Here is a 72,089-nt window from a genome sequence, read left to right as displayed (position 1 = left end):
ATATATTTTGATGAGGGCAGATTTGGTCCTCTAGCGATATCATAATACATGGCATCCATGACACTCAGACACCACTTATGTGATGATTTGTCTTAGCCAAAGTATTGAAGTCCAACCTAGTGACCTGTGACCTGGTGGAAACCTAGTTGGTGACCTCGTCCACAACTCAGGGTGACTAGAAGCACATCGTTTAGGGCCGACCTGTTGTGACGGTTCAACCTCCATCAGCGCCATCAGCACGCCATCTAAGTGTCTTGGGTTGGGTCCTTGTACTCTTTTGTAAGGGGGGTATGCCCATGGCAATTATGTAAATAATAGTACGAATGTACAGTATTTTGATGTACCCTTTTGTCACTCCCCCAAAAGCTTAACGTACTCTTTGAGGGGAGGTAGGTAGTCGAGTGAGCTCATAAGCGTGTAAAGGTTAAGCACGAGATCCCCTCGACACTGTACTATGTGCTTGTGCTTACCACTGATTAATACAATACAAGTTGCCTTTTGTCTAATTTGTGTGCATTCTTATTTCCTTTTGTGTGTTGTTGCTTGCATTTGTAGGCTTTTTCGACCCCAATCGAGTGCCACACGGGGCCCCATCGATTAGCCCCGTGACAGTTGGTATCAGAGCCACGTTGACACTAGCGGTTGTCAAGCGCAACGAGTCCCTTTCGTGCCCCGCAACAACACTATCCGGATGAATAATCGTGACACGCGAGAGGAGATCCAGGAAGGGGTCTCACGGGTTTATGATGAGGACGAGCCTAGAGGTAGCTCTCCCAAGGACAAAGGCGTCAGCTCAAAGCATAGCAAGCGTGACAAGTCAGTTGATAGGCTTGCGACCATGGACAAGCGCATCATGCGCTGTGAAGTAGTGGTTGGCGAAACTCGTGACCGTGTGGACGATCTTCAAATCAACCTTGAGACCGTAGCATCGATCGTGGAAAGATTGGAGGACCAGTCTGGTGACGGCTCCAACAGGCCAGATAACCCACTAGAAGACCTGGTGAAGTGCCTACAGATCCAGCTTGAAGACTTGAAGGGCGAAGTGACCCTTCTGAAGAGGCTGATGGCCAATACAGCCAGCACACCTATTGCTCCAGCCCCTCCAAAGATCAAAGTCCGCGAGCCTACCTCATATGCAGGGACCCGCGATGCCCGGGAGCTTGACAACTTCCTGTGGCAGATGGAACAATATTTCACTGCCGCCGAACTCGTCGAGGAGGCGGCCAAGGTGCGTACTGTTGTTATGTATCTTACTGATGTTGATATGTTATGGTGGCGCAGGAGATGTGCCGATGTGGAGCGAGGATTATGCTCCATTAATACGTGGTCCGTGTTCAAGAGTGAGATAAAGTGCCAGTTCTATCCAGAGAACGTGGAGTACCAAGCCCGTCGGAAGCTCAAGAACCTAAAACACACGGGCTCATTGCATGAGTACGTCAAGGAGTTCTCCGCACTATCGCTCGAGATCACGGACATGTCAGACAAAGACCTTCTCTTCAACTTTATGGACAGCCTACAACAATGGGCCGAGCTCGAACTCCAGAGATGAGGTGTAAAGGACCTCGCCACAGCCGTGGCCGTTGCTAAACAACTGGTAGACAACAGGCGACCAAGCAAAGACGGCCCCAAACCCAACTCATATCAGGGCATAGGCAAGATGGGAGGTGACAGGAAACCTTACTACGCGCCCAAGGGAGACTCTGGGCCAAGTAAACCCAACACTTATAAGTTCTACAGGAGACCCGAAGGAGACACTGGATACAGGGGTGGCCAGTTTGTGAAGAGAACACCTCTGGCACCTTGCTTCATCTGTGAGGGAAAGCATTGGACTAAGGATTGTCCTAGTCGGGGGAAGCTCAATGCCTTGCTTGCAAAGCTTAGTGATGATGAGCATAGCGAGGAGGAGAAGGAACCGGGGGAGACAAGAATGGGGGCTCTACGAAGATTCAATGCAATGAAGAAAAAGACGAGCCCACAAGGAGCATCGAAGTTCAAGCTGAAGGGACTGATGTATGTAGACATTCGCTTGAATGGTAAGCCCACAAGAGCCATGGTGGATACTGGTGCTACCCACAACTTTATCTCTATGGAGGAGGCATCCCGAGTAGAACTTGCACCTACCAAGGAAGCCGGATGGTTGAGGGTTGTGAACTCTAATGCCAAACCCATACAAGGTGTAGCTCATGGGGTGGTCTTGCAACTTGGTGACTGGGAAGGGATGATAGACCTCTCAGTCGTGCCCATGGATGATTTTCAGGTTGTTCTCGGCATGGACTTCTTAACTCAAGTAAAGGCGGTACCCATGCCCTTCCTCAACAAAGTGTGCATATTTGAAGATCAGGCTCCTTGCATGGTTCCAGTTGTGCCAGATACCACGTCCACCCCCAAGATGCTCTCAGCATTGCAACTCAAGGATGGAGTGCGGAAAGGAGAGACCACTTACCTAGCCACATTGGTGGACTCCGACCTGCTTGATCCACCAACCGAGCATATCCCGCCAGCGATTACAATGGCACTAGAAGAATTCCAGGACGTCATGCCTCCCACATTGCCGAAGAAGCTTCCCCCAAGGAGAGAAGTTGACCACAAGATTGAGTTGGAGCCTGGAACCAAACCACCGGCACGCCTGCCATACAGAATGTCTCCTCCTGAGCTGGCCGAGCTACGCAGACAGTTGAATGAGTTGTTGGATGCTGGATTGATTCAGCCTTCTAAGGCCCCTTTTGGAGCACCAGTCCTGTTTCAGAAGAAGCATGATGGATCTCTTTGGCTCTGTATTGACTATCGAGCCCTCAACAAGCTCACCATCAAGAACAAATATCCCATACCATTGGTGGCCGACCTCTTTGACCAGCTCAGCAGGGCCAAGTACTTCACCAAGCTAGACCTGAGATCGGGGTACTATCAAGTGCGTATAGCCAAAGGAGACGAACACAAAACAGATTGTGTTACCCGTTATGGGTCCTTTGAATTTCGTGTCATGCCCTTTGGGCTTACCAATGCTCCAGCCACCTTTTGTACATTGATGAACAGAATATTTCATCCCTACCTAGATCAATTTGTTGTTGTGTATATTGATGATATTGTGATCTACAGTAGAACCCTGGAGGAACATGTTGATCACCTCCGCACAGTTTTACAGGTCTTGCGGGACAACAACCTATTTGTTAAGAAGGAGAAATGTTCTTTCGCCATAGAAGAGGTGGCCTTCCTCGGTCATATAATCTGAGCCGGCACAATCAGTATGGATCCAGCTAAAGTCAAGGCCATTCAAGATTGGGTACTGCCCACCAGGGTCACCGAACTTCGCTCCTTCCTTGGCCTCGTGAACTACTATAGAAGATTCATCTCTGGATTCTCAGCACGAGCCACTGCCCTCACCAACTTACTAAAGAAGACTAGTATGTGGGCCTGGAGTGAATGTTGCCAAACAGCTTTTGATGATTTGAAGAGAGCTATCTTAGCAAAACCTGTCCTCGACTTGCCTGACCCAAGCAAACCGTATGAGCTACACACAGATGCGTCTGATTTTTCTATTGGCGGGGTCTTGATGCAAGAAGGACATCCCATCGCCTTTGAAAGCCGCAAATTGAATGATACAGAGAGGAGGTACACTGTACAAGAGAAGGAGATGGCAGCCATCGTCCACTGCCTCCGCACATGGCGACACTACCTACTTGGCTCCAAGTTCATGGTCAAGACTGACAACATAGCTACTAGTTACTTTCAGTCTCAGAAGAAGCTGAGCCCTAAGCAAGCGCGATGGCAAGATTTCTTAGCGGAGTTTGACATGACTCTAGAGTACAAGCCAGGGCCGACGAATAGGGTTGCTGATGCACTTAGCAGGAAGGCCGAGCTTGCAGCACTATCCACAGGTGAAGGTCCCTCTCAAAGCCAGATCAGACTAGACCTCATCAAGCTCATCAAGGAAGGACTCCAGAAGGACCCCATTGCTCAGAGCCTATTAACAGCGGCTCGTGAAGGGAAGACTAGGCGGTTTTGGGTTGAAGAAGACCTTCTTTTGACAAAGGGAAGGCAGATATTTGTGCCGAGAGTTGAAGACTTGAGGAAGACTCTCCTACGTGAATGTCATGACAGCTTATGGGCAAGACATCCTGGGTGGCAGCGTACCTTGGCACTTCTACAACATGCCTACTATTGGCCTCATATGGAGCAAGATGTTCGAGAATACACATGGACATGCCTGATTTGCCAGCAAGACAAGCCCAAACGTGCCAAGCCTCTTGGACTCCTACAACCTCTTCCAACTCCCTCACAACCTTGGGAGAGTGTTTCCATGGACTTCATCAGCGGTCTTCCTAAAGTGGGAGACTACACATCCATTGTTGTTGTTGTTGATAGATTTTCCAAGTATGCCACTTTCACCCTAGCACCAAAGCACCTTTCAGCTGAAGACACGGCATACCTTTTCTTCAAGCACGTGGTGAAGTATTGGGGAGTCCCACGGAACATTGTTAGTGATCGGGATCCCCGATTCACTAGTGCTTTCTGGACAGAGCTATTCAAGCTTCTTGGCTCAAACTTGAACTTCTCCAGCAGCAGTCATCCAGAGTCAGATGGGCAGACAGAGAGAATGAACTCCCTCCTTGTAGAGTACCTCCGCCATTTTGTATCAGCCACACAGAAGAATTGGTTTCGATTGCTGGACATTGCACAGTTTTCCGTCAACACACAGAAGAGCTCCTCCACCAATCAAAGTCCTTTTGAAGTCATCACCGGCCAACTACCAAGATGTCCGCACAGCATCGTCGACGACCATCATAGAAGAAGCCCTCGAGCCTTCACTTTCACCAGGGAATGGAAAGAATGCCTTGACATCACTCGAGCCTCCCTAGAGAAAGCCTCTAAAAGAATGAAGAAATGGGCCGATTTGGGTAGATGACCCGAGAACTTCCAAGTAGGTGACCTGGCCTTAGTAAAACTCCATACCCATTGCCTTAGGTTCTTTCGAAGAGTTCATCCCGGGCTTGTGAGAAAATATGAGGGACCCTGCGAAATCCTAGCCAAAGTAGGAGCTTCAGCCTACAGACTCAAACTACCTCCATGGCTAAAAGTACACCCTGTCTTTCACGTAAGCCAACTTAAACCCTACCATGCCGACAACCAAGACACCTCCCGAAACCAAAGTCAACGCCCACACCCATCCTACCGACCACCCAAGAACCGATCCCTTGACTCCATCCTCAACCATAGGTTGTCCCAATCCTCCCAAACATCAGAATGGGAGTACCTGGTGAAGTGGAAGGGACCTGTAGAAGAAGACACCTGGGAACTTGCAGCAGACCTCCTTCCTTTCGCAGTGAAGCTGGACGAGTACCTGAGGAAGAATCTTCGAGGACGAAGATTGAATTGAGTGGGGGAGACTGTGACGGTTCAACCTCCATCAGCGCCATCAGCACGCCATCTAAGTGTCTTGGGTTGGGTCCTTGTACTCTTTTGTAAGGGGGGTATGCCCATGGCAATTATGTAAATAATAGTACGAATGTACAGTATTTTGATGTACCCTTTTGTCACTCCCCCAAAAGCTTAACGTACTCTTTGAGGGGAGGTAGGTAGTCGAGTGAGCTCATAAGCGTGTAAAGGTTAAGCACGAGATCCCCTCGACACTGTACTGTGTGCTTGTGCTTACCACTGATTAATGCAATACAAGTTGCCTTTTGTCTAATTTGTATGCACTCTTGTTTCCTTTTGTGTGTTGTTGCTTGCATTTGTAGGCTTTCTCGACCCCAATTGAGTGCCGCACGGGGCCTCGTCGATTAGCCCCGTGACACTGTGGCACTTTGTCACTAGCTAGAGTAACCTCAAAGTGAGGAGCAACCTCCTTCGAGGGTTTGCTGGCTTGGCTAAGGTTTAGGTGGTGACCTACGAGACATGCTCACCGACCAATTCTGCATCCATATCTTGTCCATCGGTTTCTTGGAAGTTGGCCCTTGCACTAAATGCTTCGGAGGAAACCAAACAAAGCATGAAGACTAGTCTACATGCACAACTACCTCCGAGGACTTTAGACCGATTATGCATGACCTCCCGGAAACCTCAGACACAATGTGTGAAGCCCACGCCAAACAACACCTATATATAGGCCTCACCTTCAACCTCAAGGGGATGCACGATTTATTGCTCACAAACTTAATAGGATATTAGCATTCAACTCGTACAACTCAGTACTAACTCTAGCATTGTTTCCTTACAGGTCTCTATAAAGAACTACATAACTCAGCAATCAACCTAGCTTTGCACCCGAACAACCTCCTAATTCAACCTAGTCAGTTTAGCATCCAAGCTGTCTTCCAGCAGGAAATCCTCCAGCTCGGTATCCGAGTTACCAGCGAATTAGGAGCTGCCAAAATGCCCATCATCAATTGGCATTGTCTATGGGAAACACAACAAAAAGATAAATTCTCGCATTCTAGTTTGCTAAGTTCTCACCTTCTAATTTTTGCCTTTATCAACTCAATGGCATTTTTTAGTAGCACAAACATCGACAATGAAGTATCAGTTATTGGGGGGCAAGAGCATTTGTGATGAACCCTGAGAACCCCTCTATGATAATCAAGCAAGTTTAGTGCCCCTAGCATTTCATGGAGTAGCAACCGTTCTGAACCCAGCACTTCCATTACCCTTGATAAATACACCACTATCTCTTATGAATGCCCCTCTCCCCGTGGTAGAGCCATCAACGGTTCTCATTAGGATTGAAGCGCAACAATTTTATGAACTGAATCATGAATCTCTAGATGTGGGCGTGAGAGGAGAAGTTTAGTGCATTCATACTACCACAGAATAATCAACAATAGAATGATCTCAACAACTAGTAGTCCGGCAACAGGCACCTCGGAGTGAGGCTGCCCCCGTAGGTCAAGCCCTTTGTGGTTCCCGCGAGAGTTAACGGCCCACAGATTGTGGAGCAGCCCTGCCGACCTCAACTCCTTCTATATTCGTTCTCAACAATAGTCATCCTGGACGAAGCCTCATCAGCTCTGTTTCATGGAGGTCTCCTCTATAGGTCAAGCCCTTTGTGGCTCCCGTGGGAGTCGGCGGCCAACAGATTGTGTGGTCACCCTTGTAGGTCAAGCCTTCCAAGGCTCTCGTGCGAGTCAGCAACCTATAATTAGTAGAGCTGCCCTCGCAAGTCAAGCTCCTTATGGCTTCTCATAGGAGTAGATGACCAGTGTACCCAAGGGCTGATGTAGTGTAGCTATTGCATCAACCTACCGCCCAACACCGACAACAACATACGCATCAACAAAACCAATGAGTAGAACAAAATATGAGCGACTAGCCTAGGTGAACTTCAGCGATCTGGCCCAGATTGTTTCCCAACATGAATTGTGAAGTCTTAGTGCTGATCGAGCTTAGTATGGCTCCCGCGAGAGTTGGAAGCGAATTGAATGTGGAACCGGCCTCATAGGTTGAGCCCTTTGTGGTTCCCATAAGCGTAGGTGACCCACAGACAACAAAGCCACCCCTTCAAGGTGAGCCCCCCATACCTCCAGTAGGAGTGGGCGACTAGCAGTTCCAAGAGCAGGTGCAGTACATGTACGCCATGGTCTCACAAACACTCACCCAAGGAAGCCAATTCCATTTGATGACATAGAAGCAGCTACATTTGAAGCTACTAAAGCTACTATAGAACGACAATCCAGTTTGGCGACTTGGTCAAATTGAGTTTTAAGGGAAATCCATATCGCTTTTTAGCTAAGGTGCCCTCAAGTCAACTTCAAAAATACAATGACAACAGAAAGGCTGGCCTTAGAAGGTCGGCCCCTGTTTATCTAACTCGGAAACACAATTAAATTGATCTCAAAGGACGTCAACATTTCACCGCCGACCCTAAAAGAAAGGAGAGAAAAAGAAACAAAGGAAGGGAACAGTAATTCACTTTCAACACCATGGCAGACATGCAAACTTGGCCAATCTCTTCACAATTGACCTCCACCTCAGTTTTAGGCTCCGCATTGACCTTGCCGGCTACTCTTTCGAGAATCGGCTCGAGAGAAATTTTGCTGTAGCTTACCTGAGTGGAGCGACCTGATGAGGCAGTCATGCAGTTAGAGGCCCCTCTCAAATCGCATGGCAAACTTCGCTCTTGAGGTATTGGGCCGAATTGCAAAACTCCTTGATGGTTGCACCCCTAGTAAGGTAGATGTCATTGGAGTGCATGCTTTGCCTCTCCTCGAACAGATGAATTTGCTCTTGTGCACCTATAATCAAGACGGTGAGGTCCTACGTAAGGCTGCATTCAACACTTAGACCTGAGGAGCAAACTGGACCGACATCTATGGCTATGAGCTCATCAAACTAGTCGCTCTAGGCCAAAGGAGCAAACTACTCCCTTCGTCGAGCTGACCTCAACTCGGGAGGGGGGCAATTGATGAGGGCGGATTTGGCCCTCCAGTGACATCATGATACATGGCATCTCAGAACCGATGGATGACACTTAGACACCACCTATGTGATGACTTGCCTTAGCCAAAATATTGGAGTTCGACTTGGCGACCTGTGACCTGGTGGAAACCTAGTTGGTGACCTCGTCCACAACTCAGGGCAGCTAGCAGCACTTCGTTTAGGGCCAACCTGTGTCACCTTGTCACTAGCCAGAGTGACCTCAAAGTGAGGAGAAACCTCCTTCGAGGGACCTCGAAGTGAGGAGTGACCTCAAAGTGAGGACCGACCAATTCTGCTTTCATATCTCGTCACTCCTGAGTTTCTCGGAAGTTGGCCCCTGCATCGAATGTTCCGAAGGAAATCGAACAAGGCGTGAAGACTAGTCTACGTGCACAGCTACCTCCGAGGACTTCGAATCGATTTGGCATGACCTCCCGGAGATCTTGGATGCAATGCGTGAAGCCCACGCCAAACAACACCTATATATAGGCCTCACCTTCAACCTCAAGGGGATGTATGATTTATTGCTCACAAGCTTAATAGAGTATTAGCATTTAGCTCGCACAACTTAGTACTAACTTAAGCATCAAAGCACCCACACCAGGTAAAAGCAATCTGAGCACTTCGGCATTGTTTCCGTACAAGTATCTCTAAAGAACTACATAGCTCTACACCCAAACAGCCTCCTAATTCAGCCCAGTCAGTTCAACATCCAAGCCGTCTTCCAGTAGGAAATCCTCTAGCTCGGGATCCGAATTACCAACGAATTGGGAGCTCCCAAAATGCTATATATATTATGAAACTGAATTTTATTATAATATACTATATATAATATATTAATATATAAATATATAGCATATTATATATTAGATGTTACATATTATAAATGATTTTTTATTAATTCTATTTTTTCGATTAATCGAATTTTTAATTTTGAAAACTGAACCAAAATTTTCAAAATCCAAATTAACCTAACCAAAAAAATTGAGACCAAATTTTGTAGTTTAATTTTTTGGTTTTGACCAAATAATGCTCACTCCTAGGCATTGCCACTAAAATGAATTGCTGATTTGGAAAAATATATATTATGGACAAACCATCTACAAAAAGATGTTAGTTGTTCTTCCAAACATTGGAGTTTTGAAGTAGTACACTTACCAAACAACAACATCATGAATAAAAAAATAAGTGGTTTAACCATATTCCTATTCTGCCAAGAGGAACTCCTTTAAGTCTACCAGCCTCTTAGTTGTTGGGAGAGAAGGAAAGAAAGGACTTCTATACAAATCATGATTTTCGAATCGTCGTTGACCTGGATGGTCAGACTGTTCGGCTCGGGAACCATCCAGGCAGCCGGTTCCATTATACTCCAAACCCGATCTTTGGCCAAAATCGTTGAACTGGTCAACAACCTATTGGCTTGGGTGGTTAAACCTATCGATCTACTGACTTGCTCAATGGTTTTTAGCCATTTTTTATTTTTAATTATTATTTTTTAATTTTTTAATTTTTATTGTTAGAACGAGCCATCCATTCGAACTGGACAATCAAACCATCTACCTAAAAACCGGTGATCAGAATGATTCCATTTCAAGGTCGTTTTTTAAAACTATGTACAAATCATATAAAGATACGGGGATGAAGAGCAACCTTGACCTAACGATTTTGATATCTATCCAATTTGGCAAATAATATTGGGTTGATCCATAATGAAAATGATCCACCCATATTTATACTTTTTCTACTACGTATCCAAACACACGAGACAAATTCTTTTTGCTTTTTCCTCGACGTGTTATAAGTGCAAGTAAACTAGGCCACTAAGAAAGGATTGGGATGGAAAGAATAAGTAAGAAAAATATATGGTATTAAAAGAGTTTTGACCAACCAAAATCCACCTATGAAGAATTTTGATAAATAATACATTTGATTTTTCAAAAAATTTTCAGTATATATATTCAGATATCTTTCCCATATCATAATCGAACCCATTCCAATTAAATTTCGTGCATAGAGACATAAAAACTAATATGTGCGTTGATATTTTATAAAGCGCGCTAATCCGCCTATGCGGTCTGAACTCGTTGCGGTTGGCCACGTCAGTAATCATAATTAGACTGAAAAAGTATCGTCCTGTCATCCTTACTGACATACATAAACACAAAACATGATAGGTTGATCCAAATATAACACTAGATTTTAGTAAACAGTAGATCCCCCAACGTTATTTAAATATGATATGAAAAGGTTCAAAACCCTAGTGGAGTTAGGAGGTGGTTATTGCCTATTAATTCTCTGTACATGGAATCGCACCTTAAAAAAAAAAAAAAAAAACTGTGCATGTCTTCTGGTGGGTTCACCTTCAAATTAACACTCAGTTCTATTAGTATTAGATCGTTTTTAGCGATGACAATGGAATGTAGCAGGCAGTGGTAGTGTCAGGAACTTTCTCTTAAAGGGTCAAGAGAGGGGAAATGGAGAATGGAGATTATTCAAAATTCTCTACAATGCATTTATGTTATATATTCTTCATCTAAAGCCCAATCAAAAAGTTCAGCTTGAAGTTTGACTTAAGGCTGTATTTGTTTCCGGTGTAAATGCATTTTTACATCAATGGAGTTGAGACATGATGGTTTGGTGAGAGTGTAAAATATGAACTGGCTATTGTGCTCATTTACATTGTCCAGTTTGGTTATATCTTGTTGCAGCGGGAGATTTATCAGAGAGGGAGGCAGAAAAAGAGAAGGGCGGAACTGGGGTGCCTCGCTTGAGTTACAATTCCATGTTCGAATTCGACAAACCGACCTATGAAATTTGAATTAGGCTGCCTCGCCTGATTTGAAGAAACCGATGACCAATATGTGCGATGTTGCAGCCATAGAAGGAGGTCTGTGCCGCTACCGTTCACTTCCCTATGTCCCATCAGTCTACCAGATCCCCAAGTCCCCATGCTACCAGTAGAGGCACAGCAGGAGCAAAACGCCTAGGAACTACGAGATGTTGCAGCCATGGAGGGAGAGAGAGAAACAATGGGATTGCACCCAAATGGAGATCGCTACCCAGAAGTAGAGAACGCTCATTTGAATCAGCCTCCAAGTTCCCCCAATCAAACCCTGTCGGAGGTGGTGACGGTGAAGGAGAATGCCCATCTGAATCGGCCTCCAAGTTCCCCCAATCAAACCCCATCGGAGGTGGTGGCGGTGAAGGAGAATGCCCATCTGGATTTGCTTTGATGTTGCTGATAGACACCACCTATTGTTAAGAGAGAAGGAGGAGAGAGAGAGAGAGAGATGTAATAAATGCGTCGATAATTTCAATGTATTTATTACATCGATTATCGATGTAATTAAATGGTAAGCATGTAAGTTTACACCGACTTCGGTGTAAAATTACATGTTTACCAAATGTCTATAAAATCGAACCGAGGTGTAAAGTTTACCCCGGTTTGATTTTACACCTCTACCAAACGCACCCTAAGGTTAAGATTAAAAAAAATATATTAATACCATTTAACTTTGGACTGGATTAAGATTGAGGCTTGTCTAATCTAACCCTACAACATTATGTAAATAAGTCATTCCAATTCAAACAAATTGGATTGACAATCAAAAAAAGAAGGATTATGTTAAAGTTAAAATTAGGGTTTCAAGAATTTAAATTGGATTAATATCAAAATTGAGATAAATAAATATTAATGTGACTCTGCCCCCCACCCACTAGCATTTTCTCTGTTTTTTTTTTTTTTTTTGAGGGAGGGGGATGGACATAGACTACCCCTAATTATGGGGTATAGGAATGGGAAAAGTTTGAGAGTGCCAAGGACCCCCACCTAATAACTTAGCTCCAGCCCATGGAGCATGTTACCAGTCTGGCCCTAATCAGAATTCAGAAAATGCCTGGATTTGGGTTGAAAAAATTTGACATGCCATAAGTTCAAATCCTCTAGAATTTTACTGTTAATACTGGGCCACTCACGAAATCAGCTTAGCTCAGCTCATGTATATGAGGTCCACCAATCAGGATGACATGGCATACAATGATTGGTCCCAGTATCCTCGGATACCTACAGATGAATTTTTGTACTCTATTTAATCTTTTTGTTAAACCATTCTCATCTCATATGTCATAACACATCTGTCCAACTACCCCTAAGGCCCTAAACCTGCTGCTGTTGACTCAGCGTCTACCCCCTAACTTGCATCAGCCCACTTCCAGACTGGAGAGGGGCATGGGGCATGTCTAGGGTTAGGGTTGAAATTTAGTGAAGTTGTACTGAACCTCTGAAACTTTTGGCTTAGGCGCTTAGCCACCCAAGTCCCGACGATGGCCGACACCCGACAAGGCGACAACCACACACGCAAGCCTCTAGGCTCTACCTCCCTCTCTCAAGTCTCAGTCTCAACTCTCAACTACACTAAACACAAAAGAGTATTACCTTCCATGAACGTCACCAACTTTCACATGGGTTACAGTAAAAGATTATCGAATATTTTTTGATATCTCGTGACTAAAATCTTCGTCGCATAAAGTTAATCATTTTTTTTTATGCAATGCTACCAAAAGGGATAGAGTTAATTAATGAGGCTTCAATTACCTGACCTCACAGAAATTCCCCCTTGGATATTCCTTATACACGAGTCAACTGAATGTTGTCACATGACTTGTACAAATTCTTACAAATCCCAAAATACCCTGCCATGTTATTGCGACCAAGATGCCCTTAGCCTCATCTTCTTTTTCTTGAACATAATACAAAATTCATCCATAAAACCAGAGAAGGGAGTTCCATACACAGAACAAATAAAACAAAAGAAAAAACTAAGCAGAAGCAAAGAAATCAGCCGTGGTCAGGCTGCAAATCCCTCTGGTTTCGCTGGTTAGAAAACAGATTACATTTACAGCGCTATGGTTTTTAACAGAGAGCACAAAGATTTAATGAAAATCTCTCTTAAACTCAAGATGATTATGAGATTAAGAATGGTAAGTGAGTACACTAAGTAGGTTGATATGGAAGTAATCAAGACCGAGGAAGAGGATATGGGGTCATTCCATTCCTAATGCTAGTCTGGTGTAAAGTGTGCACTGTGCATGAGGTGTACGAGTGGAGGTGGCTGTCACTGATTGGTTTCTCTTCCCTCCCATCTTATCTTGTATCCAACAGCAATTAGAGGCAATATTAACAAGCCTGAGCGACCAAGACTAGAGTAAGACCAGATGGTGCTTGGGCTCAAATACTGGGAATGGGATGGGCTCTTTAGGTGGGCTGGATGCCCAGTAACAGAGCTTGATTGTTCGACATGGTGATCTTCATCTTCATAAGTGAGGAAGCTGGAAATTGGCTCCAGAGAGAAGGGAAAATAATAAAAAAAAAGAAAGAATTTCCCTTGAAAAGCACAGGAATTCCGTCAAAACAATAGATGGAGTCACATTGAAACGATGATGAGACCGTCCTGTGACGGGGTATTTTAACCATCAATATTCAGAGTAGTGTCTCAGCTCAGGTACAGGATTTGGCATGACCATTAACTAGTGATATATAAAAGATTAGTTATTGCACCACACAAGGGCCAAGGGGACCGTCATTAAGCCACAGCCTTTTCTAACCAAGATGTGATTGATGCAAAGAATGCGATATATCATCTGATTTTGGAGAAAACGATCGGATAGGAATCTCTGCCGTAAGGGTGATTGCAGTAAAAATATCGTCGTCATCATCATTGATGTGAATAAAAATTATCATATTCTTATCATGAATATTCAGTCTTTCTACACTTAATTAATACTTAATTGGACTTATTACGCTGGTATTTTGATTTAGGGCAAGGAAAGAAATCGTCAGAAGGAAGACAAGGCTAATCAGATGGTTTTTTATAGTTTTGGCACCGTTCAGTAATCTAGGCCTAACTCTCATATCCGAACTCCGATTGAGTTGATTCAAGATGCACCGGAAATATAAGAGTGAAATCTACAACTTTCATATTTTGGATTTTAACAGATTTGGCATTAACCGAAGTCAAAATTGGGCCCAAAGTCAAAGCTGATCCGTAGTAAATCCCAACTCACAACTAAAGCCCAATTCGCAGAAAAGCCTTGTAGCAACCCAACTTGTTAAAACAGTCCACTCAAATTCAAGAATCTAGAGTTTTCTTAGATTTGAATTTTAAAGAAGATTGAAATCATTAGATAAGAGACAAGATAAGATATGATATGATCAGTTTAAAACTAACATGGGTTATTCATTCTTGAGATAGCTCTAAGTAGTTGTAACAACCCCTCCCCTAAAACTATATGAAGGGTTGGGCATACCAGCACCTGGCATCTATCAATTACTAAATCTCTCTCTGAATCAATCAAGAAGACCATCAAGAAAGCTTCAAAGAGGAGATCAGCAAAGCATGAAAGCTTCAAGAAGGAGGTGGCGGAAAGAAGAAGAGAAGATCTCAGCTCCAAGGGTGACATCAGGAATTCTTTCTTTCCTCTTCTTTGTTTTATTTCTTCTATCATGAACTAATTTATTTGTAGCTAGGACTGTTGAAAGTCTAACCATGACAATGAATTTATTTTTATCATGATTTATCCAAAATTGTGATTTCCATAGTCTATGAATTATTATGCTAAATGCGATAAAGAGTTTAACCACCTCTTAATTGATTGGGTTTATGTGAATGAATCGGGAGAGGAATTCATATAACGGACTGAATAATTCATGGTGTGAATTGAATGGTATATAGGGATATATACACATGATTCATCTGAATGTATAAGTTTTTTTTTGAACTTAATGCATTTCTATCTTGAGAACTCTAATCGAGGGATCGAAGGGTTACTTGATAGAAATAGAATTGATATATCTTGGAAAAGAATATTAAATAAATTTGGAAAAACTTCAACTTATGGAAATGATAAATTATCTTAGTTAATCTCATCCATTAATATTCATTGGAATTGTTAGGTGGACCAATAGTCCTAGTGATTTCAGTTAATCGTTGCATATTCAGTTATTGATTACCCTTGTTTTTATTTTCTTTCTTTATTTTTAATTTTCAGTAGTTCTTATTGTTGGATCTGAATTTTAGTTGTCCAAATAATTAAGGAATGCTGTAGTTCTAATACTTATTTTGTTAAATCCTCATGGGAGTGGTATTTTTATACTACTTGATAATTAGTGCACTTGCTTGGGTTATAATTTTATCTATCAATCATCATCATTAATTCATGCTATATTTGAATACATTTGAGAGGAGATATAAATGGTGTCTCACTGATTTTCATAAACCTTTATTTGGCATATTCACATGAACTAAGGTGAAATCCATAATATGGATGGCTGAATCATGCTATATGGTTGGTGAAATTTCAAAAATTTCTTTTAGCCTTATGGGAATCGCATTCCCAAGATTTAGAAAAGTTGCATTTTTCAAAGATCATTCTTGCACCAAAATCGGACCAGATTTAAACCAACAAGAGGGAAAAGTATACGTGATAGGGATTCCACAAATGTAACTTCCAAAGTGGTAGTTCATGCCCAAATTGAATCCCAAAACCAACTTCCACTGAAGATGACATAGCTTGGAGTGAAGCCGGTTCAGTAACGCAGTTTTCAGCAAAATTGCAATCCAACACCTGGATCGAACTAGGGAGGTGAGCATCTCTAATATTTTCTTGCAAAAATCAGAGAAGGATCTTATCAAAATCAATCCAAGAAAGGGGAGATTGAAATAGGGTTTTGGGGCAGCAAGAGTAGAGAGAGAACGAAAAGCAAATTAATTACTGGAGCAATTTGATCTCTTTTTATATGCTTAAGGAGCACCACTCCTAATCGAATTATGAGGTTCCTAATCCAAATCTTTATTTGGATTTGGACTCTATTAGAGGATAAGAGTTATTCTCTTATGAGAACGGGTGCTCCAAACCCATATCCAAACCTGTATTCGCCCAAATCACATGGCAGCTTTAGCAATTATATGATTACTTGATTAATCCAATTAATCATGGGCTTTAAGCTCATTTAGCAAGTGGCTCACGTCCCTAGGTAGTTGCTAACCCATTTAGGTTTATTTTGTATGGTGTGGGACCCCAACAATGACCTTACATAAGGTCACATGGGTTTGGCTTAGCCTTTGTGAAAAGGCTTGGCTGAATTCACTACCAAATGTAGTGAACCCTTGAGTCCATCAGTATGGGCTCTTAATGGGCCCAGTAATTACAATTAAATGATCATTGAATCTAGCTATCCTATGAAGGACCAAGGATAATGGATTTAAGTAAGATATAACCCATTATATAGACATCCCTTAATCGTGCCTTACACTCAACCTCTCAGCCCATAATGATCAAACACTACCTGACAGGGAATGACCTCTCCCCTGACTGCAAAGTGCAATGTTGCATTTTCTGCTTAGATGGTTCTAGGGAATTAAAACCATTTACAAACACTTTTCCTTAAAGCATAACATATATATTATCATATAAATATATTTTGCAAAACAAATCTCAAACACAATTGAAATCGATTGCTGGTAACTTTGGTTCCATCAGAGAGAGTGCAATCCCGATCATTCACTTTGTCTGACAAAGAGGTTGATCTTATCACTATGATCACCCACTCGAACTAATTCTCAGACTGCCCCAACATACTAGGTTTTGACCCTCAAAGGATCTCACTAATTAGTATATCAAAGATAGCCCGATCCGACACCCAGTACAGTACCATAATCAAGTCCAAAGGTTAGGTGCAACTTTCCAGTTTTGCCCATCAGTCTCCAAGGTCCAGAGCATAACTGGAAAATGGTTCGGGTTTAGTGCTTCAAACAAAAACACACTACATGTGCTTCGGGCACAACCTTAGCAGCTGAGACAAGCTGCCCCAACTTCTTTGGCAGCACATTAGTGTCATCCTTGGCAAGATAAATTCCCCAAGTCTATCCAACGGTTGAGAACATTTTAAACTAACATGAGTCTCATAAGTGTCTAGTTTAAGGGGTAATTACACAGAAACACACCAATCAAAACATGAAACAATTATGTACTTTTATTCATTTACAATAATTTTATTTGTACATCAATCTGATTAGAGCTAAGGGTATTTACTGTCTAACAGCTCTCGTTTGCACTTAGGTCCAATTTGGTACAAGCCCCAGTCTCATATTGTCCACGTGTTTGTCAAACACTTTCTGTATCATTGGCTTAGGTCCAATTTGATACCTTTTGAATCTGGATGTCCCCCCTACCAATAATCTCCCATAGATCCAGTGTTGTCACACAATAGTGGAATGGGTGATATGGTAGGATCCCAAATTCTAGGACGAACAACTTCATCTATTAGGCAGCCTCACTTAAGGCAATGTGCTTGGCTTGATCGTGGACTATTTTTCTTACTACAAGGACCCCATTGTGAAGATGTAACCAAATGTAGACTTTTTATCATCTAGGTCGGACTGGAAGTCATCATCAATATACCTGATCATTCATAGTGAACTACCATCAAAGAGAAGACAATATTCTTTACTCCTTCGTAGGTATTTGAATATGTTTTTCATAGCGATCCAATGTTCTCGTCCTAGGTTTGACTGGTATCTACTTACCACACTCACATCCTGAGCAATGTGTGGCCAAGTGCACAACATGACATACATGATGCTTGCTCCCTACGACTGAGACATAGGAAACCTCTCTCATATTCTCAATTTCCTTAGGGGTCTTGGGAGACATACCATTGAAGAGAGTGACTTCGGTCTGAAAGTGACAAATCCTTTCCTGGAATTCTCCATGTTGTACCTATTGACAATTTTGTCAATGTAAGTAGATTGGGATAATCCTATTATCTGTTTCGATCTATCTTTATAGAGTCGAAGTCCCATGATGCAAGAGGCTTCTCCAAGATCCTTCATGGAGAATTGTTGCGAAAGCTATACCTTCACCGTAGTCAACCTTGAAAGGATGAGAGATCCATCACATGGACACCCAAAGATTGCGGAATAAGGGGTGAATTTCAAAAAAAAATTCTCTCCCTTCAACTGGGAATCACATTCCCTATTTAGAAAATCATATTTTCAAAGATAAATCTTGAACCTTAAACTGAACCAGATCTGAACCAAAAGGAATGTGAGAGAATAATACCTGATATGGAAAAATAATATTTCCCAACGAAGGTGTTCATGCCCAAGGAAGGACCCAAAGACTACTCCCACTGAAGATGGCGCAGTGCAGGATGGAGCAGAATCAGCAGTGTTCTTCCCCAAAAACTCTGTCCTTCGCAAGAATCAGTAGAATGGTACGTGTGCACAGCTTCCTTTTCAATCCTTTCTCAAAGAACTGATGTCAAGATCCAATCTTGACTTCTCCCACAACTGGAGATCAAACTGGCAAACAGTGCAACAAAAGCAGGAGGGCGGCAAGAGAGTATTCGCAGGCTACAGAATTCTCTCTTCTTGATTTCAGCACTAAAGAGGATCTGATGTGTTTCTTGTTGGTCTCTCTCAAGGCTCCCGCCCCCTCCTTCTTTTTGTTAACTTGAAAGATCAGCTCCTAATCCCATTAGGAGGTGCTTATCCAAATCATATTTGGATCAGCCTTCTCTTCTAGTGAAAAAGATAAACCCTTATCTTATCTACAGATTAGATTAGCTTTATCCTAATCCCATTAGGAGGTTTCTAGATCTGAATCACATTCAGATCTGGACTCTCTGAGTGGATAGGATTAAGACCCTATCCTATCTGCTAATCCATCTCAGAATTCGCCCATTTAATTAACTAAATAAATAGCCCAGTTCGAAATGGGCTTTAGGCCCATCAAGCTTATGTGCTCACTTAACCTTCCTAACTGCTGTCCAGTTGGACTTCCTTGTATGGTGTGGGACCCTAGCATTGATCTACGCATCAGCCACATGGGTTCGGCCCAGCCTTTGTTACAAGGCCTAGTCGAATACACTGTTAAAGATAGTGAACCCCCTGAAACCCATCGAATGGGCTCTATGGGCCCAACACTTACCCTAAGTGGTCCCTGGGCCAAGCCACCTTGTAACACCCAGGGACTGTGGGCAGATGCAAGATTAGCCCATCAGGTATTATCCTCAATGGTCTTACACTTAACCTCTCAGCCCTTAAAGATCATACACTGCCCGACAAGAGAGGACCTCTCCCTTGGCTGCAAGGAACAGTGTTGCACTCTCCACTTATATGGATCTCGGGAATTAAAACCTTTTGCAAACATTTTAGAAACCATAATATATATATTTTTATATCTCATATAAAATATACTTTGCAAAACAAATCTTAACGGTTGAAATCGGCTGCCAGCAGTCTTGGTTTCCAACAGTGAGAGCGCATCCCCGATCATTACCTTTGTCCGACAAAGGGGCTGATCCTATCACTATGATCACCCACTCAGATGAATTCTCGGATTGTCCCAACATACCCAGGTTTTGACCCCCGCTAAGGATCTCACTGATTGGTACATCAAAGACACCCCGATCCGACACCTAGTGCAGTATCATAATTGAGTCTAGGGGTCGGGTGTAACTTTCCAGTTTTGCCCATCAATCTCCAAGGTCCAGGGCAATACTGGAAATCTGGTCCAGTTCAAAGATTCAATTAATCCCACATTGTATGTGCCTAGGGTCTCACCCCGGTAGCTGAGACAAGCCACCCCAACCGACTTGGTGGCACCACAATGTCAGCCTTGTCAGGATAGGTCTCCCCAGACCGACCCACTGGCTGTGAACATTCTAAACTAACACGAGTCTCAATAAGTGTCCAATTTAAGGGTATTACACAGAAATATACCAAGGGAACATGAATCAAATATGCACTTTTATTCATTTACAATAAACTCATAAAGTACATAAATTTTGATTGAAGTTAAGGGCATACAAAACTGTCTAATAGCTCCCACTTGCACTTAGGTCCAATCAGGTACTAGCCGGAGGCCCATGTTTTCCACGTGTTTCTCAAACACTTTCTGTGACAGTGGCTTAGTCAATGGGTCTACCACATTCTCCGCTAATGCTACCTCTTACTATCATCCTCCCGTAGGTCCAGTGTTGTCATACAACAATGGAATGGGTGATGTGCTGAATTCCAAATTCATGAATGAACACCTTCATTCATAAGGCAGCCTCACTTACGGCAATGCGCTCGGCTTGGGTTGTGGACTATTAATTTGCAACTTAGGACCCCTGTTTGCTGACACTCAGGAAACAACACACGATCCTATCATGAAAATATATCCAGATGTAGACTTTCAATCGTCTGGGTCTGATTGGAAATCGGCATCTGTTTACCCTTGGATCTGCAGTGAGCTATCGTCGAATATTAGACAAAACTCTTTTGTCCTTCGAAGGTACTTAAGTATGTTTTTCACAGCAGTCCAATGCTCCTGCCCTGGGTTGGCCTGAAATCTGCTTACTACACTCACTGCCTGAGCTATGTCAGGACGAGTGCACAGCATGGCATACATGATACTCCCCACGGCAGAGGCATAGGGAATGTCTTTCATGCCATCAATCTCCTCAGAAGTCTTGGGAGACATCTTCTTGGAGAGAGTGACTCCGTGCCTGAAAGGAACATTTCCTTTCTTGGAGTTTTCCATGCTGTATCTCTTGACTATTTTGTCAATATAAGCAGATTGGAATAATCCTATTATCTGCTTCGATCTATCTCTATAGAGTCGAAGACCCAGTATATAGGAGGCTTCTCCAAGATCTTTAATGGAGAATTGTTGTGATAACCATACTTTCACCGTAGTTAACATACCTACATCATTCCCAATGAATAGAATGTCATCTACATACAGAACCAAGAAGGTAACCTTATCTCCACTATACTTCCTGTAGACACAGGGTTCATCCGGATTCTCCTCAAAGTCAAACGATTTGACGGCAGAGTCAAAACGGATGTTCCAACTTCTAGAAACTTGCTTAAGTCCATAAATGGATCTATTAAGTTTACATACCATGTTTTCCTGACCTGCAGCAATGAAGCCTTGCGACTGTTGCATATAGATATCTTCAGTAAGATCTCCATTCAGGAATGCAGTTTTGACATCCATTTGCCAAATCTCATAATCATGGTATGCTACTACAGCTAGCAGGATCCTAATAGATTTAAGCATGGCCACAGGCAAAAAGGTTTCCTCATAATCGATGCCCTCTTTCTGAGTGTACCCTTTCACCACCAGACGAGCCTTGAAGGTCTCAACCTTACCATCGGGGCCCTTCTTCCTCTTGTAAATCCATTTGCAACTAATTGCTTTTACCCCGGAGGGCGGATCTACTAGAGTCCAGACTCCATTGGTCTCCATTGAGTCCATCTCTGCTCTCATGGCCTCCACCCACTTTTGGGAATCTATGACCAACATAGCTTCCGTGTAAGTCACGGGATCCTCTTCTCTAGTCAAGGTTTCCACCAGGTAACTATCCTGGTCATAACCGTAACGGACTGGTGGCCTGGATACCTGAGTGGATCTTCTAGGTTGGTCACTACCTGGAACTTGTGGGACATATCCCACTGCTCCTGAGCTCTCCTCATCAAGAACAAATTCCTGATGATGGGTGTCTAGGATATAGTCGGTTTCCAAGAATTGCGCGTTACGACTGCAGAACACTTGCTGCTCACTTGGGTCATAGAATAGGTAACCTACAGAGCCTTTTGGGTAGCCTACAAATAGGCAATGGCTGGTCTTGGATTTCAACTTGTCTGCACTCGTTCTTTTAACGTGTGCTGGACAACCCCAAATCTTCAAGTGTCTGACACTTGGTTTCTTTCTGGTCCAAAGTTCATATGGAATATTCGGAACCGATTTGGTTGGAACCCGATTCAGCACATAAATTGTAGTCTCTAATGCGTAACCCCAAAAGGATGTGGGTAACTCTGAGTGTATGAGAAGCGATCAGACCATATCCAATAAGGTCCTATTCCTCCTCTCCGAAACACCGTTAAGTTGTGGTGTAGTAGGAGGAGCTAATTGTGATACTATCCTATTGTCCTTTAAGTAGTCCATGAATTCGTCAGAGAGATACTCGCCACCTCGATCTGATCGAAGGACCTTAATTTCTCTCCCTAACTGTTTATCGACCTCTTGTCTAAACTCTTTGAACTTTTCAAAGGATTCAGACTTTTATCTCATTAGGTACACGTAACCGTATCATGAAAAGTCATCTGTGAAGGTGATGAAATACACGTGTTGATTTCGTGTCCTAACACTCAGGGGACCACATACATCAGTATGTATTAGGTCAAGTGTGCCCGTACATTTTTCAGGCTTACCGTTAAATGGCCGTTTCGTCATCTTGCCTTGTAGGCAAGGCTCACAAGTGGGAAGATCTTCTACAGTTAGAAAATCCAAATGACCATCCTTTACCAACCTTGTGATTCGGTCAACACCGATGTGGCCAAGTCGATAATGCCACAGACACGTGGGATTAATTGTATCACGAGCTCTCTTCTTAGGGATTTCAGCCGACGTAGTATCGGTTATGTTAGTTTCTAGAGAAGGATGTAGAACATAGAGACCGTTCTCCAGTTCCTCGTAGGCGATGAATCCGTTGTTTCTTTTAATAGTAATCGTATTACTAAAGAAGACAGAATAACCATCTGCACACAGTTTTGAGACAGAAATCAAATTTCTCCTTAAATTTTGCACATAAAGACAGTCTTTTAGTACAATTCTTCATTCTCTAAAAATTAATTCCACAGTTCCTATGGTCGCGGCTGCAACAGTTGCAGTAGTCCCCAAGAAGAGTGTGACTTCTCCTTCACTCAGCCTTTTGCTTACCTTGAACCCCTACAGTGAGTTGCAAGCATGAGTTGAAGCCCCGGAGTCAATACACCAGGGTGCAGAAGCTACCAACAAATTGGTTTCTATAACACAAGTTTTGAAGTTACCTTTCTTGGATATTAGGTAGGTAGGACAGTTCCTTTTCCAATGGCCGGTCTTCTTGCAGAAGTGACAGGCATCTGATGCTTTGTCTTTCTTCTGCTTCTTGCTCTTAGCGGCTTTCTTCTGAGGCTTCTTTGCCTTCCTCTTTCTCTTGCTTGTCTTGCCAGCTTCAACAAGCATGGCTACAGGCTCATCCTTTCTAATCAGTTCTTCAGCTCTTTGCAACATATTGCTGAGCTCTTGTAAGCTGACATTTAGCTTGTTCATGTTATAGTTCATGATGAACGGATTAAAGGAAGGAGGCAAAGAGTTACGGATAGCATCTATCTGGGTTGCAAGGTCCAGCCCGGATCCAAGAGCCTCCAGTTCGTTGATGTATCCCATCATCCGAAGACAATGGTCGTGAACTTGTTGACCCTTGGACATTTGTGCGGTCATGAACTGTTTCAAGACCTTTTGTCGAGTAGAACGATTCTGCTCTTCATACATTGTCCTGAGACTGTCCAATTTGTCTTTGGCAAGTTCGATCTGATCGAACTGCCTCTGTATCGGGTTGTCTAAGGAGGCAATGATGTAACACCGGGCAAGGGAGTTTTTCTCCTCCCATTCTTGATAGTCTCTCCTTCGGGCCTCAGAAGCCCTATCACCCGGACGCTCCGGGGTAGGATTCTTTGCCACTTTGTCCAGCTTTTCAGAAGCTAGGACCAGCATAAGGTTCATGTACCAGTCAGCATAGTTTGAGCCCTTCAACTTGTTGTCATCAAGTAGTTTTGCAAAAGATCCGTTTGCCATTTTTTGATAAAAGAGCAAACATCAGTCCACAACCTAATTTGATTCATGTTCATTTCATAGATATGGATTTTAATCTACGATCCGTTTCCATTTATTCGTCTCTGAGATTTCCCTCCTCTCTCAGTGACGGAGACTACGGGTTGTCTCTGGAAATGTGGGAAATCACATAGGGTGCATGGAGCCAACTGTTTCAGCTGCATAACCCCACCACCTTTCTGTGAAGGATCACATCCACTCATCATATGAGTTTTCCCTTTGGCCTCTGTTAGACAAGGTTCAAAGCCATTTTTAGGTAAACCTTTCTGTCCAGTGAGGGCTTACCCATCATATTCGTGAACGCCAAGGTACCGTGAGAGAGTTCCCATTTTCTGGTGTAGCCTCTCCCACATCGGTCTATGACGCCCCTATCATCTTATGAAACACTCAGACAAGCCCAACGGCAAATGGATAGCCCATTTTCTAGTGCGTTTCCTCATTACTGAATGACCCATCCTCATGCTAATGATGGAAGGCCTTTAGAGAGTTCATCATATGAATCTCCCTATCACATGCACTCATATTAGCCGGAGGGAACAAAATTACGCCCTAGTTTGATTTAGGTCAAACCAAAGTGGCTCCCACTGACTTTCATAAAGCCAAATTTCGGTGGGCCTTGAATCGGCTAGGGTTCCGCACGTAACCTCTTGATGAGGTGTGGGGCCCACCACTGAGGGAAGTCATCCAATGACCAAAAGGGACACCATGGCAATGATGTGCATTCAGCCATGATGTGCGCAAGAACCACTGTCGAATGAGCATGGGCCAAGTACTTATGGCCCATGTACGCAACACATCACACATCCATACATTACATGCATGGATAAATTGATCCAATCAATTAATTATCTGTAAGGCCCGTTGGAAGCCCGTTAAAATTCCATAATATTAACCATTAATATTATCTAGGTATATGGGCTGAATTAGGGTTACCTAGTTCGGCCCATATAACTTTATCCTTTAAAATGGGCTTTTGCAGTTTTAACTATTTAAAACTAGGCCTTTACAGGTTGGGCCGAATTAACCATTTAATTAAGTATCAATCCTTAGGCCCATTAGTGGAAAATTAGGGCTGACTTTCAGCCTTGATTAAACCCTAGAATTGGTCCAAACAGTTTTGAACCAATCTTGGTTCGAATGGGTCTAGGGTTTGATTTTTTTTAATTAAATCCTTAATTCAAGAAAATAATCTAAAATTAAATACTGATAAAAGGAAAAACAAGAATCAGTCAAACAAGGCTGTTCGCACAATCCTTCCTGCAAAACAGAGGTTAGATCACAGAATGCAGTTTCACAAACTACAAATCGCAGATAGCATTTCTCTTATCTGCGAAATCTCCTCCTCTGCGAAATCTCCTTTTCTGTGCCGCCAACTTCGATACATTGAGTCTAGAAAATAAAAAAAAAATATTTACAGACCCAAAATAAATAAAGAACTGCAAAATCGTCGGTTCCTTGCGCAAACCAAGAATTCGATCTCCTCTTGTACGAATAACCCATAAATCAAGAAAATTATAAAGAATAATTCTAAATAATAATCAGATTTATTTAAAATTAATTTCAGATTATTTGCCCATTTGTTTTGGGAACAAATTTCCCAAAAACCAAATCTGCGCAAATTGGGTAGAATGCCTTCTCCCTAATTGCGCAGGTTCAAATCTGAAACAGAATGGTTCAAGATTTGAACCTGGGCTCTGATACCACTGAAAGGATGAGAGATCCATCACATGGATGCCCAAAAATTGTGGAATAAGGGGTGAATTTCAAAAAAAAATTCTCTCCCTTCAACTAGGAATCACATTCCCTATTTAGAAAATCATATTTTCAAGGATAAATCTTGAACCTTAAACTGAACCAGATCTGAACCAAAAGGAATGGGAGAGAATAATACCTGATACGGAGAAGTAATATCTCCCAACGAAGGTGTTCACGCCCAAGGAAGGATCCAAAAACTGCTCCCACTGAAGATGGCGCAGTGCAGGATGGAGCAGAATCAGTAGTGTTCTTCCCCAAGAACTCTGTCCTTTGCAAGAATCAGTAGAATGGTACGTGAGCACAGCTTCCTTTTCAATCCTTTCTCAAAGAACTGACGTCAAGATCCAATCTTGACTTCTTCCACAACTGGAGATCGAACTGGCAAACAGGGCGACAAGAGCAGGGAGGCGGCAAGGGAGTATTCGCAGGCTGCAGAATTCTCTCTTCTTGATTTCAGCACTAAAGAGGATCTGATGTGTTTCTTGTTGGTCTCCCTCAAGGCTGCCACCCCCTCCTTCTTTTTGTTAACTTGAAAGATCAGCTCCTAATCCCATTAGGAGGTGCTTATCCAAATCATATTTGGATCAGCCTTCTCTTCTAGTGATAAGGATAAACCCTTATCTTATCTGTAGATTAGATTAGCTTTATCCTAATCCCATTAGGAGGTTTCTAGATCTGAATCACATTCAGATCTAGACTCTTTGAGTGGATAGGATTAAGACCCTATCCTATCTGCTAATCCATCTCAGAATTCGCCCCTTTAATTAACTAAATAAATAGCCCAATTCGAAATGGGCTTTAGGCCCATCAAGCTTATGTGCTCACTTAACCTTCCTAACTGCTGCACAGTTGGGCTTCCTTGTATGGTGTGGGACCCAAGCATTGATCTACACATCAACCACATGGGTTCGGCCCAGCCTTTGTTACAAGGCCTAGTCGAATACACTGTTAAAGATAGTGAACCCCCTGAAACCCATCAAATGGGCTCTATGGGCCCAACACTTACCCTAAGTGGTCCCTGGGCCAAGCCACCTTGTAACACCCAGGGACTGTGGGCAGATGCAAGACTAGCCCATCAGGTATTATCCTCAATGGTCTTACACTTAACCTCTCAGCCCATAAAGATCATACACTGCCCGACAAGAGAGGACCTCTCCCTCGGCTGCAAGGAACAGTGTTGCACTCTCCACTTATATGGATCCTGGGAATTAAAACCTTTTGCAAACATTTTAGAAACCATAATATATATATTTTAATATCTCATATAAAATATACTTTGCAAAACAAATCTCAACGGTTGAAATCGGCTGCCGGCAGTCTTGGTTTCCAACAGTGAGAGCGCATCCCCGATCATTACCTTTGTCCGACAAAGGGGCTGATCCTGTCACTATGATCATCCACTCAGATGAATTCTTGGATTGTCCCAACATACCCGGGTTTTGACTCCCGCTAAGGATCTCACTGATTGGTACATCAAAGACACCCCGATCCGACACCTAGTGCAGTATCATAATCGAGTCTAGGGGTCGGGTGTTACTTTCCAGTTTTGCCCATCAATCTCCAAGGTCCAGGGCAATACTGGAAATCTGGTCCAGTTCAAAGATTTAATTAATCCCACATTGTATGTGCCTTGGGTCTCACCCCAGTAGCTGAGACAAGCCACCCCAACCGACTTGGTGGCACCACAGTGTCAGCCTTGTCAGGATAGGTCTCCCCAGACCGACCCACTGGCTGTGAACATTCTAAACTAACACGAGTCTCAATAAGTGTCCTGTTTAAGGGTATTACACAGAAACATACCAAGGGAACATGAATCAAATATGCACTTTCATTCATTTACAATAAATTCATAAAGTACATAAATTTTGATTGAAGTTAAGGGCATACAAAACTGTCTAACAAACCTTCCTACATCATTCCCAATGAGTAGAATGTCGTCTATATACAGTATTTCCTTGGACAAGGCAAATTGTGGTGTAGCAGGATGAGACAATTGTGATATAATTTCATTGTCCTTAAGGTAGTCATTGAATTCATTGAAGAGATATTCACCTCTTCGATCTGATCGAAGGGATTCGATCTGATCGAAGGGATTCGATCTGATCAAGGTAGTCCTTGATCCGATTCAGCTTGTTTTCATGCTAATGACAGAAGGCCTTTAGAGAATTCATCATATGATATTCCCTATCTCTTTGCACTTATATTAAACTGGAGGGAACGAGGACAAATAGTCCCTATGTCTGATTTAGGTCATACCATAGGGGCTTCCACTGACTTTCATAAAGTCATATTTGAATAGGCCCATAACGGGCTAGGGTTCTGCGGGGTTCCTCTTGGAGAGGAAGCTGATCAAGGGCCCATCAAAAAGGGAGATCATGCAATGATCTATGGGCATCATGGCAATGATGTGCATTCAGCCATGATGTTTGCAAAGAGCCACATACATCTACACATGGACCAAGCACTAATGGCCCATGAGCGAATCTCATCCATTCAGCACATCACAAGCACACACACAAATTGTTTCAAATCAATTAAAGCTTGTAAAACCCTAATCTATTCAGGTTAACACATTATCAGTCCATTAAAGGCCAAAAATTATCCGATAATTTCATCTTGGTATATGGGCTAAATTGCAAAAAGCAGTTCAACCCATATAGCAGTTATACTAAAATGGGCTGATTTTGCTTTAACTTAACATAAATAGGGTTTTCAAGGGAGGGCCAAATTGGTCCATGTAATGGGCCATCAAACCCTTGGCCCAAACCCGATTTTGAGCCACCAAAATTGTGACCCATGGGGCTGTGATCAAACCCCATCGAACCATTGGTTTGGCCCAACTAGTTTGGACCCAAACTAGGTTAAATCAACCTAGGTTTGGTGTCCAAAACATGCAACAATTCATATGAATATGATCTACAATTTTAACAGTCGAAAATTGACAATCAATCACAACAATTAAATAGTAAACTAGGTTTGCAAGTGTGATGGTCTGAATCTAATCCAAACGAACTGCAAACCTGCAAAATCTTTTAATCGCAGATTGCAGTTTTTTTTGCAAAAACTTTATTCTTCCCTCTATGCGCTCCAGTAGGTCTTCCAATGTAAAAAAAAAAAGAAGAAAAACCCTAATTTTCTTAACTTGCATCAGGAAAAACCCAATACAAATTTTCTAAAAAAATTATTACAGACCAATAATCAAATAATAATTTTCTCAGGTGCGTAGATCTTAGCGCCATAAAAGAATTCGATCTCCATCACACAAACAGACCAAAAGCCAAAGAAATCATGGTAGAACTGAGAACCGATTTCTTAGAAAACTACAAATTGCTCAAATTTGGCCAGGCTAGTTCTACTGATTTGAACCTTGGTTTAGATCTAATCTTTTCCGGTTCAAGACTGAACCTTTGGCTCTGATACCTCTAAAGAAAGGTGAGATCCATCGTATGGATGGCTGAACCATGCTAGATGGTTGGGCGAAATTTCAAAAATTTCTTTTAGCCTTCCGGGAATTGTATTTCCAAGATTTAGAAAAACTGCATTTTTCAAAGATCGTTCTTGCACTGAAACTGGACCAGACTTAAACCAAATTGCACTGAAACTGGACCAGACTTAAACCAAACAGGAGGGAGAAGTATACCTAATAGGGATTCCACAAACGTAGCTTCCAAAGTGGTAGTTCACACCCAAACTGCATTTTTCAATGATCGTTCTTTCACCGAAACTAGACCAGATTTAAAGATTTAAACCAAACAAGAGGGAGAAGTATACCTAATAAGGATTCCACAAATATAGCTTCCAAAGTGGTAGTTCATGCCCAAACTGAATCCCAAAACCAGCTTCTACTGAAGATGACATAGCTTGGAGAGAAGCCGGTTCAGTAACGCAGTTTTCAGCAAAATTGCAATTTAACACCTTGGATCGAACTAGGGTGGTGAGCATGGTTTTTCTCTGATATTTTCTTGCAAAAATCAGAGAAGGATCTTATCAAAATCAGTCCAAGAAAGGGGAGATTGAAATAGGGTTTTTGGGCAGCAAGAGTAGAGAGAGAACGAAAAGCAAATTAATTACTGGAGTAGTTTGATCTCTCTTTTTATAAGCTTAAGGAGCACCACTCCTAATCGAATTACGAGGTTCCTAATCCAAATCTTTATTTTGATTTGGACTCTATTAGAGGATAAGAGTTATTCTCTTATGAGAATGGGTGCTCCAAACCCATATCCAAACCTGTATTCGCCCAAATCACATGGCAACTTTAGTAGTTATGTGATTATTTGATTAATCCAATTAATCATGGGCTTTAGGCCCATTTAGCAAGTGGATCAAGTCCCTAGGTAGTTGCTGGCCCATTTAGGTTTAATTTGTATGGCGTGGGACCCCAACAATGACCTTACATAAGCTTACATGGGTTCGGCTCAGCCTTTGTGAAAAGACCTGGCTGAATTCACTACCAAATGTAGTGAACCCTTGAGTCCATCAGTATGGGCTTTTAATGGGCCCAGCATTTACAATTAATTGATCACTGAGTCCAGCCATCCTATGAAGGCCAAAGGATAATGGATTTAAGTAAAATATAGCCCATCATATAAACATCCCTTAAATGGTGCCTTACACTCAACCTCTCAACCCATAATGATCAAAACACTACCTGACAGGGAAGAACCTCTCCCCTGACTGCAAAGTGCAGTGTTGCATTCTCTACTTAAATGGTTCTTGGGAATTAAAACCATTTGCAAACACTTTTACTTTAAACATAATATATATATATATATATTATTGTATAAATATATTTTGCAAAACAAATCTCAAACATGGTTGAAATCGATTGTCGGTAGCTTTGGTTTCCATCCGAGATAGTGTAGTCCCGTTCAGTCACTTTGTTTGACAAAGGGGTTGTTCCTATCACTATGATCATCCACCCGAGTGAATTCTCAGACTGCCCCAACATACTAGGCTTTGACCCCCAAAGGATATCACTAATTAGCATATTAAAGATAGTCCAATCCGACACCCAGTGCAATACGATAATCAAGTCCAGGGGTTAGGTGTAATTTTTCAGTTTTGCCCATCAATCTCCAAGGTCTAGGGTATAACTGGAAAATGGTCTGGGTTCAATGTTTCAAACAAACACACACTACGTGTGCTTTGGGTCCAACCTTAGTAGTTGAGACAAGCTGCCCCAACTTCTTTGGCAGCACATTAGTGTCAGTCTTGACAGGATAAACTCCCCAAGTCTATCCAACAACTGAGAATATTCTAAACTAACACGAGTCTTGTAAGTGTCCAGTTTAGGGGTAATTATATAGATACAAACCAACTAAAACATGAAATAATTATGTACTTTTATTCATTTACAATAAATGTTTCTGTACATCAATTTAATTGGAGCTAGGGGCATACAGTGTATAACATCACCAGCTTGAGCGGATTGCAATTGTTAGGGAGAAATGGAGTTTTGCATTTTGACTCTATTGAATTGAATGGAATTTGTATACTTAGAAGAATTCATTTTCATCTTTTGCCTGCTTTCTTCATTTACTCAACAAGTTAATTCAAAAATTGACCCAAAGGCTTCCCCTAATTAACTTCACGAATCCTTCTAGGTTAAACTTGATGTATGTTTTAGTTTAGTTAATTACAAAAATTGTTCCCTAGGAATAGTGATATAATCAAACAAATTGGTTTAAATTGCTAAAAGCTTCCCTGAAGTTTTGCATTAGCAATCACCTCACTTGAACTTTCTAACATAGTTGTAAGTAGATTCCTTTTGTTTGAATTCTCTAAAAAAAGGCATGAAAATGTCCAAAATACCTATGCAATTAATTTGACTAAAATATTTATTTTCCATGTTTCCTCTACATAAAATCACTTTCCTATATCCTTCCAATCTCTTTTTAGAAATTGATGTTTTTCAAATTTACCTTTCATATCAATCACTAAATGGTAAAGTTGAAAATTTAAATTCTTTTTTTTTGTTTTAATAAAATTTATATTCTTTTTAGAAGCAGCCTCAATAATAAATGTACAGTATTTTGGACATCGTTTTGAAAGATTCTAATAAAGCGAATCTATTTGCAGTTGTGTCAAAAAGTTCAGAAAAGATGATTACAATTACCAAACTTCAAAAGAGGTTTTATCGATGACCCAATCCCGTTCTGTACCCATGGATGCACTGCACGAGTGCACCCACGGATCACGTTAGACCACGTCGACCAGGTGGGAGAACGCATAACGTTCACGGTAAAAGGCTCCGTTAACACGTGTTCAGCGGTTCAACTGGACACAAATCCCTAGTAGTCCTTCATTTCGAAGTTTCGTTGTGTCTTTTGTTTTTAATCTCTACACAGAACGATGACAATTTCAACAAAAAGACCATTTCATCTATTTTATCGATTCTCCGTCTATTTTCAGTGGAGTTGGAGAGGTAAGCAGCCATATGTGATCGAGAAATAGTAATTTGATTTCTGGAGATGATCTCTCTCTCTCTTCAATGCTTGGTGCCGCTGTGCTGTTCTCTGGACCGGTAATTCTCGTTGTAGCATATGACTATGAGGCACGGTAGCACTGTTGTATCTGTAAAAGCTGGAACGTATTATCTCTGCAGAAATCGCTGATCTTTTGTCGCTTAATGTCTCTTTCGCTTGCTCTTATAACAGTGGTAGCTATGGTAGGGCCGGTCTTCTCGCTTTCCGTGCTAGAGTATTGCTGATCAAGCACATTGTCTGGCATGTCTGAGCTCGAAACAACACTGAACGCCGATTCGTAGTCATCTATCACCATGTCGAACAGGTTTTCCTGCAATTGAAAAATGCTGTAAATGATTATAAATTAAATTTACAGGAAAAAAAGGAAGTTATAAATCATTAAATCAGATATTTGTCTTCAAGAATCAAGACTATCGATAGAACGGGGAAATGCTTTATTTACATATACACAAGAAGAAATAGCTTTCTTGAAGCAGGGAAATTGCAAGGGAAAGAACTCATGAAAGGCAGAGAGAAGTGCCGATGCAGCGATTGTCGATGGCTTGAATTCCAAAAGCTTTATCTCTGTAATCAAAAGAAGATTTCATGATCCGATATCGGGTTGTTGTAACGCGGAACTATGAAAGAAACCTAACTAATCTCAGATGTCGTTTTCGTGTTTTACCGTTTTGAGGTTTGAAGATAATCTCAGTTGGGGCTCTTTTGATTTAACTTTGTCTTTTTGTGGCTGGTTTGTGTCCGATTGAACCACCGAACTCGTGTTAACGGGCCTTTTACCGTTAACGTTATGCGTTCTCTCCCTTGGTCGACGTGGTCGAACGTGACCCGTGGGTGCACTGGTGCACTCGTCCAGTGCACCCATGGGTGCACTGGACTCGCACTCCCTAAATTATAGTATAAGAGGCTAGATTGCATTTAATCAATCTTTAACTTCATTGATTAACACTTGTCTTCAGAAGACGAGAGAATTAAGTTAATAAAAATCCCCTGTAAATATGAAATATCTTTAATAACTTAAGTTAATAAAAAAACTGTTAATATTTACTTGGCTTTTTCACAGGGGTGCAACTTGGGCGGGCCTAACTCGAGCCTGGACTGACCGAGACTGTAATTTTAGATGGCCTAGGCTTGGATTTTAGGGCCTTGGGCTTGGCCTGGGCCCAAAGGCATCTTTTTTATTTTTCGGGGCCAGACTCGGATCAAACCTTTGAAAAACAAACCTGGCCTGTACCTTATCCTCACCCAAGCCCAACCCACCTATGTATATATAAATACATACAAGCACCTTTATATTAAATTTTAGGGTAAATTGCTAAAACCTCCCCTAAAGTTTGATAATTGTAATCACCTCCCTTGAATTTTATGACACATTTGCAAGTTGACCCTCTGCTAGAATCATCTAACAAGAGGTGCAAAATGTCTAAAATACCCATGTAGTTAATATTGAGGCTGATTTCTATAGAAAAATCTTTATAAAATAAAGAGTTTGAAGTTGCAACTTTACCTTTGAGCAATTTGGTATGAAGGAAAAATTTGAAAAATAAATCAATTTCAGAAAACATATTAGAAGGGTTTGGGATAACGATTGATATGAAGAGAAAATTTGAAAAATAAACATTTTGGTCAAAAGCAACTGCATGGGTATTTTAGACATTTTCATGCCTCTTGTTAGAATGTTCTACCAAGTGGGTCTAGTTGCAACTTAGCTGGAAACTTTAGAGGAGGCGATTACAATTACTAAACTTTAGAAGAGGTTGCACCAATGATCAGAAACTTCAGGGGTGGATTTAGCAATTTACCCTAAATTTTAATGTGAGTTGATTAACCAACCCAAAGCCAACCCAAGCCCGGGTCCAATCCAAGTACATCAAATTTCAGTTTGAGCTGAGCCAAGATTGTAGTTAAGACTTGACCTCAGACTTGAGCTAAGCTCAGGCCTTATGCCCAATTCTAAGTAGTAGGCATGGGTGGAACTTTTACCTAGCCTTGCCCGCCCAACTTGCACCCCTACTTTTTCACCATGGACAAGGGCACAGGGCCCTCTACTTGCTGCCTACCCTAAACAGTCTTGAGTGGATAGGCTTTGATTTTGTCTTCCCTAAAATGAGATCACATCTCCGCCCCACAACACATCCTCGCCGTGTATTGGGAATATCTCCCAATGATAACATCATTAGGACTGGTACTATCATCGGGAAATGTTCACAATACATGGTGGGGATGTGCTGTGGGGCAGCTCCTTGTGGGGTAGAGATGTGAACTCCCCTAAAATGCAATGATCCAGGTTTTTTTGCCTCCAGGATTCTCTAGTGCTAAATACAAGTCGTTGTATTGAGTGTTTACTCTATGAATGAAAATAGCGATACATTTATAGGAATATTAATTATTTATTTAACTAAAAAGACCTACACAACAATAGGGAAGACAATTTTCCCATCTCCACCGGTTACTTGACCCAACAGAGACGGGATGGAGGTTATCTTGGTGGGGATAGGGATAGAGATTAATAGAGATACCCGATTGAGGAAGAGTAAGGATAGGGAGTAAAGTCTTTATCCTGACCCAATTATATGTATTAAATATATGTATATATGTTAGATGAAATTTGTAATATTATATAAATGTGACGATTTGGGTCCAATGGGAAACCTGGCTCTATTGGGGATGGATGCTAAAATTTTTCTTGACTGTGATTGGAGTTGAGAAAGGAGATTAATTTAGCGTCTGTTTGGAACCATTGCCCTTGCTCCTGAAAATGGCACCACATCAGCGCCACGTAGGAAAAAATGGTGCTCCAAGCCATGCTTTGGAAATCCGGAAGGCATGGCTTGGAGCAATGCCAAATTTGGCATTTCCTGGAGCTGCGGTTCGTTGCTGCCAACATGGCAGTGATGTGGCACTAGATAATGGGTGGAAGTGCAGAAAATGTTTCCTGGAGCATTGGTACCAAACAGAAAAAGTTGTTGCTCCAAGAAACGTCCTACCTAGCAATAACGATTCCAAACAAAAAAAAAGACACCATTTTCTGAGAAAACAGTGCTTCCAACCCACACATCAGAAAACGGTGTTGCATTTGCAGCATCGATGCCAAACATATACTTAAAAAGTTGGGGGTTGGGGATGGGGAGCCTTGCCACCCCAAACCCCACCTTGTTGCCATTTCTATATAGCAAATGTTAGACAGTTATGCCCTTAGGTCCAATCAGATTGATGTATCTTTTGACATTTATTGTAAATGAATAAAAGTACATAATTGATTAATGTTATTGTGGTGTGTTTCTGTGTAATACCCTTAAACCGGACACTTATGAGACTCATGTTAGTTTAGAATATTCACAACCATTAGATAGATCTAGGGAGATTTATCCTGCCAAGGCTGACACTGATGTGCCGCCAAGTTGGTTGGGGTAACTTGTCTCAGATGCCAAACATATACTTAAAAAGTTGGGGGTTGGGGACGGGGAGCCTTGCCACACCCAACCCCACCTTGTTGCCATTTCTATACAACAAATGTTAGACAGTTATGCCCTTAGCTCCAATCAGATTGATGTATCTTTTGACATTTATTGTAAATGAATAAAAGTACATAATTGATTCATGTCATTGTGGTGTGTTTCTGTGTAATACCCTTAAACTTGACACTTATGAGACTCGTGTTAATTTAAAATCTTCACAACCATTGGATAGATCTGGGGAGATTTATCCTATCAAGGCTGACACTGATATGCCGCCAAATTGGTTGGGGTGGCTTGTCTCAGCTGTTAGGGTGAGACCTGAGGTACATGGAGTGTGTGTTTTTCTTGGAACCTTGAATTGGACCAAAATTCCAGTATTACCTTGGACCTTAGAGATAGATGGGAAAAACTAAAAAGTTACACTGACCCCTAGACTCGATGACGGTACTGCATTAGGTATTAGATTGACCTGTCTTTGATATGCCAATTAGTGAGATCCTTAGAGGGGGTCAAAACCTAGGTATGTTGAGACAGTCCGAGAATTCATTTGAGTGGGTGATCATAGTGACAGGATCGGCCCCTTTGCTAGACAAAGTGAATGATTGGGCATGCACTCTCTCTGATGGAAACCTAATTCCTGAGATCCACATGATTAGAGAGTGTAGCACTGTTCCTTGTAGCTGAGGGAGAGGTCCTCTCTTGTCGGGCAATGTTTGATCATTATGGGTTGAGATGTTGAGTGTAAGACCGTTGAGGGTAATACCTGATGGGCTAATCTAGCATCTGCCAATAGTCCTTGGGTTTTCATATGGTGATTGGACCTGAGGACCATTTAGTGTAAATGTTGGGCCCATTAAGAGCCCATGGAAATGGACTCAGGGGTTCACTATCTCCTACAGTGAATTCAGCCAGGCCTTGTAACAATGCTGGGCTGAAACCATGTGGCTGATGTGTAGATCGATGTAAGGGTCCCATGCTATACAAAGAGAGCCAACTGGGCAGCAGGTAAAGGTGTAAATGAGCACATAGATTTAATGGGCCTAAAGCCCAATTCGAACTAGGCTTAAATTGGTTAACTAAAAGGAGGCAAGAACTGATTTATAATCTGATTAGGATTATCTGAAATGATAAGATAAGTTTTATCCACTTAAGAGTCCAGATCCAAATATTATATTTAGATCAAGAAACTCTCTTCTAATTAGATTCGGAGGCTGATCCAAAGAAGATTATAAATAGGGGGCGAATTCCTCAGTCTTACACAGCAATTTGCAAAATTCTCCCCTTGTTCTTGTTATCTCTACCCAGTTCGATCTCCACCTGTGGAACTGATCAAGAAGAGTTCTTGATATTGTTTCTTGGCTGAAGAAACAATTTGAAGTCGTGCTCACTAGCCCTTTACTCTATTCTTGTTGAAGAGCCGTCCTACTGATCTTGCTTCACTACACACTATTGACCCTACTTCATTGGGAGTTACTGCTACTTCGTTTCAAGTCCCTCTCCTCCCTTTGGTTTCAGATCTGGTATGGTTTTATTTCAAGAATGATCATTGAAAATGCAATTTTCTAAAATAGGGAATGTGATTCCCAGACGGGAGAGAGAAATTTTTGAAAATTTGCCAAACCTTCCTGCAGGGTTCGGCCATCCCTATGATGGATCTCTCATCCCTTCAGTGGTATCAGATCCATGGTCGATTCTTGAGTCAAAATTGAACCAGATTTGATCTGCGCAAATCAATAGAAACTATTCTACAAGATTTGCGCAGTTAGCAATTTTTCTGGGAAATTGGTTCTCAGTTTTGGGCGAATGATCTGAAAATAATTCTTTATTATTCTAATATATATTTAGAATTGTTCTATTTATATTTCTTGAGTTTTGGGTTGTTCATATGGAGGATATCGAAATCTTTCTGCAGCACAAGAAATTTGCGCATCTGCGTTTTTTCCTATTCATTCTTGGTTTGTAATTAATTTTATTATTTTTTTAAATTTAGATGGAATGTATATGAATTCGAATCTGATGTAATATTAATAGAAAAATTAGGTTTTTTATTTTACTTCATTTGAAGACAAAGTTAAAAGCGCAAATGAGAGAATTTTGCAGATTCAGGCTTAGCGATCTGCGATTTGCAGTTTTGGAAATTGCAAACTGTGAACTGACCTTTGTTTTGCAGGGAAGCAGCCTTATGAACAACCCTCTTACTGATTCTTGATTGTCATGTATCAGTTTCTTTATTTTTAGATAATGTTTCTTGAACTGGATATTGGATTAAACATCAAACCCTAGACCAATTCGAACTAGACTGGACCAAACTGGTTGGACTGAATCTGTGGTTCGATGGGGGTTGTTCTCAGCCCTAAAGTTTCCTATGTGGGTCGAGCAGTTGATGGATAATTGCAAGATGGAATTCGGCCCACATCTATAAAACCCAGTTTTGGATTGTTAAAACTACTTTCACCGAATTCAACATAAATGCTATATGGGCCGAACTGCCCTATGCAGTTCAGCCCATATACCTAGATAATGTTATTTGATAATATTATGGGATTTAAATGGGCTGAAAGTTTTTCAAATTTAATTATGGGTTTTGCAGTTATTTAATTGATTGGATCAATTATGGATTCCATGCATGTGATGTATGTGATGTGATGTGCTACATACATGGGCCATAAGTGCTTGGCCCATGTTAATTCGATATTGGATTTTTTGAACACCATGGCTAAATGCACATCATTTCCATGGTGCCCTTAAGATCATTGGATGATCTCCCTTTCTCAGTGGGGCCCACTTCAGTTTCTCCTCAAGAGGAACACCCCAAAACCCTATCCGTTTTGGGCCCACTTTGAATCTGATTTTATGAAAGCCAGTGGGAGCCACTTTGGTTTGACCTAAATTAGATCTAGGGGGTTTTCATTCCCTCCATTAAATATTAGTGCATGTGATATGGAACTTCATATGATGAATTCTCTAAAGGCCTTTCATCATTAGTATAAAAGGTTGGTTATATTGGTGGGTGGAGATGCACCATAAAATTGGGCTATCCATCTGCTAATGCAGTTGGATGGATTGCTTCATGAGATGATAGGGGTGTCATAGACCGATGTGGGAGGGGCCTATCCTAAAATGAAAGACTCTCTCACGATACCTTGGTGTTCGTGAACATGATGGGTGAGCTCTTACTGGATAGAAAGGTTTAACCTAAAATGGCTATGAACCTTGTCTGATAGAAGCTAAAGGGAAAACTCATAACATGAGCGGATGAGATCTTTCATAGAAGGTGGTGGGGTATTGCAGCTGAAACAGTTGGCTCCATGCACCCCATGTGGTTTCCCACATTTCCATAGACACAATTGTTTCCGTCACTGAGATTAGAGGGAATCTCAAAGATGCCCAAAATGAAATGAAACATAGATTAAAAACCCTTCCTATGTGATGACATAAATCAATTAGGTTGTGGACTAATAATCTGCCTTGCCTTTTATCATAAATGAAAAATGGACAATTTGCCAAGCTGTTAGACAATAACAAACTTAAAGGCCCAAATTATGCTAATTGGTACCGTAACATTATGCTGGTATTAACGTTCGAGAAATTGAACAATGTTGCTAAGAACTTTGCACCAGATCGTCCGGGTGATAGGGCTTCTAAGGCACGTAGGAAGGAATATCAAGAATGGGAAGATAAGAATTCTCTTGCCTGATGCTACATCATAGCCTCCCTCGACAATCAGATACAGAGACAATTCGATTAGAATGAAGTGTCCAAGAATTTCTTGGATAATTTGAGGATAATGTATAAAGAGTAGAATCGTTTTACTCGTCAGAAGGTCTTGAAGCTGCTCATGACCGCAAAAATGACCGAGAGCCAGATGGTTCATGACCATTGTTTTAAGATGATGGGTTACATTAATAAACTAGAGGCACTCGGGTCAAGGATAGATCATGTCACCAAGGTTGATGCCATCATAAATTCCTTGCCTCCTTCCTTCAATCAGTTTATCATGAATTACAACATGATTAAGCTAAATGTTAGCCTTCAGGAACTCAATAATATGTTGCAAAGGGCTGAAGAACTGATCAAGAAGGATAAACCGATAGCCATGCTTGTTGAAGGTGGCAATCCGGGTAAGAAGAAGAGGAGGGCAAAGAAAAAGCCTCAGAAGAAGACCAACAAACCGAAAAAGAAAAAAAAGGACAAAGCGTCAAATGTCTATCACTTTTGCAAATAGACTGACCACTGGAAGATGAACCGTCCTCAATATCATAGAAACCAATTTGTTGGTCACTTCTGCTTCCTGGTGTATTGACTCCGGGGCTTCAGCTCATGCGTGTAACTCACTACAAGGGTTCAAAATAAGTAGAAGACTAAGTGATGGAGAAGTGACACTCTACTTGGGGAATTCTGCAATAGTTGCAGATACAACAATAGGAACTGTAGAACTAGTTTTCAGAGAAGGAACAATTGCACTTAAAGATTGTCTTTTCGTACCTAATTTAAGAAGAAATTTGATTTATGTTTCAAAATTGTGTTTGGATGGTTATTCTATCTTATTTAGTAATGTAATTACTATTAAATGGAATAACAAATTCCTCGCATACGGAGAACTTGAGAATGGTCTCTATGTTCTCCATCATTCTCTAGAAACGAACATTACTGAAACTACGTCGGAAATAATCCCCAAAAAGAGGACTTGTGATACAATTAATCTCATATGCCTGTGGCAACTTGGCCACATTAATATAGATCATATCACAAGGTTGGAAATGGATGGTTCTTTGGATTTTCTAACTGTAGAAGATCTTCCAACCTGTGAACCTTGCCTTTAGGGTATAATGATGGAGCGGCCATTTAACGGTAAGCTTGAAAGATCTACAAGCACACTTGACCTTATACATACTAATATAAGTGGTTTCCTGAATGTTAGGACACATAATCAACATGTTTATTTTATAACCTTTATCAATGATTATTCTCGGTATGGTTACATGTACCTAATGAGACATAAGTCTGAATCCTTTGAAAAGTTCATGGAGTTCAGACAAGAAGTCGAGAAATAATTAGGGAGAGAAATTAAAGCCTTTCGATCAGATCGAGGTGGTGAGTATCTCTCTGACGAATTCAGAGACTACTTAAAGGACATTGGGATAGTATCTTAATTAGCCCCTCCTGCTACACCACAATTAAATAGTGTGTCAGAAAGGAGGAATCGAACCCTATTGGATATGGTTCGATCACTTCTCGTCCACTTAGAATTACCTACATCCTTTTGAGGATACACATTAGAGACTACAATCTACTTGTTGAACCAGGTTCCAACCAAATCCGTTCTGAAGAATTCGTATGAGCTTTGGACCGGTAAGAAACCAAGTGTGAGACACTTGATGATTTGGGGTTGTCCAACACATATTAAAAGAACTAGTGCTGACAAATTAGAATCCAAGACCATCCGTTGCCTATTTTTAGGTTACTCCAATGGCTTTGTAGGTTATTTGTTCTATGATCCAAAAGAACAAAAGGTGTTTTGCAGTCGAAATGCTTGTTTCTTAGAAGAAGATTACATCTTGGAGAATCTTCAACAAGAAGTTGTTCTTCATGAGGAGAGCCTAGGAGTAGTGGGAGATGTCCCACAAGCTCCAGATGCATAACCTAGAAGGTCTACCCAGGTATCCAGGCCTCTTGTTCTTTACGGTTATGATCAAGAAAGTTACTTGGTGGAAGCCACGATAAGTGAGGAGGATCCCACGACTTATGTGGAAGCTATGTTGGACATACATTCCTTGAAGTGGATAGATGTCATGGAAGCCGAGATGGACTCAATGGAAACCAACAAGGTCTGGACTCTTGTAGACCATCCTCTAGGGTGAAAGCAATTGGTTGCAAGTAGATTTACAAGAGGAAGAAGAATCCAGATGGTAATGTTGAGACCTATAAAGCTCGTATTGTGGCGAAAGGGTACACTCAGAAAGAGGGAATCGACTACGAGGAAACCTTTTCGCTGGTGGCTATGTTGAAGTCTATTAGGATCTTGCTAACTGTAGTAGCATAACATAACTATGAGATTTGGCAAATGGATGTCAAAACTCCGTTCCTTAATGGAGATTTTAATGAAGATATCTACATGCAACAACCACAAAGATTCATTGTTGCAGGTCAGGAACACATGGTATGCAAACTTAACCGATTCATTTATGGATTGAATTAGGCTTCTAGGAGTTGGAACATCCAGTTTGACTCTACTATCAAATAGTTTGACTTTGAGCAAAATTCAGAAAAATCATATGTTTATAGGAAACCAGTGGGGATAATGTTACATTCTTGGTTCTATATGTAGATGACATTATACTCATTAGGAATAATGTATGAATGTTAAGTACGGCGAAAGTATGGCTTTAACAGCAATTCTCCATGAAAGATCTTGGAGAAGTCACCTATATCTTGAGGCTTCGACTCTATAGAGATAGATCGAAGAGGATAATAGGATTATCGCAATCTACTTACATTGACAAAATAGTCAAGAGATACAGTACGGAGAACTCTAATAAAGGAAATGTTCTTTTTGGGCACGGAGACACTCTCTCTAAGGGCATGTCTCCCAAGACTACTGAGGAGATTGAGGGCATGAAGGAAATTCCCTATGCCTTAGCCGTAGGGAGAATCATGTATGTCATGCTGTGCACTTATCCTGACATTGCTCAAGCAGTGAGTGTTGTAAGTAGATACCAGTCTAACCCAAGATAGGAACACTGAACAGCTATGAAAAGCATACTGAAATACATTTGAAGGATAAGAGTTTTGTTTGGTATTCAGTGGTAGCTCACTATAGATCCATGGGTATACTGATGCCGATTTCCAGTCAGATCCAAATGATATAAAGTCTACATCTGGGTACATCTTTACAATGGAGGCCTATGCAATTAGCTGGAAAAGCAGCAAACAAGGTTCCATCGCAGATTCCACGACCGAAGTCGAATACATTGCCGCAAATGAAGCTACTAAAGAAGTTGTCTGGATGAAGAAGTTCATTTAGGAATTAGGAGTAGTTCTGTTCAGCACATCACCCTTTTCACTATTGTGCGACAATACTGGATCTACACGAGATTGATGTTAAAAGGTAGCATCGGCGGAGAATGTGGCAGACCCATTGACTAAGCCACTGACACAGAAAGTGGCTGAGAAACATGTATATTTTGACTTGTACCCGATTGGACCTAAGTTTAAGTGGGAGCTATGAGATAGTTATGCCCTTAGCTCTAATAAGATTGATGTATATTTTGACATTTATTGTAAATGAATAAAAGTATATAATTGATTCATGTCATTGTGGTGTGTTTCTATGTAATATCCTTAAATTGGGGAGATTTTGGGAGATTTATCCTACCAAGGCTAACAGTGATGTGCCGCCAAGTTGGTTGGGGTGGCTTGTCTTAGTTGCTAGGGTGAGACCTGAGGTACATAGAGTGTGGGTTTTTCTTGAAACCTTGAACTGAACCAAAATTCCAGTATTGCTCTGGACCTTGGAGATGGATGGGCAAAACTGGAAAGTTACACTTGACCCCTAGACTCGATTATGGTACTACAGAAGGTGTCGAATTGGGATGTCTTTGATATGCTAATCAGTGAGATCCTTAAACCCCTAGACTCGATTATGGTACTACAGAAGGTGTCGGATTAGGATGTCTTTGATATGCTAATCAGTGAGATCCTTAAAACCCTAGACCCGGTTATGGTACTACAGAAGGTGTCGGATTGGGATGTCTTTGATATGCTAATCAGTGATATCCTTAAAAGGGGTCAAAACTTGGGTATGTTGGAACAGTCCGAGAAATCATCTAAGTGGGTGATCATAGTGATAGGATCAACCCCTTTGTTGGATAAAGTGAATGATCGGGGATGCACTCTCTCTGATGGAAACTTAAATTGCCGGTAGTTGATTTCAAATGTTGAGATTTGTTTTTGCAAAATATATTTATATAGAGATATACATATATATATTATGATTTCAAAATATTTGCAAAATGTTTTAATTCCCGGGATTTATGTGACCATTTAGTGTAAATGTTAGGCCTATTAAGAGCCCATGGTGATGGACTCATGTGTTCACTGTCTCCTACAGTGAATTTGGCTAGGCCTTGTAACAAAGGCTGGGTTGATCCCATGTGATTGATGTGTAGATCGATGTAAGGGTCTCACGCCATACAAAGAGAGCCAAATGGGCAACAGGTTAAAGGTGTAAATGAGCACATAGGCTTAATGGGCCTAAAGACCAATTCGAACTGGGCTTAAATTGGTTAATTAAAAGGAGGCAAGAACTGATTTATAATCTGAATAAGATTAGCTGAAAGGATAAGATGTCTTATCCATTTAAGAGTCGAGATCCAAATATTAGATTTGGATCAAGAAACTCTCTCCTAATTAGATTAGGAGGTTGATCCAAAGAAGACTATAAATAGGGGGCGAATTCCTCAGTTTTACACACAATAATTTGCAAAATTCTCCCATTGTCCTTGCTATCCCTACCTAGTATGATCTCCACCTATGGAACTGATCAAGAAGAGTTCTTGATATTGTTTCTTGGCTGAAGAAACAATCTAAAGTCGTGTTCACCAGCCCTTTATCCATTCTTGCTGAAGAATTCGGTTCTTGCTGATGAGCCATCTTGTTGATCTTGCTTCACTACACACAGTGTCATATTCAGTGGAAGCGGGTTTTGGTTTTTTCGTTGGGCATGAACACCTTCATTGGGAGTTATTGTTACTTTGTTTCAGGTATATCCCTCTCCTCCCTTTGGTTTCAGATCTGGTCTGGTTTTGTTTCAAAAATGATCATTGAAAATGCAGTTTTCTAAAATAGGGAATGTGATTCCCAGACGAGAGAGAGATAAAATTTTGAAATTTCGCCAACCTTCCTATAGGGTTCGGCCATCCATATGCTGGATCTCTCATACCTTTAGCAAATGTATGAAAATTGTATACAAAAATTTAATAATTTGAAAAATTAGATTGTTTTTTAGGATAATAAAAAAACCATGAAATTTAGAAATATGTTGGGAAATATTTCAAAAACGGTAATCTAATAGATCTTACCTAAGTTTCTGGAATTTTGTTTCTCTTAAATCAGAATTGTATTTACTGAGACCCTACCATCAGACTAGTGGTGTCAATTGGACTGGATTTGGTTCAATCCTACCTAGTTCAATGTGAGTCCATTACAAATGGATCATGTCGAATCCATTCCATTGAATGTTTTGAACCGGTCCAATTTAATATCTGGACTGTCCAATTTATTCAAATTTGTTTTAATTTAGGTTGGTTCTAATCCAAATCTGATAAGTGACACTTATATTCTTATCTTTTATCAATAGACCAGATATTGGCTCAATTCAACCAAATTCAATATAAATTCATTAAATCCACACTGGTCGAATTCAGTATGCCTTATTGATCCATCCAATCTATCCAAATTGACTTTGGTTTGGATGGGGTTCAATCCAAAAGCGGTCCATCAGAACCCACCTCTAGATGGGCTTTATGAAGGACATGGTCCATGCGAAAAGAATAGCATGACCAACCAATTAATTCTTACACCGTCTGCAGTGGATGGGAGAAGTTTCCTTGAGCTAGGGGTGATCATGGGCCGGGCCCGGGCTGAAATCATCACCTCCGCCTTGAGCCTTAGCCCGTAAATTGTAAGGTGCAATAATCTCGCGACAGTACTTGATCTCTTGCATAACACCCATTTGAATGTGGGCTCCAAAACCAGTTACGAGACGTCGGTGTGGAAAGGCACAGGTTAATGGCAACGACCGCACAATCAGATCATTCACCTTTCATCTGGACCATTGACTATATCTTCATAAAAAAAGAAAAGAAAAGAAAAGAAAAGAAAAGCTTAACGGCAACACTTTGATAAATGATAAACATTACTGAATCTGGATTCCGATCCAGCAAACGTCCTGACGTTTAAGCAAGCATTGATGAAAACTAGACATAGTTTTTATCTCTTTCTTGACAGTAAAAGAAAAGCAATCATACATGCATAAGCAATGGGCATCTCTCTGTCTCTGTATCCTTTTTGACTGAAAAAGAGCCTTATCATTATTAATATTGTAACAATTAGTACATGACTGATGAGTGATAACAAGAGATGATGCATGAGACCATTTAAAGTTGAAAGTTGCAAAGCGAAATGTGTCGTGCAATGACAGCTTTAATTTGGATGGTTAGGGAGAGAAGTGAGAAGAAGCGGATTAAATGCATGACAGACAAAAACACTCCTACTACTACCACAAGCAAGTATTGCAAGTAGCAACGCATCCTATTCCTAATGAATTAATACAGCAACCACACTTCCATGCTTTCTTTGACCTTAGTTAATTACCTCTCACAGTCTTCCCTAAAATTAAATATATTGAGGGAAGGGAATTTGATGTTTTATTTCTATATATTTATTTTATGTCACGCATAGATGCATGCATGTGTGTTTTCACTTTTCAGTTAGTTATTAGTTATGGAGGTTGGTAAGGTGTTGCTCATAAGCCAACAACCGAGGCCATCCCTCTCATTATTATTTCTCCCTCCCCCTCTGCTGGCGCCTGGCGGGTTGGGTAGCTTGGAAGGAATGGTCAGGGCTATATATGGTACTCTACTCTCTCTGCAGCTCTACATGCCGAACATCCTGCCATTGTTTTGCAGAAAATTTTTACTTCTGCAATTGCTAGCCTTTCCCTTTCTTAGTCCATAGCAGATTAAAAATATGAGAAAAGAAAGCTAGAGTTTGGAACTTTGAATTCCAGTATACAATTGCAAATGGACCAGGGCCTAAAGATAGCAGGTTAATTGGGTCCTACAGAAGACTAGAGGGAAAAGGGAAAACATAAATAAATGTGATACTCCAACCCCAGTCCATGCACAAATAAAGGGTGGATTGCCCCCCCCCCCCCCTGGTATCTCTGACTCTACCAGAAACCCTCTCTCACAAAAGAGTTGCTGCATCTGTACTCCAAGTCTCTTGAGCCTTACTTAATTGTATTTCAGAAATTTCTGAACACAAATACAATCCCTCCACGGGAGAATACGTACGGAAGTAGGGTAATTTACATGGGACGCAACAGTACTATAATACGGTATGATTAAATCCAATGCTGTGAGATAGTAATTGGGCACATTCTGCTTTTAATGAAATGAACTTGGTGCATTGGTCCTTTTCTGGAATTAGATAACATAGCACTGCTTTTATGATGATAATTTATTACTTATTGTTTATTGATTAGGGATATGTGTCCCTGCCTAGATGTAGCTCCATTTGGCTCATGAATACTGATTTTTTAACCACAAAAAGGAGATGAAGTCCTTAAAATAAAGAAATTTGAAGGAGGCATGTATACGGTGTTCATACACTCAATGCATATTGCTGTGTTTGTGCTTTGAATTCCAGTTATGAACTTGCTTTATGACTAGAAAGATTTGAAGACAAAATTTCCTAGTGGTATGTGGGGGAAGAAGCCAGGCAGAGGGATTGGATTAGCATTCATATGGGAGTTATGATACATCCTATTTCACAGATATATGGGATTTGTAGTCCAGTCTATTGCTAAGGTGGGACATGCGGGTAGGGGTGGATTTGAGCCTAGCCGAGTTGAATAGTATCAAGCTCGAGTTCGAGCCAAAACCTTGAGCTCAAACTCGGCTCGGCTCGAGCTCGATTTTGGGAAAAATATTTTATAAAAGTAAAAATTATATATAATTTTTTATTTTATATTTAAAAAATTAAGAATTATAATAATTAATAATTATAATGTTTTTATTTTATATATATATATATATATATATATTCAAGCCAAGCTCTAATCGACTCCAACTCGACTCATTTAATAATCGAGTCACTGAATTAGGCTTGAGCTCGGTTGAAACCGAACCAAGCCGAACCGAGTTCAAACAATTCATGAAAAACTCGGCTCGTTGCCACCCCTACTTGCAGGATATCAGTACTCAAGTCATTTGGACTTGTTGTAGCCTGGAATCATAAGTGAGAATTGCCGGACATTGATTTGTTTCAAGGGTTTTGCAGGATTCACAAAAACTGTTTCATTCTCAGTTTTTTTGTGGAGCTGGCTCAATTTGAAGCAAGGCTCTAAATATCAATTTGGGTGTATTAAGAGCAAGGTTTTGGTGAAAAGAGGTGATGAACACTGTGATTGTAGCCACTCCTATTTTAATGAATTATTCCTCCTTTGATATCTGTGGATATAAGCAATGAGTCAAATCACATAATTTCTATATGTACTTAAGGCTCTATTTGGAAGGAGCCTAGAATGCAAAACCTTTTATTTTGTATTATTTTGTATATATTATATTGTATATATTAGTATTTTTACTCCTTCTAAACTGAGTCTAAATTGATTTATTTTATATTTTCTTTTTACGTTTTTTATTTATCAAGCGTTTTTCTTGTTCTTGGGTGTGTTAGGTCGGAAACATATGCAAGAATATGTAGGTTAGGAAGGATCCATTAAGATCTGTACGTTAAACCCTTCACACTTAAATATGTTCAGTTTGAAAACAAAGATAGATGAGGTTTTAAATATGTTCTATACATTATGTTTCCTCTCGTGCAGCAGACATACAAACTTCGATAAACATCGATTGGTGTTATCTAAACATATTGTTAATCGACGTATGGCGCAGCAGCAATCTTAAGAAATACTCATCACCCTTTTATTAATTCCGTTGTTTTCTCTTTCTTATTCACTCCACACCAGACGACGATGACGATGATGTTATCATGTTATTGGTTTCAGAGCTAGTCGGAACACCATCTCTCTCTCTCTTCAAATTTCAAACTTTGACACGTGGACAGTTATGATAAGACAAAATAAATAAAAAAACAACCTCATGAACTAAGTCATTGTCTCCTGAGAGAATCACAAGCAAGGGCATATCATGATGACGCGTGTCAGACTTTGATGAAATGTGGGACCTACTTTTGCAGTCTCTGACAGAATCCACGTGAGAGAAGACGGAGTCGGGTAACCCTATCATATGCATGTTATATGATATGATATGATAACCACGTGCTGAGAGAGTTATTGCCAGATCTCAGCACGTGCTGAGAGAGGATATCATACCTTTCCGGTGAGTTGCAAAACACTCTTTCATTAATTGCAACTGAAAAAGAGTGTAATTGAATAAAAATAGAAAGTACAATTTACACGTGGCAAAGGATTATAGGCTTTCCGGTGAGTTGCAAAACACTCTTTCATTAATTGCAACTGAAAAAGAGTGTAATTGAATAAAAATAGAAAGTACAATTTACACGTGGCAAAGGATTATAGGCTCAATACAGGGGAGGGTGGCCCTTGAACGCGTGCCATCTGTAGTACTTGTTGTCTTCTAGTAAGAGATTGATGTTTATTCCTTCCCGTCAAAAATGAAAGATCAACGAAAAGAAATTGTTGAGTGATGTTCCCCCTGCATGTCGCCACGTGTACAACATTCTCTCCGTAGATGTGGTTTATCGGATTGGACAATCTGGCAACCTTCTCCTGAAAAAGGGAAAAGCCCAGAGTGGAAAGAAAAAAATGGTCAGGTTTGATTTGTGATGGAACATGGGGAGAAAGAGAAAGATGGAAGAAAGTTTTTTGTTGGTTGACCATAAAAGCAAGACTTGAGAATTTATCAAATGACTTAAAAGCCCCTGACATTCGTAGTGAGTAATGACCCGGTCGACCCCATTAACCACCAAAACGGTCCAATTGTTTTCGAACCTTCTCTGCCGAACCAGACCTGACCCACAACAGCAGCTGAGTGTGTGTCAGACCAATTTGGGTCGACGTTGACAAGTGCCAACCAAACCTTTGGACCCCATTAATTATTATTAACCAGGCTAAGGCTGAGATGTGTGGATTGAAAAAAAAAAAGCTGTCAATGGATTGAATTAATTAACCCATTGGTTTATATAAATTCCAAAAACAGGATCTCAGTAGTTAAAGCTAGAACCATAGCCATTGAAGAGAAGAAGTTCAAAAATCAAAATCATCAAATGATTCTTGTTATGGCTTCTTTTAATTTGTTAGTTAGTGTTTGGTACTTCCCCACTTAATACTCTTTCTCACATTCTCTACTTCCCTTCATTCTTCAACGTCAAATGTACAGTTTCCAATAATATTAATAAATCCGATGAAGTGATGGAGAAAGGGCGTTAAATAAAGAGACATTCAACTCACCTTAACTACTTCATCGACTAACGCCAATGTTCTCTTCTCTTTTTAGAAGGGCTCGTTTGGATTCATTCTATTCCCTTGTTTTTGCTTACTTGGGGTCTTTGCAGTTGCAGCATGCTCATGAGATCGACCGCTGACCATGCATGTAATATCCATATCTTGCAAATTGCTCTTGTATTTTAATTTCCGACTTTGAATGGTGGAAGGGTATTTATGTCATTTGAAACCGTCACACTGAATCACTGCGGCATTAAAGACAGAGGGAGGTTTGTTAAAAAAAAAGGACTGTTCGGTAATTTGATCTATAAGCTGGGCAGTTGGTGGGTCTTCCCTCTTCTACGATTCCCGGGCTGCGGAGAGAGAGAGAGAGGCAGAGGCAGAGACAGAGAGACAAACAAAGCAAAGTAAAAAATAAAGAGAGATAATTAGAAAACAACAGAGCTCTTTCTCAGTGTCTCTCTCTCTGTAGTCTGTACCTCTCTGCTGATTAAGATTTCGATTTCCGGAGCTCCCTGTAAAGTTGATCTTGTTTCGATATTCTGCGGACAAAGTTATTCGAATCTGTTTCTCTGTTTTCTATCGAAGTCTCCTCTGGATTCGAAATGGGTTTCTCTTTAAAAGGATGTTTGTTGGTTGGATAAGAGAAGGAAAGCAGCAGAAGAAGAACAAAATGTCTTGGAAGAGCAAAGGAGGAGAGCTGCCTCCAAGGAGTTTTGTGTCCAGGAAATGGACTATTTTTCTTTGTATCGCCTGCTTTTGCGCCGGAATGCTCTTCACTAACAGGTACTTCTTTGTGCTATTTTCTTTTTTGTTGTCTTAAAATTTCAAATTTCATTTTCCATGGGTTTTTACTTCGGGGTTTGGATTGGTCGGCTAAACTTATGCATTTCTTTTGCGAAGCGAGTGGCAATTATTTTTCTTTCCTCCTCGAGTTAGGAGGCCTTTTAGTAGAATCTCCTCCTCTTTTATTTCAAACTCTTCCTCTTTATTACACTTTCCTTTGGTGGCCGGGGGGAATTACATGTTTTTATTTTGTTGGGTTATTAGTGCTTATTTGGTAGTTTCAATATATCTGAGAATCAAAGCTTTCTATGGTGGTTTAGAGTGATCTCAGTTGGGTTTCATAGGTTCATTGAATTTCTATTTCTGAACTTCTTTAATTTCCTTCACTCTCCCTATTCTTTGAGAAGTTTCCTCATTTGGATGTAAATGTTGGGGTAGATCTGAGTTAAAACTTGAGGTTTCCATCCAATTTTATAGAACTCTATTTGGGCTTTGGAGCGGGTAATGATTTTCATGTCTGGTAGTTGCTATTACTTCTTTAGCTTCTATATTATAGTTACAGATTATTCAAATTCAATCGCTTTAAACATATTTCGATTGAAATTCAGTTCCAGATTCTAACAAAGAAGTTTCTAAATATTTATCACCTGGGTAGATCCACGTACCTGATGAATCGCTTATATCTTTTTCGTCCTCTATCCTTCATCCCCCGCACCCCCACCCAAAACCCAAAGTAACAAAATCTGGGTAGCGCAGCCGCCTGAAAGGCTGAAACATAATATTTATTTCGCCATATTTTGTTTATCTCTAGCAGTAATGAGCGGCAGTCCTTTTTATTACAACTGTTGTTTATCTCTAGCCTTCATATCTTGCTTGTCTCTCTTTAAACTTAACGTATTTACTTAAACCGTATCATACTTTATATTATTAAAAATTGAACTTTATTTTGATTTTCTTAAACACAAAACCATTTGGCCATTAGCATGAAACTATATCTTAGCGTCTGCTGTATGCATACATATCATATTAATTGTTTTTCCTGTGGTAACAGAATGTGGACAGTACCTGAAACTAAAGATTTAACAAGGATAAATGGTGTGGAAGATGAAAAGCTAAAACTAGTGTCAGAGGGTTGTGATCCAAGATTTGTGAGTCTCTTTTTTCTGCTGCTCCGTTTAAATTTGACCTCACTTTGGAAAAAGATGTAACAAAGTGGTCATATATCCTGACATAACTACTTAAAAAAATTATGTTTTCAAGTTCAAAATTTTTCTTTGTTCTATTTCTCTCAATTAGAGGCTTATTGTGTTATGCATCCATTTTCTTTTTCACTAGAAGGAGGTAAAACATGAATCCAAGGACATTCTAGGGTAAGTTTCAAAGACTCATCATGCAATACAGTAAGCTAATATTTGATGATTTAGATGAATTGCACTTATGTATTGTACCCTAAAACATTTATACTGATCCAAATGCAACCAAATAATTGTAATGGTAACTGGAATGATCTGCAGAACTCTGGACAAGACAATATCAAATTTAGAGATGGAATTAGCTGCTGCAAGGGCTGCACATGAATCCATACTCAATGGTTCTCCTATATCAGAGAATCTAAAGGTCACTGAATCAACAGTGAAAAGAAGATATTTGATGGTAATAGGAATTAATACTGCTTTCAGCAGCCGCAAACGAAGAGATTCAGTTCGTGCCACTTGGATGCTACAAGGTTTATGGAAAGATATGATGTTATGCTTTACATTTTGGTTTCTTCAATTAAACCTTCCTTTGCTTGCTTGAATATGATTTTTATAAAAAATACTGAAAACAGGTGAGAAGAGAAAGAAGCTTGAGGAAGAGAAAGGCATCATCATTCGCTTTGTTATTGGTCACAGGTGAGAGATTAAATTTCTCCTAAAGCCGGTCTCAGTTATGAAAACAATTTTCTCATGTTTGAACCCCTCTGTGACAGCAACATTTTACATCAACTGATCTCAGAATATAATATCTCATGTTTGAGTCTCATTGGAGCTCCTCATTTCTTGTGTAACATTAATTCTAGTACCTTCTACCTTCTTCATGTCCTCTTAGTCTTTTTTTACTTTTTAACTATATTGGTGTTTCTACAAATAGCGAACTTTCCTGTAGTTTCTTTAATCTATCACATTGGAGCCAAGGTGTGCCCTTCATCTATTTGAGCTATCATGAATTTGTGCTTTGTATGCATGCATTCATTTCTATCATTTTACCTCGTAGTCTTTGTTAGGCATTCAAGTTCAACATCATCATTCTATATTCTTTCTTTTTGTTTATCTGTTTCTGATGATTGCCAACACTCTGTCTCATTAATTTAGCATTGAATCATGAGTCAACTTACGTAACTTGACCTGTTGAATTTTGAAGTTCTAAGATGTGAGTTGAAAGCTTCTGTCTATTTCCCAACTGTCAGAAGCAGTTGATACTCTAATAGACTTGCTCAATCTAGTGAACTTCGCCATGTATGAAGAGAATCAGAAATTAGTGCCTGGATATTGTATGGAGCCATTGATGCTGAAGATGATACTTTGTTATTGAATGTATGTTATGGGTCAAGTTACCAGCAATTATACTTTGTTATTTAATGAACATCCCCAAAAAAAATGCGCCAATATGTTTCTTATGTTGGTCCAAATAGAAATTTTGGATAGTTGTAGACAGTGATGATTTTTTATTTTTTATTTTTTGATAAGCTCCTAGAGTTACTTTGAAAACCGACTCAATCGCTTTAGCATCTATCCAATTTTTCTCATGACTTTCCAAAGGCATGGTAGACAATAAAATATTAGGTGACCTGCAATGATAGATTCAAAGAAGAAGAAATAAACATAGACTACCTAAAATTTTCAATTGTTTTTAATGTCATTAGATGGCTAATTGATTATGCTTTAAGCATTTTATGGCAATTTTGAAAGGCCACAACTCTCTCAAATGTCTGACAGAATGTTGAGTGTGTGTCTGCATGTATGTATGCATTTATAATTATATATGTAATATATAAATATATTATAGGCCGGACTGGGCAGTGCTGGGCTTGCAAGCCGGGCTAGAAATGATTACTCCAAATCCTTGAACCAAAATCCCATCAATCTCATGGAGGGAAAAGCTCGAGGAGTTTAGGTTGTAATTATTCTTATGATGTTTATGTGCATTTTGATCTTTTGTTTCTCTCATATCAATGTTAAGCCTCTGACATTCTTACTGCCTTTTCTCATATGTGTATCTGTTGCTCTTGTAATATTTTAATATTGCTTGTGATGATCCTTTTCTATAGACATTATTAGTAACGAGGATAATAAACTAATATTTGGTGTTCGAGAAATCTTTATTTATTTATTTTTTTGTTAAGGCAAGAAATCTATTTTAATTGAATGAATTTTCTATCACTAGTGCCACATCTGGTGGAATTTTGGATAAAGCTATTGAAGCAGAGGATAGAAAGCATGGAGACTTCCTGAGACTGGTAATACTTATCATTTCTCGTTTTATTCTGAGGGTGCATTGGGTACCCAATTACCTAGATACTCCATCCCTGATTAGCACCATCTGTGTCCATGAACATTGTGCCAAACTCTGTCTTGCTGGGTGGGTACCCAATCAAAATATGAATCATGGATGTTATAGAAGGGAAGCAACTAAATCCACTTACCCTCTACTTTTAACTGTCTGCATGTAAGAAAATTTTAGGTTTTAGTTTACCTTCAGAAATTGCTAATTTTCATATACCTGATTGGTACTTACTATTTGGGTGTTTGGGTCTGCAATCAGCTTTGCCATGCCTCAACCTGACAAGGACCCGGTGATGCATCTGGGTCTAGGTATGCTTGAGGCTTGACCTGGACCTGACCTGTAGACGCCCTAAGACTTATTTTTTTGGTGTACTCGCACAATTTGGTCTTTTACTATTGACCTGAAAATGATGTCAAGTGGTCATGAGTCATGACTTGTTTGTGTTAATACCATATCCACAGGAACATGTTGAAGGGTACCTTGAGTTGTCTGCTAAGACAAAGACATATTTTACTACTGCTGTTGCTTTGTGGGATGCGGATTTCTATGTCAAAGTTGATGATGATGTCCATGTAAATATAGGTAATAAGAAATTTTGACTCTGCTCTATCCCCTATCTAGTTGCTTGGGTATCTAGTAACCTAAGTCTTATCTTTTTTCTACTATATTAATAAAGATTATACTAACAATATATGATTTCAACTGGATTACCGTACCCTTGATTTGGTTCCAAGAAAAGAATCGGACATTATGGGTGATCCTAGCCATACTTTTTTTTTTTTTTGTTTCTGCTTTGAATAGTAGACAATAAGAAAAAGAAAAAAGAAAAGATGACTGGATATCCTGATTGAGGAGGACAATCATTGGGGATCATCATCATTATCTATTGGACAAAGTGCCCTATTTTCTCCGTAGTTTTTAAATACAAAATATCGTATTGTAACTTGCAATGTGGCTGCCAAGTGCAGAAATGAGCATTTTCGAAAAATGTTCCCCATTTTAGACAAAAATTAAAGCATATTATATTTTCTACACACACACGTCTCTTTCTTTCTCTCATTATATTCTTCACTTTGTTTACAAAGCTACCATTTTTTCTAGAGAAATCTAACTCATGTAGTGAAGATTAATTGGTCATGTAAAAATCAGCATCTTTGCAGTGATTGTCCTTTGTCGCACTGACTTCATCAGTTTCTAAATTGCTGCAGCAACACTTGGAACGACTTTAGCTAGACACAGGTCAAAGCCCCGGGTGTATATTGGATGCATGAAATCTGGTCCTGTCCTTGCTCAAAAGTAAGCAAATGCATCTCAAAATTATCCAAGGACTACAATAAACTGTTTGGTGAGAAATTGCTACTCAGTTCCTAATTTTGCCCTTGTCATTGAATAGGGGAGTGAGATACCATGAACCTGAGTATTGGAAATTTGGGGAGGAGGGAAATAAATATTTTCGACATGCTACCGGTCAGCTGTATGCTATTTCGAAAGATTTGGCCACTTATATATCGATAAACCAGTAAGGGCTGAACTTTATTCTTTTGTACCCTTTTCTTTATTCTACAGAATCAGATCTTATCAGCAAGCTTTATATCCATTTAGACCTAAAGAATTTCGAACCCATCCAACTTCATGTACAATGATAACTATATATGCATCAAATGACAATGCAGGCATGTGCTGCACAAGTATGCTAATGAAGATGTTTCATTGGGAGCTTGGTTTATTGGCTTAGATGTTGAGCACATTGATGATCGGAGATTATGTTGTGGTACACCACCCGGTAAGTATTTGGTTTTTATGATATTTAATAATTGCTATGTCCTGCTGTTGTAATTTGGTGGTAGTAGTTGTTTCTAGAAATCATTGTTTTGATCAGTTAAAGGAAACAAGTTTTGAAATCTGAAACCTGACCTTGATAGTTTGAGGATGATAGTAACAGAAAAATAGCAAAATGTATGATAGAAAGGAGGAAAGGAACTTAGTAGTTTGAGAGAAAAAATTTAGTAGATATATTCTGTCATTTCTCTCAGATGTTTCAAACCAGTACAGGAGGGAGGTATTTATAATAGATAGAGTCGGTTGAAGGTGAACCGACTTACATTGGAAGAAGACTGACATTAACTTACCTTGGGAGAAGAATCGACTAACATTGGAACTAACTTACTTTGGAAGATGTAACGACTCACATTGGAAAGAAACTAGCATTGGAAGTGAGCTTGACTTCATTGTTCTTTGAGAGAGCTGATTTAATGCTTCTGAAAATGTGTAGCAACATTTAATACTCCTCCTTGGTGCACATTTCAGCAACTCCAATCATGTCACGTAACAATTCGAACTTGCCTCTTGGTAGTGCCTTTGTGAATATGTCTGCTAATTGTTCTTTAGTTTTGCAATGTTTGAGTTCTGTTTCTTTGTTTCCTTCAACTTTTCTAATAAAGTGATACTTGATGCCAATATGTTTGGTTCTGCTGTGAAATATGGGATTCTTTGCCATTGTAGTAGCTGATTTACTATCGCAGTAGATTTCAGTAGCACCAACTTGTGGTTCTCCCATGTCATCAAATATCCTTTTGAGTCATATAGCTTGGCTTGTTGTTATTGCTGCTGCAATATATTCTGCTTCAGCTGATGATTGGGTGGCTGTTGCTTGGTTCTTTGAAGCCCAAGAAAATATCACCGATCCAATTTGAAAGCATAACCAAATATACTTTTCATGTCATCTACTGAACCTGCCCAGTCACTGTTTGTGTAGCCAATGAGCTTAGAGTCATGTGTGACTCTATACCAAATTCCATAATTCTTTATACCTTGCAAATACCTTAGTATTCTTTTAGCTGCTCCATGGTGGACTTGACTTGGATTCTGCATGAATTTTGATAGCAGACTAACTGCATACATGATGTCTGGTCTTGTAGCAGTTAAATTGAGGAGAGTTCCAATCATACTCCGAAATTGTGATTCATTTTCCTTTGGTGAGCCATCTTCCTTTTTGAATGCTTTAGTGTTGTCTAATGGGGTGGAGACTATTTTGCACCCTTCCATTTTGAATTATTTCAAAAGAGTTTCTGTATACTTCTTTTGTGAGATGAAGGTCCCTTATTCTTCATGAGTTATTTCAATTCCAAGAAAGTAGTGCATTAGGCCCAAATCGGTTATTTCAAAAGTCTTCATCATGTCTTCTTTAAACTTCTTGACCATCTTCTCATTATTTTCTGTATAAATGAGATCATCGACATATAGAGAAACAATGAGAGTGTCATTTGTACCTTGAGTCTTGATGTAGAGTGTTGGCTCACTATAGCTCCTCCTGAATCCTTGCTCCAAGAAGTAATTGTCGATTCTGCTGTACCAATCTCGTGGAGCTTGTTTTAAGCTATAGACTCGATAGCCTTTTGATTGAGTGCTATAGCCTAAGAAAATTCCTTTCTTAGTTTTCTCGTCCAGTTTGCCTCTTTTCTCTTGTGGGACGTGTGTGTAGCATATGCACCCAAAAACTCTGAGATGCTTTGCTGATGGCTTTTGCCCACTCCAAGCTTCAATTGGTGTTCTATCTTGCACAACTTTAGTTGGACATCTGTTGAGCAGATAGATAGCAGTGCTTACTGCCTCTACCCAAAAAATTTTGGGAAGACCCTTTTCCATGAGCATGGCTCTTGTTGTCTCCATAACTGTTCTGTTTTTTCTTTCGGATACTCCATTTTTTTCTGGAGCGTACCCAACTGTGAGTTGATGCTCCATGCCTTCATCTTCACAGAACTTGTTGAATTCATTAGAAATATATTCTTTGCCTCTATCACTTCTTATGGTCTTGATGTTGTGACCACTTTTGCTTCTCGACACGGGCTTTGAATTTTTTAAAAACATCAAAAACTTGCGATTTTTCTCGCAAGAAAAAAACCCATGTCATTCTAGTATAATCATCAATGAAGAGAATGAAATACCTGTTTTGATTATTTGATGGAGTATGCATTGGACCACAAACATCTGTATGAATTAACTCTAGTGGCTTTTTGGTTCTCCAAGCCTTGCCGGATGGGAAGGGTTGTCGATGTTGTTTTCCGAGCATACACCCTTCACAAACATTGTTGAACTCCTTGACAGTTGGTAGGTCACGCATCATGTTCTTTTGCTGAAGAATCTTTAATCTATGGAAATTAAAGGGACCGGATCTTCTATGCCATAGCCACGACTCATCCACTTGTGCTTCCATTGCTATATAACTTGCATCTCTCCATTGAATGGGAAAACATCTGTTTTTTGTCATTTTTGTTTTTGCAATTTCAAGGGACTTGTCTTGCTTGTCATAGATTGTGCAAGAGTATCCCTCAAAATGTAAGGAGTAACATTTTTCAATCATTTGGCCCACACTGAGTAGATTTTAATCAATGTTGGGAACCAAAAGTACATCATTTATGTATTTCTTGCCTTGTTTGGTGTCAACAACAATGGTGCCTTTGCCGGTTGCTTCCATGAAGTCGCCATTACCAATTTTGACTTTTGTCTTGATTTTATCAAGACTATGAAAGATACTTTCATTTTTAGTCATGTGGTTATTGCACCCATTGTTAAGATACCAAGTATCCTTTTTTTCTTCTATTGCAGAATGACAAGCATAAAAGAGATTATTTTCCTCATTTTTCTTTTCTGAAAAAATAGCTTGATGGGTTTTCTTCAATCTACAAGCTTTTTCAACATGGCCGAATTTTTTACAATTTTGGCACTGTGGTTTTTCTTTAAACCAACAATCTTTCTCCAAGTGGTTTCTCTTCTTACAAATACCACATGAAGAATACTTGTCATTATTTTCTTTTGGTTTTCCTTGTGACTTTCTCCCATCAACTTTTGGTTTATGAGACCGTAGATTAACCTTAGACTGAAAGGCAGCCTCAACCGAATTTTCATTTTGCCTATCACACCTATTTCCATGTCTCGAGAGAGCCCATTAATTCAGTTGGTCATAGCATTTCTAGATCCTTTGTTTCTTCTATCACCGAAATTATTGCATCATATCTCTTTGTACAAGAGATTAGAATTTTTTCGACTATTTTCTTGTCAGAAATAGCCTCCCCATAGGCTCTCATTTGATTTACTATTTCTTTTATTCTAGAATAATAATCTTTTGCAGTTTCATTATCCTTAATCTTAAGATTTTCAAAATCCCTTCTAAACTTCTGCAATTTAACAGTGCGTACCTTGACAGTTTCTTGAAACTCCTCCTGCAGTGTGTTCCACGCTTCTTTTGCAGTTGATGCGCCCATGATTCGAGGAAATATCTCCTTAGCCATTGCTTGCTGCAGGCAAATTAATGCTTGACAATCCTTTTGTTGATTCTCTTCATAGATCTTCTTTTGATTTGCTGAGAGAGCAGAAGTATCTTCAGCAATGCAGAAACCTTCCTCAACAATTTTCTATAGATTTTGTGACCAAAAATAGGTCTTCATTTTGATGGACCAAAGTCATAGTTTTCTCCATTGAAAATTGGAAGAGAAAGGGTAGAGCGATTGGCATCAGCACACATAATGGTTAGAAGAAATTATGCCCAGAAAATTGATCGGATAAAGCTCTAGTATCACTGATAGTTTGAGGATGATAGTAACAGAAAAATAGCAAAATGTATGATAGAAAGGAGAGAAAGGAACTTAGTAGTTTGAAAGAAAAAATTCAGTAGATATATTCTGTTGTTTCTCTCAGATGTTTCAAACCAGTACAGGAGGTATTTATAATTGATAGAGTCGGTTGAAGGTGAACTGACTTACATTGGAAGAAGACTGACATTAACTTACCTTGGGAGAAGAATCGACTAACATTGGAACTTACTTTGGAAGATGTAACGACTCGCATTGGAAAGAAACTAGCATTGGAAGTGAGCTTGGCTTCACTGTTCTTCGAGAGAACTGATTTAATGCTTCTGAAAATGTGTAGCAGCATTTAATAGACCTGTATGGGTGGTATCATGCCAATAGCATAGTAGTTGATATATCAAGGATTAAGGTTTTGTCATTCCGGAATTCTGACATTTTCACAGTTTTGATGGTGACCGAGATGGAACATATTTAGATTTTCTTAAGTACTCCTTTTCATTCCAAAACAGAGATAAGTAGGAGAAAACTTAGGCAACTGAATGAGATAGGATTGAGAAAGAGAAAAAAATAGGAATAACAAGAAAATGAATCACGCAAAAAAAAGAAGTAAAAAAAAAAAGCTTTTGAAATACTGTTTTCTCTGAAATTTAAAACTGAATCCAGAATTTCATTGAAAAATTGGATAACTTTTGGGTTTAGAGCCAGTTCAGTACTCATCATGTATACATGTTTGTATCAAGGATCAATTAATATAGGATATTTGTATTGAAACAAAGATGGTCTTCTATTATTTATTTATTTTTTTTCTTGGAAGATCAGAAAGACGGAATAAGCCTATAAAACGAATAAATCTGATCAATCATATTGATTTTTGACTTGCCCATCCCATTAAGAAAGAAAAGGGGGTGGGGACTGGGGAATGTGTTAAATGTGTTTAATATTTAAAGTTAAGCCAGTGCTACTGGGTAACTGAGGTTTTCTCAAGTTAGCAAGCAAATAAGAGAGCTTATCAAAGAATTTAAAATGAAATTGTAATACAAAAAGTTGCGATTGTATGTTTTATCATGATATCATTTTCCAAACTTAGATCTTTGCTAATAAGACTGATGCAGGCATCAAAATACCAAAAACTTTTTTGCTGGCTCTGATCTGCTTGATTTGACATGTGGGTTTAATCTGGTCAGAGTAATAATGGTAGCTAGTATTTTTATGCGGAGAAGTATGGATGCATACGATGCAGAATTCTGAATTCCTGGCCCCCTACTATTAGCCCTTTCCCCCGTATAAACCACATCTGCCCGTGAATTTGGCATCAATTCACGGTCAGGATGCATTCCCCCGTAATTTGGGGCTATAAAATTTTCATCTGGGTTGATTGGTCATTCTCCCTATTTTTATGTCTATACTGTGTAAAATGTGTGTTTGTACGTGTGCTACCACTTGTAACATGTAAATTTCTTTTTAGTTGTTTCTAGTGTATTATTATAGGTAAAAAAAATAACTTTGTAGTATATTTATTACTTCAATGGTTATGAGAACTTTTTGAAGTATATTAATATCGATATTCTCTACAGGCATGCCTTCTTTACGAGTAAACTACTGGAATTTATATCTAATTGTGTACTTTTTCTTTATGCAAATCAAAATCCACTAATATTGTAAGAATATATTTTGTGTAACCATTGTAACATAAATATACAATATTAGGTCTTTTCTCCCTTCCAAAATCTATTCTTTATCTCCTAGCAACACCCCCCCCTTTCCCACCACCACCCACACACATCCAAACTGGTGCTTCTTATTTCTCTCTTCCCCGCAGGTAGACTGGGCTAAACCGAACCTCCTGTAGCCTCTTCTTGCTAAGGCCCAAGAACTTGGTTCCTAGGTTTTCTGAACATTGGCCTAGACCCACTTAATTTTAGTTTTCAAAGTTCTAACTCTGATAGTAATGATCACCTACCAATGTGATATGTGCACATGGCCCTTGTGGGATGTTTCTCATCAACTGAACCACTGATTGAACAAATGTTTGATTGATGTATAGCTACAATCTACCAAGCCACATAATGGAAAAGAATTTTTGGTTGAGTAATCATCTATCATCACATATATGGCAAACAAGTTGATGATGTGACTTCTTACCGCAGATTGTGAATGGAAGGCTCAGGCAGGTAATGTATGTGTTTCTTCATTTGACTGGAGTTGCAGTGGAATCTGCAAATCTGCTGAGAGGATCAAGGAGGTTCATCAGCGGTGTGGTGAAGGTGAAAATGCACTATGGAGTGCAGTCTTTTGAGAGGCAGCTGGATTTCTTCCAAACTCAGGAAGGGCAGGCTTGAGAAGGCAAGAAGAATAGAAGATCGATGGTGTGAACTAGATTCTTCTGGTTTATGTATGTTAGTACAGGGAATATATATAATATCAAAAAGTAGAATTATAGTGAAAAAGATAGGTGTTGCTGCTAGGAGCCCTTTTTCATTTTAGTAGAGGCTGACTCCTATAGCAGCGAAAGGTAAGAGGCAGTCGTCACCCATTCTTTAAATGCTCGGAGAGCCATTTTGTAACTTGCTCTGCCAATGGCAACTAAGCTCCATAATAAGTGCCAATCTTTGGGTCAGCTTTTGCTGCCGTTTGTTTCATAAATAGTGGATCCTGTCTTGGGCTTTGATGGGGTTCTTGCATCTTTTCATAATTGCAACCAGGAAGGTGATGGACACTCACTTTTGATTACTTTCTTTAGCTTGAAGTTTTCATGGAGTCAAGTTATGTTTAATGACTCGTTTGACTCACCTAGGCTCGTCACCTAGGATGAGTTTTTATAGTGTGGCATCGCATGCATCTTTTTCTAAGTATGTTGAAAAAAAGAAAAGAAGGAATTCAAAGAAATTGACATTGACAGGGGATTTGGAGAGAAATGTACTGGTTCTAACTTCTAACAATGATTTTATCATGCATTGAGAACATCTTTCATATTTATACGTTATTATTGGAGGGAGATGTTCCAATGCATTCCAATGCATGGCGAGATGTGCATGTGAGGTGGTGTCAGGATCCCTGTGTGAGGAGCATATCCCAACTCGCTTTTAACATGAATCATCTCAGACAAACGTAGAAACTGGTAACAAACATTCCCACATCCTACAATTGATGTAAGCTGATTTCCATTTAGCCGGATTTCAAATCCTCGTATGTGCCATGTGGGAGAACTGATATCCATTGGGTCTTTAACCAAAACAAGATTTGTAAGCAGGACTGTGCCAGTCATCCGAAACCAGTCCAAGTCGAAGGGATACCAATTACCAATGGGCTGGTTGTGAGTTAAGATCTGCGCCCCACAAGGGACGCCCCACAACGTCCCACAGCACATTTCCGCTGTATATTTCGAACATCTCCCCATGATAGACTAAAATTGATAATATCATCATCAGGAGGTGTTTCCAATACATGGCGGGAATATGCTGTGGAACGTTGTGGGGCACCCCTTGTGGGGCGCAGATGTGAACTCGCTGGTTGTAGCTAAAACCGCATGGTGTATTATTATGCTGTAAAAAGCAAAGATAGTAACGTAGTACTCACTCAAACGACTCAAACCACTAGAGCTACAAATTGTCCATGTAGCGTTTACCTTACTTTCCCTTTCAAACATTCTTTATTCAGGTAATAACAACAGAGGGTCATTTCTTCACCACCTTCCTGTTTCCCTCTCAAACATTCTCTCTCTCAGGCTTCGGCTTCCCCATCTTAATTGATTGAGTTGATTCGGTTCTTCTTTGTCTTACCTTTGATTTACAGAGTTTTCAGCAAGTTTAAGATTCCTTATATTCCTTCTAAGGAAGCCAGGAAAAGGATTAAGTGATCATGTAGATGGGTAGACCATTTCTGTGCGTTTTTTTCTTGGTAGTTGCTTGTTAGTTGCATTCAATAGAGAAAATGGTTGACCAGCTTTTGGTCCCCACTCGTTCATATTGTTTTCCTTTGATTATAGTGCGGTTAGAATACTCTTTTCAGTTGTTTCTAGTGATAGGGGTATTCCTATCATTGTACCACTTTTTATTATAGGCCTATTTTAAATAGCACTTGGGGCGGTAGACCAAGCTTTACTGAACCCCCTTTTTTCTCTTCTATTTTCTCTTCCGTCTCCCTTCTTCCTTTTTCTTCTTTTCATCTTTGTTTTCTTCTTTTTGCTGTTTACTAAGCAGGTATGAACCTCCTTGGTTTCAAACAACTTGGTATCATAGCAGGCCTAAAACTAGTTAGAGTTCTCATGTAAGTGTAGTCCAGCCGACTACATGAGAGTATTTCTAGGGCTGGAAGTTTTAGCTTGATTCACCTAGTTCTTGGAGGTCATTAGAGATTGAAGAAGGTGCCCAAGGTTCAGAATACTTGGAGAACTGTCCAGCGACTAGGAAGAATCGGAGAAAACGAGTTGGTTTGCGATTTAGAGCTTAAATTAGAGATTGGGAGTAGTACCCATTATTTTTTAGGTTGTTTTTCATACTTTTTTGGACTGTCAGGTGTCTGAAATTTTTCTGGAATTAGTACAATTGTTCGGCTATTCCCTTGGACTGTTTTAGGGTTTCTTTATGGACTCTTCTTCTAGGTTGTATTGTTTTGACAGTGTTGGTCACCTCTATTGCCCACCATATGTTTGTAAAAAGGCCCCTGAATCTTTTTTATTTACTTTGGGTATTGTTGGACAGAACTTGGAATTTTTTTTTGTTCAGAAAAGGAGTTTGGACAGTGATGTACTTTCCATTTAGTGAATATCCTTTGTTCATTTCAACATGGAAATGGCTGGAAATGAGAACAAACCAAATGGAAAAGGACTTGTAGGAGATGAAAACTCTATTAACAATAGTTCATTTCAGATTACTACAATCAAGTTTGATGGAACAAATTATTTGGAATGGGCTCAATTAGCCGTGATGGCCATTGGAGGGAGGGGAAAGATAGGGTATGTGATGGGAGACACAAAGAAACCAACACGAGAGGACTCTTCCCTTGCTAAATGGGTCCAAGAAAATTATTTGGTTATGACATGGTTATGCAATTCCACGCAACCTCATATCAATAGAAACTATCTTTGGGCAAAAACAATTAATGAGATTTGGGAGGATTCCATTTTTATTGTCGTTTATCTCATTAATAGGATTCCTTCACGAGTCTTAGCTCTTTTTAACTTGTTGTATCCTGATAATGAGTAGTTTTTTGTTCTTCTCAAAGCCTTTGGTTGTACTTGTTTTGTCCAAATCCTTGGGCCTATCCGTTCAAAATTTGACCCTAAGACAGCCAAATGTATCTTCCTAGGGTATGCACAATATCAAAAGGGGTATTGTTGTTATGGCCCTGTCTCAAGAACCAGATTTGTATATATGGATGTCACATTCTTTGAAGATGTCCCCTGTTACTCTAGTGTTTCACCTCAGGGGGAGAGTAGTAAGCAGGTTGTGTTTGCTCAAGATGTTCCTTTGCCTATTCCTACAAGTGGAGGGGAATTGTCAAAAGTGTAAAAAATTAAGGGTGTTTCACAGAAGATGGTGGTAGCAAGTTGGTTGCAATAATGATTAGTTCAGGTCAATGCCTATTTCTTCTATGGCACCATATTCAAGTATTGTCTCCTCCTTACCCACTCCTATTACTGATGACCCATTTCCACTATTGAGCATCAACCATCCTTAGATGACCTTGACCTCTCGATTGCAGTACGTAAGGGGAAGTGTCAGTGTACCTCATCTTCTGCCCATTGTATCTCCCATTTTCCTTTCTTATGATCACCTTTCATCATCATATAAGTCTTTTTTAGTCTCTATTACTACCATTCCTATTCCTAGAACAGTACAAGAGGCCCTTGTTGTCCCTGAGTGTAAGGAAGCAATGAAGTTAAGATGGATGCCCTTGTAAAAAATGATACTTGGGAACTGGTTGATCAACCAAGAGAGAAGAAGTCCGTTGAGTGTATGTGAATATTCACAGTGAAGTATAATGTTGATGATACAATTGAAAGATATAAAGCTAGACTGGTGGCTAAGGGATACAGTCAAACTTATGTTATTGATTACTTGGAAACCTTTGCACTAGTTGCAAAAATGAACACCATTAGGGCTTTACTGTCTCTTATTGCTAACTTTTCTTGATCTTTGTTTCAGATTGATATTAAGAATGCATTTCTAAATGGTGACTTGCAGGAGGTGGTGTATATGGAGTTACCTCATAGTTTTTATGATGTAGAGATTGGTAGGAAAGTTTGTAAGTTAAGAAATTTCTTGGTCTCTGTTTTAGATTGATGTTAAGAATGTATTTCTAAACGGTGACTTGCAGGAGGAGGTGTATATGGAGTTACCTCCTAGTTTTTATGATGCAGAGTTTGGTAGGAAAGTTTGTAAGTTAAGAAAAACTTTATATGGTCTAAAACAATCTCCAAGGGCATGGTTTGATAGATTTATACTTGCTTTGGAAAGATTTGACTATATTCAAGCCAAATTTGATCGCACTCTGTTCATTAAGAAGAAATTATTTATGTTGATTCTCCTAACTATGTATGTTGATAACATTATTGTGACAGGAAGCGATATTGATGAGATTAATCCTCTTAAGCAACTGCTTAATCAAGAATTTGAAATAAATGAGCTAGTTGAGTTGAGGTATTTCCTTGGGATTAAAGTGGCAAGGTCCAAGCATGACATTTTTGTTTCCTAGAAGAAGTATGTTCTCAATCTCTTGGAAGAGACAGGAAAATTGGGAGTTAAGCTTGTTGATACTCCCATTAAGCAAAATCATAAGATAAATGCAAAGGATGGTGAGCCTCTAGAAAATAAAGGTATGCATCAACAGCTTGTAGGAAGATTTCTCTACCTATGTCTGATTCACCCCGACATTTCTTGTGCTACCAGTGTTGTTAGTCAATACATGCACTCTCCCAAGACCTCACACCTCCTTATACTTTTTAAAAATAATGGCCATATGAAGATTGAAGTATACATTGATGCAAATTGAACATGTTGTATTGATGATAGGATATTTACTTCATGGTATTGTGCTGAAGCTCTAATGTTATTGTAAATTTAGTTTCTTGGAGGAACAAGAAACAAAATGTTATTGCTCGCTCTAATGCTGAAGCTGAATATAATTCTATGGATAATGGTGTTGCTGAAATATTATGGCTGAAGTTTCTCCTTACAGAATTGGGAATTGAATTTGAAAAACCCTTAATGTTGTATTGTGATAAACAGGCAGACATTAACATCGCTCACAACCTAATACAACATGATAAAACCAAACACATTGAAATTGACAGACATTTCATCCAAGAGAAAGTTACCTTTCAAGAAATATGCCTTTCTTATGTTGCCACTAGTATATAGTTTGCCGATGTCTTCACCAAGGCAGTCAATAAAATTAACTTTGAGACAGATTTAAACAAGTTGGGAGAGTATAGAGAAAATGGTTGACCAGCTTGTGATCCCCACTTGTTCATATGTTTTCCTTTTATTATAGTGCTATTAAAGTACTCTTTTAGTTGTTTCTAGTGATAGGGGTATTCCTATCATTGTACCACTACTTATTATAGGCTAGTTTTTAATAGCACTTGGGGCAGCAGATCAATCCTGACCAAACCCCCTTTTTTCTCTTCTATTCTCTCTTCCTCCTCTCTTCTTCCTTTCTCTTCTCTTCTCTTCTTTTCATCTCTGTTTTCTTCTTTTTTTTCCTGTACAACTCATTCAGCATAAATAATAAAATGGAATCATAAGCCCAGATCTCCACTTTTCCCTGCATCTCCATCATTTAAGGCTTATCGTAACTATATGGATTTGCCATTCCTCTTCTTATTCTGTTTATTTTTTATTTTTTATTTTTAATATTTTCTGGGCACTTCCATTCAGTCGAATGAATCCACTTGGTGTCTTTTGCAAGTTATATTGTCCCAACAATGAATGTCCGTCGGCTGGCACACAATAATAAAGGTCCCCCACAATGACAAATCCTCATTAGTACGCAGGGTCTAGGTCCTATGTGTCGGACAAAATTCAAATTTTCTTTTGGTCTCATTAGGACAAAATTCAATTATTGGGTCTAACTCAGCAACATGGATTCCTCATTGGCGATGTACAACAATCCATTTGCTGCAGGTCCAATAAAGTTAAATGTAAGAATGGTGTTACTTTGTCACCTCTTGAAGGCAGAAGCTTACCAACATACTTTAAATTATATGACATGAATTAAGGTGGTGTTTTGTTTGGCAGCTTCGTTTTGTTTTACACATGGTTTTATAAAAGGAAAACAAACAAAAGTTGTTAGCTAGCTTATAATTACAATTCTAGAACCTTAAAAGAAGGCTACCTTTCTTGAAAGAAAAATAAATGTTCGATTCTTTTATAAAATTAGCAGAAGTAGCTTTCAAAAACAGAACCAAGGTTTTATCTCAAAAGATGCTGACATGTCATCTATGATGGTCCAAAATCAGAGTCCCAAATGACATCTTCGAGAGAGAGAGAGAGGCCCAGTTTTTTTTTTTTTCTTTTCTCTTCTTTTTATTTTTCAAAAGTTATCATACCCACCGTAGTTAGGTTCGAGGTCCTTGAAGTTGAATACAACAGATTCCTAAATTTCCATATGCAATTAAATCCAGGTAAAAGTAATTAATACCTCTTGAAGGGGTGTTTGTAAATATGTATATAATTTTGTTTTTTCAAAACAAAATCAATTGCCACAATTGAAAAACAATATCTTACATGTTGACGAACACCTCCTAAGTCTTCTAGATGAATTAATTGTTGAAAAACATTTTCACGTCCAAAATGACATATGTAACACAATCTAAGTAAATTAATCAAGTTGTTGAAAAATAATTTAAATATTCACAAATTTTGTTTTATACTAAGTTCAGTTATGGCTTTACAGTAAAATTATAATGTTTAATTAATACTTTAAAAAGTATCATTATTTTTTCACAAAAGAAGTTCAGCAATTTCAACTTTCAAGGGGAGTGGCCCAAGTTAATTAAAGAGCAATGCATCTCAGTAAGTACCAAGTAGTAATTCGATTCTGCTCCTCCCTTTCTAGTATTCCTTTTTCACCCCACCAACAACCACGGAAGATTTAACTTTTTTCTCCTTACCATTTCCACTCACAGACGATCTAATGATTCTAATCCTCCTCTTCTCACAATTACTTCACCTTCTGTAAGAGACAGCAGTGTTTTGCTCGGAATTCAAGGATGAGAAATGTTGGTGAAAACTCACCCACCTCGATGAATCATCAGATGCTCAGCCTGAAAGTGCTAGATCTCTCTCTCAGGATCTTTGCAATACCTCTAAGTGTTGCATCCATTTGGGTGACCGTGACCGACAAGCAGGATAGCAGCAGTTACGGAAACCTGGAGTTCAGCACCCTCATGGGATTCAAGTGAGCTTTTTCCTCTCTCTCCTACATGTTCTCAGGCTTTTTCCCTTCTTTGTGTCGGGTGAGTTATTTGAATATTTATACAGGTACATGGTTTGCGTCAATGCCATCTCCGCAGGTTATAGTCTTGCTGCTGTTGTTTCCTCATGGCTCAGAGGATTCTTAACCAAAGATTGGTTCTTTCTTTTCTTGGACCAGGTTTCTCATAGAGAGCATTTAATTCGTTTTCTCCTCATCTCTATAAATTGTTCATTAATAATTTATATATCCTCACTTACAAGGGATAAGACACATTGGCCGAGCACATACTAAACTATACAGTATTACAGTTCGAGACCATATAGATCACTGAGCTTCAGCTCAAGAACAAATAGCTTATTGGATTCTTGAATTTGCTAAATCGATAGCTTAATTAGGGGGTTACATCCTATGAGGCCAATTCGACATGCCAGACTGATGCCCAGATGCACCAGATAACTGCTCGCATATCTACTTTATTTCCAAGTTCCAATATTTTTTTTTTTTTCTTTTTTTTGAGCAGGTTGTAGCTTATTTAATGGTTACATCCGTAGCTGCAGTGGCGGAGATACTTTACTTGGCTTACAATGGCGACAGAGATGTGAGTTGGAGTGAAGTCTGTAGCTTTTATGGAAAGTTTTGTAGCAGAGCAAAAGTGGCTTTGGTTCTCCATGCATTGGTCCTCCTGTGCTTCCTTGGCTTAACTCTGATTTCAGCTTACAGAGTTTTCAGCCAGTATCGTCCTCCTTGTGTTCCTTCCAAAGAAGCAGAACAACAGAATGATTAAAATGGTCATGTTGATGGGCATGCCACTGCTTGGGATTACTTCCTGTTTATTTGTAAATGTTCTGAGAGAGAATTATAGAGAGGTGGTTACAGCTTTGATGTTCTCTGTAATAAATTAAATGGAATTTATGAATATATATGGAGAACTTGAAGCTGTAGTGCCTTCATGTCAAACAATTCAGGGAAACCAAATAGGATCACATTGTTAACTTCAAACCATTTACAAAGTTCTAGTTCTTTTTTCTATGTCACATTGAGATTAAACTGCTAGGAGTCAAATGCATTATAATGTGAATATTATATTACCATGAAGATTTACCAAACTCATACCAGTGATGGTATATATTAAGGTTCCTTCCATTATTTGGTAATTTTGACAAAGCCCAGAACTTCCAAACACAAGCAAATACAATCTTACATGGTCAGAAAAGAGGGTTTTGCCAATCTAACCAATCTGCTGCGCTTGATTTCCTTTCCCAGACTGGCTTCTCTTGCAATATGAAGTCAATTTTTTTATGATTTTTTTTTAATGCTCCATCTCCATGAAGGAGTAATTTTCTTTATAACTTGTAAGGCAGACAATAACAATCTTTCAGTCTCCTTTGATTCATATCCTTGTCCAGCCTCTCTCTCTCTCCTTAACCAACTTGAACGCCTCCCTTGCAACCTGTGCTTCTCAGCAATGTTTATGGTTGTCTTTTAATATTTTCTTACTTTTCTTCTGAAGTTGTTCAAATTGAAGCTCCAATCAATATATTCATTTCCACAAGCATTCATCAGGCTTTTGCCAATTGCTTACCCATTTTTGTAAACATGAACTTATTCGATCCGTTTAGTCATATGTTGTTCCATCTTCTCTTCGCTTGGGCCGGGCCTAGTACTAGTAAGTGATTGCTGTTAGGATTTAAGGTGCAGCTTTTGAAAAGTACAAACAGTCTTCTCAGGTAATTTAAATGCAGCAATACAAAAATTCGTGGATGCCAAACACCCTCTTAATTGGTCATGGTAAGCTTCACTTCATTCACAGTTGAGCAAGCTGGGGAATTGGATCCAAGAGATGACCCACTAATTAAAACAAAACTAACAAATAGTTCAGAGTCAGACAAAGGATTTGGTGAGACATTTTTTCTTAGCAAGCTGGGGAATTGGATCCACCAAGGATGGTGCATATCCATCAAACATTTTTGGACCACAGATGAGATGACTCACCCATGTCTGACTATCTCCTCATTTTTTCTTCACTTCCTTAATTGCTTGTATTAAAGAAAAGAAGACGGATGCCTTCACCTACCAATTGAAACTTTACTTTATGAGTAGAAAAGAAGAAAAGCAATAGGCCTTTATGCAGTAGACACAGGATCAACCAAAAAATGCCAGTGCAACAAGCCAACAACTCTTTTTTTCTTTTTACTTTTCTATCAAAGGTCTAATCCAATTTTTGTACAATAGAATTGGACCTGAAAAGGTTGGCCAGTACCATATAACTTTCTCCCAATTTTTTCTTTAATATCATTTTTTTTCATTATCTGAGTCCTAATCAAGTTTTATGGGTGAATAATAGGAGTTTGGCTTCAGTCAGGGCAAAGCCCATTGGGACAGCTTTTACTGCCTTGCATTGAGAATATTTCTGTACTTATATGCTTTATTTTATGGAGAAATATTCCCAATGCAAGATTACAAAAGGCTATTAGAATGGTGTGGGCATAGATTTGCCCTAATAGAAGCCAATCTCAAATAATAGTGGATGAATTATGATACATCACGTCAGTTGTGTATCACATTCACATGGGTGCTGACAGAGGTGTTGGCTGTCTTCATCATCACTCAATGGGACTTAACAATCTGGATCTCCTACCCACAAGACATTACAGCTGTACATTTTCTTTTTATCAGTAACACTATAACTGTACATTGGGAACATCTCGCCATGAATGATAACATATATATAGGA

The 72,089-nt window shown here is 39.7% G+C and overlaps 2 protein-coding genes and 1 long non-coding RNA gene across 5 annotated transcripts; 2 read left to right on the top strand and 1 right to left on the bottom strand.

Annotated features, from left to right (window-relative positions):
- Window positions 1-31,938: 31,938 nt before the first annotated feature.
- LOC148875372 (uncharacterized) lies at window positions 31,939-33,195 on the bottom strand. The gene is made up of 3 exons (XR_016105503.1): window positions 33,019-33,195; window positions 32,797-32,918; window positions 31,939-32,664 (listed from the first exon to the last, which is right to left on the bottom strand). It is a non-coding gene; the product is annotated as an uncharacterized LOC148875372 (long non-coding RNA).
- A 16,802-nt stretch (window positions 33,196-49,997) lies between these two features.
- Window positions 49,998-62,578, top strand: LOC148875371 (putative beta-1,3-galactosyltransferase 2). Of its 3 annotated transcripts, none has more exons than XM_088965718.1 (11): window positions 49,998-50,807; window positions 51,859-51,955; window positions 52,143-52,177; window positions 52,322-52,533; window positions 52,636-52,699; window positions 54,231-54,303; window positions 54,812-54,932; window positions 55,559-55,646; window positions 55,744-55,869; window positions 56,024-56,133; window positions 62,083-62,578. In XM_088965718.1, the coding sequence occupies exons 1-11, from the start codon at window positions 50,647-50,649 to the stop codon at window positions 62,229-62,231; spliced, it is 1,236 nt and encodes a 411-aa protein (XP_088821844.1). In that variant the 5' UTR covers window positions 49,998-50,646; the 3' UTR covers window positions 62,232-62,578. The 3 variants fall into 3 exon arrangements, with proteins under 3 accessions (XP_088821844.1, XP_088821846.1, XP_088821845.1); XM_088965719.1 differs by having other exon boundaries at window positions 50,367-50,807; window positions 52,146-52,177; XM_088965720.1 differs by lacking the exons at window positions 51,859-51,955; window positions 52,143-52,177 and having other exon boundaries at window positions 50,305-50,807.
- Window positions 62,579-68,904: 6,326 nt separating this feature from the next.
- LOC148875370 (CASP-like protein 2D1) lies at window positions 68,905-70,296 on the top strand. Its single transcript, XM_088966423.1, has 3 exons — window positions 68,905-69,337; window positions 69,421-69,532; window positions 69,876-70,296. The coding sequence occupies exons 1-3, from the start codon at window positions 69,150-69,152 to the stop codon at window positions 70,137-70,139; spliced, it is 564 nt and encodes a 187-aa protein (XP_088822549.1). The 5' UTR covers window positions 68,905-69,149; the 3' UTR covers window positions 70,140-70,296.
- Window positions 70,297-72,089: the final 1,793 nt, after the last annotated feature.

This window comes from Nelumbo lutea, chromosome 1 (genome assembly GCF_056320005.1).
Source record: "Nelumbo lutea isolate HS-2025 chromosome 1, American lotus-T2T, whole genome shotgun sequence".
In the NCBI taxonomy this organism is placed as follows: Eukaryota; Viridiplantae; Streptophyta; class Magnoliopsida; order Proteales; family Nelumbonaceae; genus Nelumbo; species Nelumbo lutea.
The sequence above is the reverse complement of the archived record's forward strand: the minus strand, read 5'-3'. Positions and strand labels throughout refer to the sequence as shown.

What these genes read in the sequence shown, in the direction of transcription:
- LOC148875371 (XM_088965718.1), top strand. Translation starts at nt 50,647, where the DNA reads ATGTTTGTTGGTTGGATAAGAGAAGGAAAGCAGCAGAAGAAGAACAAA. An exon ending in AGGGTTGTGATCCAAGATTT is followed by an intron (nt 51,956 to 52,142) that starts GTGAGTCTCTTT and finishes CTTTTTCACTAG; the next exon opens with AAGGAGGTAAAACATGAATC. An exon ending in GAATCCAAGGACATTCTAGG is followed by an intron (nt 52,178 to 52,321) that starts GTAAGTTTCAAA and finishes AATGATCTGCAG; the next exon opens with AACTCTGGACAAGACAATAT.
- LOC148875370 (XM_088966423.1), top strand. Translation starts at nt 69,150, where the DNA reads ATGAGAAATGTTGGTGAAAACTCACCCACCTCGATGAATCATCAGATG. An exon ending in AGCACCCTCATGGGATTCAA is followed by an intron (nt 69,338 to 69,420) that starts GTGAGCTTTTTC and finishes ATATTTATACAG; the next exon opens with GTACATGGTTTGCGTCAATG. An exon ending in TCTTTCTTTTCTTGGACCAG is followed by an intron (nt 69,533 to 69,875) that starts GTTTCTCATAGA and finishes TTTTTTGAGCAG; the next exon opens with GTTGTAGCTTATTTAATGGT.